The sequence below is a fragment of the Macaca mulatta genome, chromosome 6, assembly GCF_049350105.2.
Source record: "Macaca mulatta isolate MMU2019108-1 chromosome 6, T2T-MMU8v2.0, whole genome shotgun sequence".
Classification (NCBI taxonomy): Eukaryota; Metazoa; Chordata; class Mammalia; order Primates; family Cercopithecidae; genus Macaca; species Macaca mulatta.
The window spans coordinates 51,002,344-51,074,432 of record NC_133411.1 but is presented as its reverse complement, the minus strand read 5'-3'; positions in this window follow the sequence as shown (position 1 = coordinate 51,074,432).

Sequence of the window (72,089 nt, the reverse complement as noted above, 5' to 3'; positions counted from 1 at the left end):
CACAAGAACTGTCTTAGCGAAAGGCTTCTTGAGGGGAAAGCTGTAACTCTGTGAGATGATTTCACAGAACACAAAGAGGTTTCTCAGAAAGCTTCTTTCTCTTAGTTATCGGAGGATATTTCCTTTGGCCCTATAGTCTTCAAAGGGATCCGAAATATCTGTTCTCAGATTCCACAGATATAAGGCTAGCCAAGTGATCCACGAAATACAGATGTAACTCTGTGAGATGAATTGACAGAACACTAAGCAGTTTCTCAGAAAGCTTCTTTCCAGATTTCATCTGAGGATATTTCTTTTTTCACCCTAGCCCACTATGGGCTTCCAAATATCACTTTGCCAATTCCACAAGAACTGTCTTAGCGAAAGGCTTCTTGAGGGGAAAGCTGTAACTCTGTGAGATGATTTCACAGAACACAAAGAAGTTTCTCAGAAAGCTTCTTTCTCTTAGTTATCGGAGGATATTTCCTTTGGCCCTATAGTCTTCAAAGGGATCCGAAATATCTGTTCTCAGATTCCACAGAAATAAGGCTAGCACAGAGATCCACGAAATATAGATGTAACTCTGAGATGAATTAACAGAACACTAAGCAGTTTCTCAGAAAGCTTCTTTCCAGATTTCATCTGAGGATATTTCCTTTTTAACCATAGCCCTCTATGGGCTTCCAAATATCACTTGGCCAATTCCACAAGAACTGTCTTACCGAAAGGCTTCTTGAGGGGAAAGCTGTAACTCTGTGAGATGATTACATAGAACACAAAGAAATTTCTCAGAAAGCTTCTTTCTCTTTGTTATCGGAGGATATTTCCTTTGGCCCTATAGTCTTCAAAGGGATCCGAAATATCTGTTCTCAGATTCCACAGAAATAAGGCTAGCAAAGAGATCCACGAAATATAGATGTAACTCTGTGAGATGAATTAACAGAACACTAGGCAGTTTCTCAGAAAGCTTCTTTCCAGATTTCATCGGAGGATATTTCCTTTTTCACCATAGCCCTCTATGGGCTTCCAAATATCACTTTGCCAATTCCACAAGAACTGTCTTAGCGAAAGGCTTCTTGAGGGGAAAGCTGTAACTCTGTGAGATGATTTCATAGACCACAAAGATGTTTCTCAGAAAGCTTCTTTCTCTTAGTTATCGGAGGATATTTCCTTTGGCCCTATAGTCTTCAAAGGGATCCGAAATATCTGTTCTCAGATTCCACAGAAATAAGCCTAGCAAAGAGATCCACGAAATACACATGTAACTCTGTGAGATGAATTAACAGAACACTGAGCAGTTTCTCAGAAAGCTTCTTTCCAGATTTCATCTGAGGATATTTCCTTTTTCACCATAGCCCTGTATGGGCTTCCAAATATCACTTTGCCAATTCCACAAGAACTGTGTTAGCGAAAGGCTTCTTGAGGGGAAAGCTGTAACTCTGTGAGATGATTTCACAGAACACAAAGAAGTTTCTCAGAAAGCTTCTTTCTCTTAGTTATCGGAGGATATTTCCTTTGGCCCTATAGTCTTCAAAGGGATCCGAAATATCTGTTCTCAGATTCCACAGATATAAGGCTAGCCAAGTGATCCACGAAATACAGATGTAACTCTGTGAGATGAATTAACAGAACACTAAGCAGTTTCTCAGAAAGCTTCTTTCCAGATTTCATCTGAGGATATTTCCTTTTTCACCATAGCCCTCTATGGGCTTCCAAATATCACTTTGCCAATTCCACAAGAACTGTCTTAGCGAAAGGCTTCTTGAGGGGAAAGCTGTAACTCTGTGAGATGATTTCACAGAACACAAAGAAGTTTCTCAGAAAGCTTCTTTCTCTTAGTTATCGGAGGATATTTCCTTTGGCCCTATAGTCTTCAAAGGGATCCGAAATATCTGTTCTCAGATTCCACAGAAATAAGGCTAGCACAGAGATCCACGAAATATAGATGTAACTCTGTGAGATGAATTAACAGAACAGTTAGCAGTTTCTCAGAAAGCTTCTTTCCAGATTTCATCTGAGGATATTTCCTTTTTCACCATAGCCCTCTATGGGCTTCCAAATATCACTTTGCCAATTCCACAAGAACTGTCTTAGCGAAAGGCTTCTTGAGGGGAAAGCTGTAACTCTGTGAGATGATTACATAGAACACGAAGAAATTTCTCAGAAAGCTTCTTTCTCTTTGTTATCGGAGGATATTTCCTTTGGCCCTATAGTCTTCAAAGGGATCCAAAATATCTGTTCTCAGATTCCACAGAAATAAGGCTAGCAAAGAGATCCACGAAATATAGATGTAACTCTGTGAGATGAATTAACAGAACACTAAGCAGTTTCTCAGAAAGCTTCTTTCCAGATTTCATTGGAGGATATTTCCTTTTTCACCATAGCCCTCTATGGGCTTCCAAATATCACTTTGCCAATTCCACAAGAACTGTCTTAGCGAAAGGCTTCTTGAGGGGAAAGCTGTAACTCTGTGAGATGATTTCACAGAACACAAAGAAGTTTCTCAGAAAGCTTCTTTCTCTTAGTTATCGGAGGATATTTCCTTTGGCCCTATAGTCTTCAAAGGGATCCGAAATATCTGTTTTCAGATTCCACAGAAATAAGTCTAGCAAAGAGATCCACGAAATACAGATGTAACTCTGTGAGATGAATTAACAGAACAGTAAGCAGTTTCTCAGAAAGCTTCTTTCCAGATTTCATCTGAGGATATTTCCTTTTTCACCATAGCCCTCTATGGGCTTCCAAATATCACTTTGCCAATTCCACAAGAACTGTCTTAGCGAAAGGCTTCTTGAGGGGAAAGCTGTAACTCTGTGAGCTGATTTGACAGAACACAAAGAAGTTTCTCAGAAAGCTTCTTTCTCTTAGTTATCGGAGGATATTTCCTTTGGCCCTATAGTCTTCAAAGGGATCCGAAATACCTGTTCTCAGATTCCACAGAAATAAGGCTAGCAAAGAGATCCACGAAATATAGAAGTAACTCTGTGAGATGAATTAACAGAACACTAAGCAGTTTCTCAGAAAGCTTATTTCCAGATTTCATCGGAGGATGTTTCCTTTTTGACCATAGCCCTCTATGGGCTTCCAAATATCACTTTGCCAATTGCACAAGAAATGTCCTAGCGAAAGGTTTCTTGAGGGTAAAGCTGTAACTCTGTGAGATGATTTCACAGAACACAAAGAAGTTTCTCAGAAAGCTTCTTTCTCTTAGTTATCGGAGTATATTTCCTTTGGCCCTATAGTCTTCAAAGGGATCCGAAATATCTGTTCTCAGATTCCACAGAAATAAGGCTAGCCAAGTGATCCACGACATACAGATGTAACTCTGTGAGATGAATTAACAGAACACTAAGCAGTTTCTCAGAAAGCTTCTTTCCAGATTTCATCTGAGGATATTCCCTTTTTCACCATAGCCCTCTATGGGCTTCCAAATATCACTTTGCCAATTCCACAAGAACTGTCTTAGCGAAAGGCTTCTTGAGGGGAAAGCTGTAACTCTGTGAGATGATTTCACAGAACACAAAGAAGTTTCTCAGAAAGCTTCTTTCTCTTAGTTATCGGAGGATATTTCCTTTGGCCCTATAGTCTTCAAAGGGATCCGAAATATCTGTTCTCAGATTCCACAGAAATAAGGCTAGCACAGAGATCCACGAAATATAGATGTAACTCTGTGAGATGAATTAACAGAACAGTAAGCAGTTTCTCAGAAAGCTTCTTTCCAGATTTCATCTGAGGATATTTCCTTTTTCACCATAGCCCTCTATGGGCTTCCAAATATCACTTTGCCAATTCCACAAGAACTGTCTTAGCGAAAGGCTTCTTGAGGGGAAAGCTGTAACTCTGTGAGATGATTACATAGAACACAAAGAAATTTCTCAGAAAGCTTCTTTCTCTTAGTTTTCGGAGGATATTTCCTTTGGCTCTATAGTCTTCAAAGGGATCCGAAATATCTGTTTCCAGATTCCACAGAAATAAGTCTAGCAAAGAGATCCACGAAATATAGATGTAACTCTGTGAGATGAATTAACAGAACACTAAGCAGTTTCTCAGAAAGCTTCTTTCCAGATTTCATTGGAGGATATTTCCTTTTTCACCATAGCCCTCTATGGGCTTCCAAATATCACTTTGCCAATTCCACAAGAACTGTCTTAGCGAAAGGCTTCTTGAGGGGAAAGCTGTAACTCTCTGAGATGATTTCCAGAACACAAAGAAGTTTCTCAGAAAGCTTCTTTCTCTTACTTATCGGAGGATATTTCCTTTGGCCCTATAGTCTTCAAAGGGATATGAAATACCTGTTCTCAGATTCCACAGAAATAAGGCTAGCAAAGAGATCCACGAAATATAGAAGTAACTCTGTGAGATGAATTAACAGAACACTAAGCAGTTTCTCAGAAAGCTTCTTTCCAGATTTCATCGGAGGATGTTTCCTTTTTGACCATAGCCCTCTATGGGCTTCCAAATATCACTTTGCCAATTCCACAAGAAATGTCCTAGCGAAAGGCTTCTTGAGGGGAAAGCTGTAACTCTGTGAGATGATTTCACAGAACACAAAGAAGTTTCTCAGAAAGCTTCTTTCTCTTAGTTATCGGAGGATATTTCCTTTGGCCCTATAGTCTTCAAAGGGATCCGAAATATCTGTTCTCAGATTCCACAGAAATAAGGCTAGCAAAGAGATCCACGAAATACAGATGTAACTCTGTGAGACGAATTAACAGAACACTGAGCAGTTTCTCAGAAAGCTTCTTTCCAGATTTCATCTGAGGATATTTCCTTTTTCACCATAGCCCTCTATGGGCTTCCAAATATCACTTTGCCAATTCCACAAGAACTGTCTTACCGAAAGGCTTCTTGAGGGGAAAGCTATAACTCTGTGAGATGATTTCACAGAACACAAAGAAGTTTCTCAGAAAGCTTCTTTCTCTTAGTTATCGGAGGATATTTCCTTTGGCCCTATAGTCTTCAAAGGGATCCGAAATATCTGTTCTCAGATTCCACAGAAATGAGGCTAGCCAAGTGATCCACGAAATACAGATGTAACTATGTGAGATGAATTAACAGAACACTAAGCAGTTTCTCAGAAAGCTTCTTTCCAGATTTCATCTGAGGATATTTCCTTTTTCACCATAGCCCTCTATGGGCTTCCAAATATCACTTTGCCAATTCCACAAGAACTGTCTTAGCGAAAGGCTTCTTGAGGGGAAAGCTGTAACTCTGTGAGATGATTACATAGAACACAGAGAAATTTCTCAGAAAGCTTCTTTCTCTTTGTTATTGGAGGATATTTCCTTTGGCCCTATAGTGTTCAAAGGGATCCGAAATATCTGTTCTCAGATTCCACAGAAATAAGGCTAGCAAAGAGATCCACGAAATATAGATGTAACTCTGTGAGATGAATTAACAGAACACTAAGCAGTTTCTCAGAAAGTTTCTTTCCAGATTTCATCGGAGGATATTTCCTTTTTCACCATAGCCCTCTATGGGCTTCCAAATATCACTTTGCCAATTCCACAAGAACTGTCTTAGCGAAAGGCTTATTGAGGGGAAAGCTGTAACTCTGTGAGATGATTTCACAGAACACAAAGAAGTTTCTCAGAAAGCTTCTTTCTCTTAGTTATCGGAGGATATTACCTTTGGCCCTATAGTCTTCAAAGTTATCCGAAATATCTGTTTTCAGATTCCACAGAAATAAGTCTAGCAAAGAGATCCACGAAATACAGATGTAACTCTGTGAGATGAATTAACACAACACTAAGCAGTTTCTCAGAAAGCTTCTTTCCAGATTTCATCTGAGGATATTTCCTTTTTCACCATAGCCCTCTATGGGCTTCCAAATATCACTTTGCCAATTCCACAAGAACTGTCTTAGCGAAAGGCTTCTTGAGGGGAAAGCTGTAACTCTGTGAGATGATTTCACAGAACACAAAGAGGTTTCTCAGAAAGCTTCTTTCTCTTAGTTATCGGAGGATGTTTCCTTTGGCCCTATAGTCTTCAAAGGGATCCGAAATATCTGTTCTCAGATTCCACAGAAATAAGGCTAGCAAAGAGATCAACGAAATACAGATGTAACTCTGTGAGTGGAAGTCACACATCACAGAGCAGTTTCTCAGAAAGCTTCTTTGCAGATTTCATCTGAGGATATTTCCTTTTTCACCATAGCCCTCTATGGGCTTCCAAATATCACTTTGCCAATTCCACAAGAACTGTCTTAGCGAAAGGCTTCTTGAGGGGAAAGCTGTAACTCTGTGAGATGATTTCATAGACCACAAAGAAGTTTCTCAGAAAGCTTCTTTCTCTTATTTATCGGAGGATATTTCCTTTGGCCCTATAGTCTTCAAAGGGATCCGAATTATCTGTTCTCAGATTCCACAGAAATAAGGCTAGCACAGAGATCCACGAAATACAGATGTAACTCTGTGAGATGAATTAACAGAACACTAAGCAGTTTCTCAGAAAGCTTCTTTCCAGATTTCATCGGAGGATATTTCCTTTTTCACCATAGCCCAATAGGGGTTTCAAATATCACTTTGCCAATTCCACAAGAACTGTCTTAGCGAAAGGCTTCTTGAGGGGAAAGCTGTAACTCTGTGTGATGATTTCACAGAACACAAAGAAGTTTCTCAGAAAGCTTCTTTCTCTTAGTTATCGGAGGATATTTCCTTTGGCCCTATAGTCTTCAAAGGGATCCGAAATATCTGTTCTCAGATTCCACAGAAATAAGGCTAGCACAGAGATCCACGAAATATAGATGTAACACTGTGAGATGAATTAACAGAACACTAAGCAGTTTCTCAGAAAGCTTCTTTCCAGATTTCATCTGAGGATATTTCCTTTTTCACCATAGCCCTCTATGGGCTTCCAAATATCACTTTGCCAATTCCACAAGAACTGTCTTAGCGAAAGGCTTCTTGAGGGGAAAGCTGTAACTCTGTGAGATGATTATATAGAACACAAAGAAATTTCTCAGAAAGCTTCTTTCTCTTTGTTATCCTAGGATATTTCCTTTGGCCCTATAGTCTTCAAAGGGATCCGAAATATCTGTTCTCAGATTCCACAGAAATAAGGCTAGCAAAGAGATCCACGAAATATAGATGTAACTCTGTGAGATGAATTAAGAGAACACTAAGCAGTTTCTCAGAAAGCTTCTTTCCAGATTTCATCGCAGGATATTTCCTTTTTCACCATAGCCCTCTATGGGCTTCCAAATATCACTTTGCCAATTCCACAAGAACTGTCTTAGCGAAAGGCTTCTTGAGGGGAAAGCTGTAACTCTGTGAGATGACTTCACAGAACACAAAGGAGTTTCTCAGAAAGCTTCTTTCTCTTAGTTATCGGAGGATATTTCCTTTGGCCCTATAGTCTTCAAAGGGATACGAAATATCTGTTTTCAGATTCCACAGAAATAAGTCTAGCAAAGAGATCCACGAAATACAGATGTAACTCTGTGAGATGAATTAACAGAACACTAAGCAGTTTCTCAGAAAGCTTCTTTCCAGATTTCATCTGAGGATATTTCCTTTTTGACCATAGCCCTCTATGGGCTTCCAAATATCACTTTGCCAATTCCACAAGAAATGTCCTAGCGAAAGGCTTCTTGAGGGTAAAGCTGTAACTCTGTGAGATGATTTCACAGAACACAAAGAAGTTTCTCAGAAAGCTTCTTTCTCTTAGTTATCGGAGGATATTTCCTTTGGCCCTATAGTCTTCAAAGGGATCCGAAATATCTGTTCTCAGATTCCACAGAAATAAGGCTAGCCAAGTGATCCACGAAATACAGATGTAACTCTGTGAGATGAATTAACAGAATACTAAGCAGTTTCTCAGAAAGCTTCTTTCCAGATTTCATCTGAGGATATTTCCTTTTTCACCATAGCCCTCTATGGGCTTCCAAATATCACTTTGCAATTCCACAAGAACTGTCTTAGCGAAAGGCTTCTTGAGGGGAAAGCTGTAACTCTGTGAGATGATTACATAGAACACAAAGAAATTTCTCAGAAAGCTTCTTTCTCTTTGTTATCGGAGGATATTTCCTTTGGCCCTATAGTCTTCAAAGGGATCCGAAATATCTGTTCTCAGATTCCACAGAAATAAGGCTAGCAAAGAGATCCACGAAATATAGATGTAACTCTGTGAGATGAATTAACAGAACACTAAGCAGTTTCTCAGATAGATTCTTTCCAGATTTCATCGGAGGATATTTCCTTTTTCACCATAGCCCTCTATGGGCTTCCAAATATCACTTTGCCAATTCCACAAGAACTGTCTTAGCGAAAGGCTTCTTGAGGGGAAAGCTGTAACTCTGTGAGATGATTTCACAGAACACAAAGAAGTTTCTCAGAAAGCTTCTTTCTCTTAGTTATCGGAGGATATTTCCTTTGGCCCTATAGTCTTCAAAGGGATCCGAAATATCTGTTTTCAGATTCCACAGAAATAAGTCTAGCAAAGAGATCCACGAAATACAGATGTAACTCTGTGAGATGAATTAACAGAACACTAAGCAGTTTCTAAGAAAGCTTCTTTCCAGATTTCATGTGAGGATATTTCCGTTTTCACCATAGCCCTCTATGGGCTTCCAAATATCACTTTGCCAATTCCACAAGAACTGTCTTAGCGAAAGGCTTCTTGAGGGGAAAGCTGTAACTCTGTGAGATGATTTCACAGAACACAAAGAGGTTTCTCAGAAAGCTTCTTTCTCTTAGTTATCGGAGGATATTTCCTATGGCCCTATAGTCTTCAAAGGGATCCGAAATATCTGTTCTCAGATTCCACAGAAGTAAGGCTAGCAAAGAGATCAACGAAATACAGATGTAACTCTGTGAGTGTAAGTCACACATCACAGAGCAGTTTCTCAGAAAGCTTCTTTCCAGATTTCATCTTAGGATATTTCCTTTTTCACAATAGCCCTCTATGGGCTTCCAAATATCACTTTGCCAATTCCACAAGAACTGTCTTAGCGAAAGGCTTCTTGAGGAGAAAGCTGTAACTCTGTGAGATGATTTCACAGAACACAAAGAAGTTTCTCAGAAAGCTTCTTTCTCTTAGTTATCGGAGGATATTTCCTTTGGCCCTATAGTCTTCAAAGGGATCCGAAATATCTGTTCTCAGATTCCACAGAAATAAGGCTAGCACAGAGATCCACGAAATGTAGATGTAACTCTGTGAGATGAATTAACAGAACACTAAGCAGTTTCTCAGAAAGCTTCTTTCCAGTTTTCATCTGAGGATATTTCCTTTTTCACCATAGCCCTCTAGGGGGTTCCAAATATCACTTTGCCAATTCCACAAGAACTGTCTTAGCGAAAGGCTTCTTGAGGGGAAAGCTGTACCTCTGTGAGATGATTACATAGAACACAAAGAAATTTCTCACAAAGCTTCTTTCTGTTTGTTATCGGAGGATATTTCCTTTGGCCCTATAGTCTTCAAAGGGATCCGAAATATCTGTTCTCAGATTCCACAGAAATAAAGCTAGCAAAGAGATCCACGAAATATAGATGTAACTCTGTGAGATGAATTAACAGAACACTAAGCAGTTTCTCAGAAAGCTTCTTTCCAGATTTCATCGGAGGATATTTCCTTTTTCATCATAGCCCTCTATGGGCTTCCAAATATCACTTTGCCAATTCCAGAAGAACTGTCTTAGCGAAAGGCTTGTTGAGGGGAAAGCTGTAACTCTGTGAGATGATTTCACAGAACACAAAGAAGTTTCTCAGAAAGCTTCTTTCTCTTAGTTATCGGAGGATATTTCCTTTGGCCCTAAAGTCTTCAAAGGGATCCGAAATATCTGTTTTCAGATTCCACAGAAATAAGGCTAGCAAAGAGATCCACGAAATACAGATGTAACTCTGTGAGATGAATTAACAGAACACTAAGCAGTTTCTCAGAAAGCTTCTTTCCAGATTTCATCTGAGGATATTTCCTTTTTCACCATAGCCCTCTATGGGCTTCCAAATATCACTTTGCCAATTCCACAAGAACTGTCTTAGCGAAAGGCTTCTTGAGGGGAAAGCTGTAACTCTGTGAGATGATTTCACAGAACACAAAGAGGTTTCTCAGAAAGCTTCTTTCTCTTAGTTATCGGAGGATATTTCCTTTGGCCCTATAGTCTTCAAAGGGATCCGAAATATCTGTTCTCAGATTCCACAGAAATAAGGCTAGCAAAGAGATCAACGAAATACAGATGTAACTCTGTGAGTGTAAGTCACACATCACAGAGCAGTTTCTCAGAAAGCTTCTTTCCAGATTTCATCTGAGGATATTTCCTTTTTCACCATAGCCCTCTATGGGCTTCCAAATATCACTTTGCCAATTCCACAAGAACTGTCTTAGCGAAAGGCTTCTTGAGGGGAAAGCTGTAACTCTGCGAGATGATTTCACAGAACACAAAGAAGTTTCTCAGAAAGCTTCTTTCTCTTAGTTATCGGAGGATATTTCCTTTGGCCCTATAGTCTTCAAAGGGATCCGAAATATCTGTTCTCAGATTCCACAGAAATGAGGCTAGCCAAGTGATCCACGAAATACAGATGTATCTCTGTGAGATGAATTAACAGAACACTAAGCAGTTTCTCAGAAAGCTTCTTTCCAGATTTCATCTGAGGATATTTCCTTTTTCACCATAGCCCTCTATGGGCTTCCAAATATCACTTTGCCAATTCCACAAGAACTGTCTTAGCGAAAGGCTTCTTGAGGGGAAAGCTGTAACTCTGTGAGATGATTTCACAGAACACAAAGAGGTTTCTCAGAAAGCTTCTTTCTCTTAGTTATCGGAGGATATTTCCTTTGGCCCTATAGTCTTCAAAGGGATCCGAAATATCTGTTCTCAGATTCCACAGAAATAAGGCTAGCAAAGAGATCAACGAAATACAGATGTAACTCTGTGAGTGTAAGTCACACATCACAGAGCAGTTTCTCAGAAAGCTTCTTTCCAGATTTCATCTGAGGATATTTCCTTTTTCACCATAGCCCTCTATGGGCTTCCAAATATCACTTTGCCAATTCCACAAGAACTGTCTTAGCGAAAGGCTTCTTGAGGGGAAAGCTGTAACTCTGCGAGATGATTTCACAGAACACAAAGAAGTTTCTCAGAAAGCTTCTTTCTCTTAGTTATCGGAGGATATTTCCTTTGGCCCTATAGTCTTCAAAGGGATCCGAAATATCTGTTCTCAGATTCCACAGAAATGAGGCTAGCCAAGTGATCCACGAAATACAGATGTATCTCTGTGAGATGAATTAACAGAACACTAAGCAGTTTCTCAGAAAGCTTCTTTCCAGATTTCATCTGAGGATATTTCCTTTTTCACCATAGCCCTCTATGGGCTTCCAAATATCACTTTGCCAATTACACAAGAACTGTCTTAGCGAAAGGCTTCTTGAGGGGAAAGCTGTAACTCTGTGAGATGATTACATAGAACACAAAGAAATTTCTCACAAAGCTTCTTTCTCTTTGTTATCAGAGGATATTTCCTTTGGCCCTATAGTCTTCAAAGGGATCCGAAATAACTGTTCTCAGATTCCACAGAAATAAGGCTAGCCAAGTGATCCACGAAACACAGATGTAACTCTGTGAGATGAATTAACAGAAGACTAAGCAGTTTCTCAGAAAGCTTCTTTCCAGATTTCATCTGAGGATATTTCCTTTTTCACCATAGCCCTCTATGGGCTTCCAAATATCACTTTGCCGATTCCACAAGAACTGTCTTAGCGAAAGGCTTCTTGAGGGGAAAGCTGTAACTCTGTGAGATGATTTCACAGAACACAAAGAAGTTTCTCAGAAAGCTTCTTTCTCTTAGTTATCGGAGGATATTTCCTTTGGCCCTATAGTCTTCAAAGGGATCCGAAATATCTGTTCTCAGATTCCACAGATATAAGGCTAGCCAAGTGATCCACGAAATACAGATGTAACTCTGTGAGATGAATTAACAGAACACTAAGCAGTTTCTCAGAAAGCTTCTTTCCAGATTTCATCTGAGGATATTTCCTTTTTCACAATAGCCCTCTATGGGCTTCCAAATATCACTTTGCCAATTCCACAAGAACTGTCTTAGCGAAAGGCTTCTTGAGGAGAAAGCTGTAACTCTGTGAGATGATTTCACAGAACACAAAGAAGTTTCTCAGAAAGCTTCTTTCTCTTAGTTATCGGAGGATATTTCCTTTGGCCCTATAGTCTTCAAACGGATCCGAAATATCTGTTCTCAGATTCCACAGAAATAAGGCTAGCACAGAGATCCACGAAATATAGATGAAACTCTGTGAGATGAATTAACAGAACACTAAGCAGTTTCTCAGAAAGCTTCTTTCCAGATTTCATCTGAGGATATTTCCATTTTCACCATAGCCCTCTAGGGGCTTCCAAATATCACTTTGCCAATTCCACAAAAACTGTCTTAGCGAAAGGCTTCTTGAGGGGAAAGCTGTAACTCTGTGAGATGATTACATAGAACACAAAGAAATTTCTCACAAAGCTTCTTTCTCTTTGTTATCGGAGGATATTTCCTTTGGCCCTATAGTCTTCAAAGGGATCCGAAATATCTGTTCTCAGATTCCACAGAAATAAGTCTAGCAAAGAGATCCACGAAATATAGATGTAACTCTGTGAGATGAATTAACAGAACACTAAGCAGTTTCTCAGAAAGCTTCTTTCCAGATTTCATTGGAGGATATTTCCTTTTTCACCATAGCCCTCTATGGGCTTCCAAATATCACTTTGCCAATTCCACAAGAACTGTCTTAGCGAAAGGCTTGTTGAGGGGAAAGCTGTAACTCTGTGAGATGATTTCACAGAACACAAAGAAGTTTCTCAGAAAGCTTCTTTCTCTTCGTTATCGGAGGATATTTCCTTTGGCCCTATAGTCTTCAAAGGGATCCGAAATATCTGTTGTCAGATTCCACAGAAATAAGGCTAGCAAAGAGATCCACGAAATACAGATGTAACTCTGTGAGATGAATTAACGGAACACTAAGCAGTTTCTCAGAAAGCTTCTTTCCAGATTTCATCTGAGGATATTTCCTTTTTCACCATAGCCCTCTATGGGCTTCCAAATATCACTTTGCCAATTCCACAAGAACTGTCTTAGCGAAAGGCTTCTTGAGGGGAAAGCTGTAACTCTGTGAGATGATTTCACAGAACACAAAGAGGTTTCTCAGAAAGCTTCTTTCTCTTAGTTATCGGAGGATATTTCCTTTGGCCCTATAGTCTTCAAAGGGATCCGAAATATCTGTTCTCAGATTCCACAGAAATAAGGCTAGCAAAGAGATCAACGAAATACAGATGTAACTCTGTGAGTGTAAGTCACACATCACAGAGCAGTTTCTCAGAAAGCTTCTTTCCAGATTTCATCTGAGGATATTTCCTTTTTCACCATAGCCCTCTATGGGCTTCCAAATATCACTTTGCCAATTCCACAAGAACTGTCTTAGCGAAAGGCTTCTTGAGAGGAAAGCTGTAAGTCTGTGAGATGATTTCATAGACCACAAAGAAGTTTCTCAGAAAGCTTCTTTCTCTTAGTTATCGGAGGATATTTAATTGGCCCTATAGTCTTCAAAGGGATCCGAAATATCTGTTCTCAGATTCCACAGAAATAAGGCTAGCAAAGAGATCCACGAAATACAGATGTAACTCTGTGAGGTGAATTAACAGAACACTAAGCAGTTTCTCAGAAAGCTTCTTTCCAGATTTCATCGGAGGATATTTCCTTTTTCACCATAGTCCTCTATGGGCTTCCAAATATCACTTTGCCAATTCCACAAGAACTGTCTTAGCGAAAGGCTTCTTGAGGGGAAAGCTGTAACTCTGCGAGATGATTTCACAGAACACAAAGAAGTTTCTCAGAAAGCTTCTTTTTCTTTGTTATCGGAGGATATTTCCTTTGGCCCTATAGTCTTCAAAGGGATCCGAAATATCTGTTTTCGGATTCCACAGAAATAAGCCTAGCAAAGAGATCCACGAAATACAGATGTAACTCTGTGAGATGAATTAACAGAACACTGAGCAGTTTCTCAGAAAGCTTCTTTCCAGATTTCATCTGAGGATATTTCCTTTTTCACCATAGCCCTGTATGGGCTTCCAAATATCACTTTGCCGATTCCACAAGAACTGTCTTAGCGAAAGGCTTCTTGAGGGGAAAGCTGTAACTCTGTGAGATGATTTCACAGAACACAAAGAAGTTTCTCAGAAAGCTTCTTTCTCTTAGTTTTCGGAGGATATTTCCTTTGGCCCTATAGTCTTCAAAGGGATCCGAAATATCTGTTCTCAGATTCCACAGATATAAGGCTAGCGAAGTGATCCACGAAATACAGATGTAACTCTGTGAGATGAATTAACAGAACACTAAGCAGTTTCTCAGAAAGCTTCTTTCCAGATTTCATCTGAGGATATTTCCTTTTTCACAAAAGCCCTCTATGGGCTTCCAAATATCACTTTGCCCATTCCACAAGAACTGTCGTAGCGAAAGGCTTCTTGAGGAGAAAGCTGTAACTCTGTGAGATGATTTCACAGAACACAAAGAAGTTTCTCAGAAAGCTTCTTTCTCTTAGTTATTGGAGGATATTTCCTTTGGCCCTATAGTCTTCAAAGGGATCCGAAATATCTGTTCTCAGATTCCACAGAAATAAGGCTAGCACAGAGATCCACGAAATATAGATGTAACTCTGTGAGATGAATTAACAGAACACTAAGCAGTTTCTCAGAAAGCTTCTTTCCAGATTTCATCTGAGGATATTTCCTTTTTCACCATAGCCCTCTAGGGGCTTCCAAATATCACTTTGCCAATTCCACAAGAACTGTCTTAGCGAAAGGCTTCTTGAGGGGAAAGCTGTAACTCTGTGAGATGATTACATAGAACACAAAGAAATTTCTCACAAAGCTTCTTTCTCTTTGTTATCGGAGGATATTTCCTTTGGCCCTATAGTCTTCAAAGGGATCCGAAATATCTGTTCTCAGATTCCACAGAAATAAGGCTAGCAAAGAGATCCACGAAATATAGATGTAACTCTGTGAGATGAATTAACAGAACACTAAGCAGTTTCTCAGAAAGCTTCTTTCCAGATTTCATTGGAGGATATTTCCTTTTTCACCATAGCCCTCTATGGGCTTCCAAATATCACTTTGCCAATTCCAGAAGAACTGTCTTAGCGAAAGGCTTGTTGAGGGGAAAGCTGTAACTCTGTGAGATGATTTCACAGAACACAAAGAAGTTTCTCAGAAAGCTTCTTTCTCTTAGTTATCGGAGGATATTTCCTTTGGCCCTATAGTCTTCAAAGGGATCCGAAATATCTGTTTTCAGATTCCACAGAAATAAGTCTAGCAAAGAGATCCACGAAATACAGATGTAACTCTGTGAGATGAATTAACAGAACACTAAGCAGTTTCTCAGAAAGCTTCTTTCCAGATTTCATCTGAGGATATTTCCTTTTTCACCATAGCCCTCTATGGGCTTCCAAATATCACTTTGCCAATTCCACAAGAACTGTCTTAGCGAAAGGCTTCTTGAGGGGAAAGCTGTAACTCTGTGAGATGATTTCACAGAACACAAAGAGGTTTCTCAGAAAGCTTCTTTCTCTTAGTTATCGGAGGATATTTCCTTTGGCCCTATAGTCTTCAAAGGGATCCGAAATATCTGTTCTCAGATTCCACAGAAATAAGGCTAGCAAAGAGATCAACGAAATACAGATGTAACTCTGTGAGTGTAAGTCACACATCACAGAGCAGTTTCTCAGAAAGCTTCTTTCCAGATTTCATCTGAGGATATTTCCTTTTTCACCATAGCCCTCTATGGGCTTCCAAATATCACTTTGCCAATTCCACAAGAACTGTCTTAGCGAAAGGCTTCTTGAGGGGAAATCTGTAACTCTGCGAGATGATTTCACAGAACACAAAGAAGTTTCTCAGAAAGCTTCTTTTTCTTTGTTATCGGAGGATATTTCCTTTGGCCCTATAGTCTTCAAAGGGATCCGAAATATCTGTTCTCCGATCCCACAGAAATAAGCCTAGCAAAGAGATCCACGAAAAACAGATGTTACTCTGTGAGATGAATTAACAGAACACTGAGCAGTTTCTCAGAAAGCTTCTTTCCAGATTTCATCTGAGGATATTTCCTTTTTCACCATAGCCCTGTATGGGCTTCCAAATATCACTTTGCCAATTCCCCAAGAACTGTCTTAGCCAAAGGCTTCTTGAGGGGAAAGCTGTAACTCTGTGAGATGATTTCACAGAACACAAAGAAGTTTCTCAGAAAGCTTCTTTCTCTTAGTTATCGGAGGATATTTCCTTTGGCCCTAGAGTCTTCAAAGGTATCCGAAATATCTGTTCTCAGATTCCACAGAAATAAGGCTAGCCAAGTGATCCACGAAATACAGATGTAACTCTGTGAGATGAATTAACAGAACACTAAGCAGTTTCTCAGTAGGCTTCTTTCCAGATTTCATCTGAGGATATTTCCTTTTTCACCATAGCGCTCTATGGGCTTCCAAATATCACTTTGCCAATTCCACAAGAACTGTCTTAGCGAAAGGCTTCTTGAGGGGAAAGCTGTAACTCTGTGAGATGATTTCACAGAACACAAAGAAGTTTCTCAGAAAGCTTCTTTCTCTTTGTTATCGGAGGATATTTCCTTTGGCCCTATAGTCTTCAAAGGGATCCGAAATATCTGTTCTCAGATTCCACAGAAATAAGGCTAGCACAGAGATCCACGAAATATAGATGTAACTCTGTGAGATGAATTAACAGAACACTAAGCAGTTTCTCAGAAAGCTTCCTTCCAGATTTCATCTGAGGATATTTCCTTTTTCACCATAGCCCTCTATGGCCTTCCAAATATCACTTTGCCAATTCCACAAGAACTGTCTTAGCGAAAGGCTTCTTGAGGGGAAAGCTGTAACTCTGTGAGATGATTTCACAGAACACAAAGAAGTTTCTCAGAAAGCTTCTTTCTCTTAGTTATCGGAGGATATTTCCTTTGGCCCTATAGTCTTCAAAGGGATCCGAAATATCTGTTCTCAGATTCCACAGAAATGAGGCTAGCCAAGTGATCCACGAAATACAGATGTATCTCTGTGAGATGAATTAACTGAACACTAAGCAGTTTCTCAGAAAGCTTCTTTCCAGATTTCATCTGAGGATATTTCCGTTTTCACCATAGCCCTCTATGGGCTTCCAAATATCACTTTGCCAATTCCACAAGAACTGTCTCAGCGAAAGGCTTCTTGAGGGGAAAGCTGTAACTCTGTGAGATGATTACATAGAACACAAAGAAATTTCTCACAAAGATTCTTTCTCTTAGTTATCGGAGGATATTTCCTTTGGCCCTATAGTCTTCAAAGGGATCCGAAATATCTGTTCTCAGATTCCACAGAAATAAGGCTAGCACAGAGATCCACGAAATATAGATGTAACTCTGTGAGATGAATTAACAGAACACTAAGCAGTTTCTCAGAAAGCTTCTTTCCAGATTTCATCTGAGGATATTTCCTTTTTCACCATAGCCCTCTAGGGGCTTCCAAATATCACTTTGCCAATTCCACAAGAACTGTCTTAGCGAAAGGCTTCTTGAGGGGAAAGCTGTAACTCTGTGAGATGATTACATAGAACACAAAGAAATTTCTCACAAAGCTTCTTTCTCTTTGTTATCGGAGGATATTTCCTTTGGCCCTATAGTCTTCAAAGGGATCCGAAATATCTGTTCTCAGATTCCACAGAAATAAGTCTAGCAAAGAGATCCACGAAATATAGATGTAACTCTGTGAGATGAATTAACAGAACACTAAGCAGTTTCTCAGAAAGCTTCTTTCCAGATTTCATTGGAGGATATTTCCTTTTTCACCATAGCCCTCTATGGGCTTCCAAATATCACTTTGCCAATTCCAGAAGAACTGTCTTAGCGAAAGGCTTGTTGAGGGGAAAGCTGAAACTCTGTGAGATGATTTCACAGAACACAAAGAAGTTTCTCAGAAAGCTTCTTTCTCTTAGTTATCGGAGGATATTTCCTTTGGCCCTATAGTCTTCAAAGGGATCCGAAATATCCGTTTTCAGATTCCACAGAAATTAGTCTAGCAAAGAGATCCACGAAATACAGATGTAACTCTGTGAGATGAATTAACAGAACACTAAGCAGTTTCTCAGAAAGCTTCTTTCCAGATTTCATCTGAGGATATTTCCTTTTTCACCATAGCCCTCTATGGGCTTCCAAATATCACTTTGCCAATTCCACAAGAACTGTCTTAGCGAAAGGCTTCTTGAGGGGAAAGCTGTAACTCTGTGAGATGATTTCACAGAACACAAAGAGGTTTCTCAGAAAGCTTCTTTCTCTTAGTTATCGGAGGATATTTCCTTTGGCCCTATAGTCTTCAAAGGGATCCGAAATATCTGTTCTCAGATTCCACAGAAATAAGGCTAGCAAAGAGATCAACGAAATAGAGATGTAACTCTGTGAGTGTAAGTCACACATCACAGAGCAGTTTCTCAGAAAGCTTCTTTCCAGATTTCATCTGAGGATATTTCCTTTTTCACCATAGCCCTCTATGGGCTTCCAAATATCACTTTGCCAATTCCACAAGAAGTGTCTTAGCGAAAGGCTTCTTGAGGGGAAAGCTGTAACTCTGCGAGATGATTTCACAGAACACAAAGAAGTTTCTCAGAAAGCTTCTTTCTCTTAGTTATCGGAGGATATTTCCTTTGGCCCTAGAGTCTTCAAAGGTATCCGAAATATCTGTTCTCAGATTCCACAGAAATAAGGCTAGCCAAGTGATCCACGAAATACAGATGTAACTCTGTGAGATGAATTAACAGAACACTAAGCAGTTTCTCAGTAGGCTTCTTTCCAGATTTCATCTGAGGATATTTCCTTTTTCACCATAGCGCTCTGGGCTTCCAAATATCACTTTGCCAATTCCACAAGAACTGTCTTAGCGAAAGGCTTCTTGAGGGGAAAGCTGTAACTCTGTGAGATGATTTCACAGAACACAAAGAAGTTTCTCAGAAAGCTTCTTTCTCTTTGTTATCGGAGGATATTTCCTTTGGCCCTATAGTCTTCAAAGGGATCCGAAATATCTGTTCTCAGATTCCACAGAAATAAGGCTAGCACCGAGATCCACGAAATATAGATGTAACTCTGTGAGATGAATTAACAGAACACTAAGCAGTTTCTCAGAAAGCTTCTTTCCAGATTTCATCTGAGGATATTTCCTTTTTCACCATAGCCCTCTATGGGCTTCCAAATATCACTTTGCCAATTCCACAAGAACTGTCTTAGCGAAAGGCTTCTTGAGGGGAAAGCTGTAACTCTGTGAGATGATTTCACAGAACACAAAGAAGTTTCTCAGAAAGCTTCTTTCTCTTAGTTATCGGAGGATATTTCCTTTGGCCCTATAGTCTTCAAAGGGATCCGAAATATCTGTTCTCAGATTCCACAGAAATGAGGCTAGCCAAGTGATCCACGAAATACAGATGTATCTCTGTGAGAAGAATTAACAGAACACTAAGCAGTTTCTCAGAAAGCTTCTTTCCAGATTTCATCTGAGGATATTTCCTTTTTCACCATAGCCCTCTATGGGCTTCCAAATATCACTTTGCCAATTCCACAAGAACTGTCTTAGCGAAAGGCTTCTTGAGGGGAAAGCTGTAACTCTGTGAGATGATTACATAGAACACAAAGAAATTTCTCACAAAGCTTCTTTCTCTTTGTTATCAGAGGATATTTCCTTTGGCCCTATAGTCTTCAAAGGGTTCCGAAATAACTGTTCTCAGATTCCACAGAAATAAGGCTAGCCAAGTGATCCACGAAATACAGATGTAACTCTGTGAGATGAATTAACAGAACACTAAGCAGTTTCTCAGAAAGTTTCTTTCCAGATTTCATCTTAGGATATTTCCTTTTTCACCATAGCCCTCTATGGGCTTCCAAATATCACTTTGCCAATTCCACAAGAACTGTCTTAGCGAAAGGCTTCTTGAGGGGAAAGCTGTAACTCTGTGAGATGATTTCACAGAACACAAAGAAGTTTCTCAGAAAGCTTCTTTCTCTTAGGTTTCGGAGGATATTTCCTTTGGCCCTATAGTCTTCAAAGGGATCCGAAATATCTGTTCTCAGATTCCACAGAAATAAGGCTAGCAAAGAGATCCACGAAATATAGATGTAACTCTGTGAGATGAATTAACAGAACACTAAGCAGTTTCTCAGAAAGCTTCTTTCCAGATTTCATCGGAGGATATTTCCTTTTTCACCATAGCCCTCTATGGGCTTCCAAATATCACTTTGCCAATTCCACAAGAACTGTCTTAGCGAAAGGCTTCTTGAGGGGAAAGCTGTAACTCTGTGAGATGATTTCACAGAACACAAAGAAGTTTCTCAGAAAGGTTCTTTCTCTTAATTATAGGAGGATATTCCCTTTGGCCCTATAGTCTTCAAAGGGATCCGAAATATCTGTTTTCAGATTCCACAGAAATAAGGCTAGCAAAGAGATCCACGAAATACAGATGTAACTCTGTGAGATGAATTAACAGAACACTAAGCAGTTTCTCAGAAAGCTTCTTTCCAGTTTTCATCGGAGGATATTTCCTTTTTCACCATAGCCCTCTATGGGCTTCCAAATATCACTTTGCCAATTCCACAAGAACTGTCTTAGCGAAAGGCTTCTTGAGGGGAAAGCTGTAACTCTGCGAGATGATTTCACAGAACACAAAGAAGTTTCTCAGAAAGCTTCTTTTTCTTTGTTATCGGAGGATATTTCCTTTGGCCCTATAGTCTTCAAAGGGATCCGAAATATCTGTTCTCCGATTCCACAGAAATAAGCCTAGCAAAGAGATCCACGAAATACAGATGTAACTCTGTGAGATGAATTAACAGAACACTGAGTAGTTTCTCAGAAAGCTTCTTTCCAGATTTCATCTGAGGATATTTCCTTTTTCACCATAGCCCTGTATGGGCTTCCAAATATCACTTTGCCAATTCCACAAGAACTGTCTTAGCGAAAGGCTTCTTGAGGGGAAAGCTGTAACTCTGTGAGATGATTTCTCAGAACACAAAGAAGTTTCTCAGAAAGCTTCTTTCTCTTAGTTATCGGAGGATATTTCCTTTGGCCCTAGAGTCTTCAAAGGTATCCGAAATATCTGTTCTCAGATTCCACAGAAATAAGGCTAGCCAAGTGATTCACGAAATACAGATGTAACTCTGTGAGATGAATTAACAGAACACTAAGCAGTTTCTCAGTAGGCTTCTTTCCAGATTTCATCTGAGGATATTTCCTTTTTCACCATAGCCCTCTATGGGCTTCTAAATATCACTTTGCCAATTCCACAAGAACTGTCTTAGCGAAAGGCTTCTTGAGGGGAAAGCTGTAACTCTGTGAGATGATTACATAGTACACAAAGAAATTTCTCACAAAGCTTCTTTCTCTTTGTTATCAGAGGATATTTCCTTTGGCCCTATAGTCTTCAAAGGGATCCGAAATATCTGTTCTCAGATTCCACAGAAATAAGGCTAGCAAAGAGATCCACGAAATACAGATGTAACTCTGTGAGATGAATTAACAGAACACTAAGCAGTTTCTCAGAAAGCTTCTTTCCAGATTTCATCTGAGGATATTTCCTTTTTCACCAGAGCCCTCTAGGGGCTTCCAAATATCACTTTGCCAATTCCACTAGAACTGTCTTAGCGAAAGGCTTCTTGAGGGGAAAGCTGTAACTCTGCGAGATGATTACATAGAACACAAAGAAGTTTCTCAGAAAGCTTCTTTTTCTTTGTTATCGGAGGATATTTCCTTTGGCCCTATAGTCTTCAAACGGATCCGAAATATCTGTTCTCCGATTCCACAGAAATAAGCCTAGCAAAGAGATCCACGAAATACAGATGTAAGTCTGTGAGATGAATTATCAGAACACTGAGCAGTTTCTCAGAAAGCTTCTTTCCAGATTTCATCTGAGGATATTTCCATTTTCACCATAGCCCTGTATGGGCTTCCAAATATCACTTTGCCAATTCCACAAGAACTGTCTTAGCGAAAGGCTTCTTGAGGGGAAAGCTGTAACTCTGTGAGATGATTTCACAGAACACAAAGAAGTTTCTCAGAAAGCTTCTTTCTCTTAGTTATCGGAGGATATTTCCTTTGGCCCTAGAGTCTTCAAAGGGATCCGAAATATCTGTTCTCAGATTCCACAGAAATAAGGCTAGCACAGAGATCCACGAAATATAGATGAAACTCTGTGAGATGAATTAACAGAACACTAAGCAGTTTCTCAGAAAGCTTCTTTCCAGATTTCATCTGAGGATATTTCCTTTTTCACCATAGCCCTCTAGGGGCTTCCAAATATCACTTTGCCAATTCCACAAAAACTGTCTTAGCGAAAGGCTTCTTGAGGGGAAAGCTGTAACTCTGTGAGATGATTACATAGAACACAAAGAAATTTCTCACAAAGCTTCTTTCTCTTTGTTATCGGAGGATATTTCCTTTGGCCCTATAGTCTTCAAAGGGATCCGAAATATCTGTTCTCAGATTCCACAGAAATAAGGCTAGCAAAGAGATCCACGAAATATAGATGTAACTCTGTGAGATGAATTAACAGAACACTAAGCAGTTTCTCAGAAAGCTTCTTTCCAGATTTCATTGGAGGATATTTCCTTTTTCACCATAGCCCTCTATGGGCTTCCAAATATCACTTTGCCAATTCCACAAGAACTGTCTTAGCGAAAGGCTTGTTGAGGGGAAAGCTGTAACTCTGTGAGATGATTTCACAGAACACAAAGAAGTTTCTCAGAAAGCTTCTTTCTCTTCGTTATCGGAGGATATTTCCTTTGGCCCTATAGTCTTCAAAGGGATCCGAAATATCTGTTGTCAGATTCCACAGAAATAAGGCTAGCAAAGAGATCCACGAAATACAGATGTAACTCTGTGAGATGAATTAACGGAACACTAAGCAGTTTCTCAGAAAGCTTCTTTCCAGATTTCATCTGAGGATATTTCCTTTTTCACCATAGCCCTCTATGGGCTTCCAAATATCACTTTGCCAATTCCACAAGAACTGTCTTAGCGAAAGGCTTCTTGAGGGGAAAGCTGTAACTCTGTGAGATGATTTCACAGAACACAAAGAGGTTTCTCAGAAAGCTTCTTTCTCTTAGTTATCGGAGGATATTTCCTTTGGCCCTATAGTCTTCAAAGGGATCCGAAATATCTGTTCTCAGATTCCACAGAAATAAGGCTAGCAAAGAGATCAACGAAATACAGATGTAACTCTGTGAGTGTAAGTCACACATCACAGAGCAGTTTCTCAGAAAGCTTCTTTCCAGATTTCATCTGAGGATATTTCCTTTTTCACCATAGTCCTCTATGGGCTTCCAAATATCACTTTGCCAATTCCACAAGAACTGTCTTAGCGAAAGGCTTCTTGAGGGGAAAGCTGTAACTCTGCGAGATGATTTCACAGAACACAAAGAAGTTTCTCAGAAAGCTTCTTTTTCTTTGTTATCGGAGGATATTTCCTTTGGCCCTATAGTCTTCAAAGGGATCCGAAATATCTGTTTTCGGATTCCACAGAAATAAGCCTAGCAAAGAGATCCACGAAATACAGATGTAACTCTGTGAGATGAATTAACAGAACACTGAGCAGTTTCTCAGAAAGCTTCTTTCCAGATTTCATCTGAGGATATTTCCTTTTTCACCATAGCCCTGTATGGGCTTCCAAATATCACTTTGCCGATTCCACAAGAACTGTCTTAGCGAAAGGCTTCTTGAGGGGAAAGCTGTAACTCTGTGAGATGATTTCACAGAACACAAAGAAGTTTCTCAGAAAGCTTCTTTCTCTTAGTTTTCGGAGGATATTTCCTTTGGCCCTATAGTCTTCAAAGGGATCCGAAATATCTGTTCTCAGATTCCACAGATATAAGGCTAGCGAAGTGATCCACGAAATACAGATGTAACTCTGTGAGATGAATTAACAGAACACTAAGCAGTTTCTCAGAAAGCTTCTTTCCAGATTTCATCTGAGGATATTTCCTTTTTCACAAAAGCCCTCTATGGGCTTCCAAATATCACTTTGCCCATTCCACAAGAACTGCCTTAGCGAAAGGCTTCTTGAGGGGAAAGCTGTAACTCTGTGAGATGATTACATAGAACACAAAGAAATTTCTCACAAAGCTTCTTTCTCTTTGTTATCGGAGGATATTTCCTTTGGCCCTATAGTCTTCAAAGGGATCCGAAATATCTGTTCTCAGATTCCACAGAAATAAGGCTAGCAAAGAGATCCACGAAATATAGATGTAACTCTGTGAGATGAATTAACAGAACACTAAGCAGTTTCTCAGAAAGCTTCTTTCCAGATTTCATTGGAGGATATTTCCTTTTTCACCATAGCCCTCTATGGGCTTCCAAATATCACTTTGCCAATTCCAGAAGAACTGTCTTAGCGAAAGGCTTGTTGAGGGGAAAGCTGTAACTCTGTGAGATGATTTCACAGAACACAAAGAAGTTTCTCAGAAAGCTTCTTTCTCTTAGTTATCGGAGGATATTTCCTTTGGCCCTATAGTCTTCAAAGGGATCCGAAATATCTGTTTTCAGATTCCACAGAAATAAGTCTAGCAAAGAGATCCACGAAATACAGATGTAACTCTGTGAGATGAATTAACAGAACACTAAGCAGTTTCTCAGAAAGCTTCTTTCCAGATTTCATCTGAGGATATTTCCTTTTTCACCATAGCCCTCTATGGGCTTCCAAATATCACTTTGCCAATTCCACAAGAACTGTCTTAGCGAAAGGCTTCTTGAGGGGAAAGCTGTAACTCTGCGAGATGATTTCACAGAACACAAAGAAGTTTCTCAGAAAGCTTCTTTCTCTTAGTTATCGGAGGATATTTCCTTTGGCCCTATAGTCTTCAAAGGGATCCGAAATATCTGTTCTCATATTCCACAGAAATAAGGCTAGCCAAGTGATCCACGAAATACAGATGTAACTCTGTGAGATGAATTAACAGAACACTAAGCAGTTTCTCAGTAGGCTTCTTTCCAGATTTCATCTGAGGATATTTCCTTTTTCACCATAGCGCTCTATGGGCTTCCAAATATCACTTTGCCAATTCCACAAGAACTGTCTTAGCGAAAGGCTTCTTGAGGGGAAAGCTGTAACTCTGTGAGATGATTTCACAGAACACAAAGAAGTTTCTCAGAAAGCTTCTTTCTCTTTGTTATCGGAGGATATTTCCTTTGGCCCTATAGTCTTCAAAGGGATCCGAAATATCTGTTCTCAGATTCCACAGAAATAAGGCTAGCACAGAGATCCACGAAATACAGATGTAACTCTGTGAGATGAATTAACAGAACACTAAGCAGTTTCTCAGAAAGCTTCCTTCCAGATTTCATCTGAGGATATTTCCTTTTTCACCATAGCCCTCTATGGCCTTCCAAATATCACTTTGCCAATTCCACAAGAACTGTCTTAGCGAAAGGCTTCTTGAGGGGAAAGCTGTAACTCTGTGAGATGATTTCACAGAACACAAAGAAGTTTCTCAGAAAGCTTCTTTCTCTTAGTTATCGGAGGATATTTCCTTTGGCCCTATAGTCTTCAAAGGGATCCGAAATATCTGTTCTCAGATTCCACAGAAATGAGGCTAGCCAAGTGATCCACGAAATACAGATGTATCCCTGTGAGATGAATTAACTGAACACTAAGCAGTTTCTCAGAAAGCTTCTTTCCAGATTTCATCTGAGGATATTTCCGTTTTCACCATAGCCCTCTATGGGCTTCCAAATATCACTTTGCCAATTCCACAAGAACTGTCTCAGCGAAAGGCTTCTTGAGGGGAAAGCTGTAACTCTGTGAGATGATTACATAGAACACAAAGAAATTTCTCACAAAGCTTCTTTCTCTTAGTTATCGGAGGATATTTCCTTTGGCCCTATAGTCTTCAAAGGGATCCGAAATATCTGTTCTCAGATTCCACAGAAATAAGGCTAGCACAGAGATCCACGAAATATAGATGTAACTCTGTGAGATGAATTAACAGAACACTAAGCAGTTTCTCAGAAAGCTTCTTTCCAGATTTCATCTGAGGATATTTCCTTTTTCACCATAGCCCTCTAGGGGCTTCCAAATATCACTTTGCCAATTCCACAAGAACTGTCTTAGCGAAAGGCTTCTTGAGGGGAAAGCTGTAACTCTGTGAGATGATTACATAGAACACAAAGAAATTTCTCACAAAGCTTCTTTCTCTTTGTTATCGGAGGATATTTCCTTTGGCCCTATAGTCTTCAAAGGGATCCGAAATATCTGTTCTCAGATTCCACAGAAATAAGGCTAGCAAAGAGATCCACGAAATATAGATGTAACTCTGTGAGATGAATTAACAGAACACTAAGCAGTTTCTCAGAAAGCTTCTTTCCAGATTTCATTGGAGGATATTTCCTTTTTCACCATAGCCCTCTATGGGCTTCCAAATATCACTTTGCCAATTCCAGAAGAACTGTCTTAGCGAAAGGCTTGTTGAGGGGAAAGCTGAAACTCTGTGAGATGATTTCACAGAACACAAAGAAGTTTCTCAGAAAGCTTCTTTCTCTTAGTTATCGGAGGATATTTCCTTTGGCCCTATAGTCTTCAAAGGGATCCGAAATATCTGTTTTCAGATTCCACAGAAATTAGTCTAGCAAAGAGATCCACGAAATACAGATGTAACTCTGTGAGATGAATTAACAGAACACTAAGCAGTTTCTCAAAAGCTTCTTTCCAGATTTCATCTGAGGATATTTCCTTTTTCACCATAGCCCTCTATGGGCTTCCAAATATCACTTTGCCAATTCCACAAGAACTGTCTTAGCGAAAGGCTTCTTGAGGGGAAAGCTGTAACTCTGTGAGATGATTTCACAGAACACAAAGAGGTTTCTCAGAAAGCTTCTGTCTCTTAGTTATCGGAGGATATTTCCTTTGGCCCTATAGTCTTCAAAGGGATCCAAAATATCTGTTCTCAGATTCCACAGAAATAAGGCTAGCAAAGAGATCAACGAAATAGAGATGTAACTCTGTGAGTGTAAGTCACACATCACAGAGCAGTTTCTCAGAAAGCTCATTTCCAGATTTCATCTGAGGATATTTCCTTTTTCACCATAGCCCTCTATGGGCTTCCAAATATCACTTTGCCAATTCCACAAGAAGTGTCTTAGCGAAAGGCTTCTTGAGGGGAAAGCTGTAACTCTGCGAGATGATTTCACAGAACACAAAGAAGTTTCTCAGAAAGCTTCTTTCTCTTAGTTATCGGAGGATATTTCCTTTGGCCCTAGAGTCTTCAAAGGTATCCGAAATATCTGTTCTCAGATTCCACAGAAATAAGGCTAGCCAAGTGATCCACGAAATACAGATGTAACTCTGTGAGATGAATTAACAGAACACTAAGCAGTTTCTCAGTAGGCTTCTTTCCAGATTTCATCTGAGGATATTTCCTTTTTCACCATAGCGCTCTGGGCTTCCAAATATCACTTTGCCAATTCCACAAGAACTGTCTTAGCGAAAGGCTTCTTGAGGGGAAAGCTGTAACTCTGTGAGATGATTTCACAGAACACAAAGAAGTTTCTCAGAAAGCTTCTTTCTCTTTGTTATCGGAGGATATTTCCTTTGGCCCTATAGTCTTCAAAGGGATCCGAAATACTGTTCTCAGATTCCACAGAAATAAGGCTAGCACCGAGATCCACGAAATATAGATGTAACTCTGTGAGATGAATTAACAGAACACTAAGCAGTTTCTCAGAAAGCTTCTTTCCAGATTTCATCGGAGGATATTTCCTTTTTCACCATAGCCCTCTATGGGCTTCCAAATATCACTTTGCCAATTCCACAAGAACTGTCTTAGCGAAAGGCTTCTTGAGGGGAAAGCTGTAACTCTGTGAGATGATTTCACAGAACACAAAGAAGTTTCTCAGAAAGCTTCTTTCTCTTAGTTATCGGAGGATATTTCCTTTGGCCCTATAGTCTTCAAAGGGATCCGAAATATCTGTTCTCAGATTCCACAGAAATGAGGCTAGCCAAGTGATCCACGAAATACAGATGTATCTCTGTGAGAAGAATTAACAGAACACTAAGCAGTTTCTCAGAAAGCTTCTTTCCAGATTTCATCTGAGGATATTTCCTTTTTCACCATAGCCCTCTATGGGCTTCCAAATATCACTTTGCCAATTCCACAAGAACTGTCTTAGCGAAAGGCTTCTTGAGGGGAAAGCTGTAACTCTGTGAGATGATTACATAGAACACAAAGAAATTTCTCACAAAGCTTCTTTCTCTTAGTTATCAGAGGATATTTCCTTTGGCCCTATAGTCTTCAAAGGGATCCGAAATAACTGTTCTCAGATTCCACAGAAATAAGGCTAGCCAAGTGATCCACGAAATACAGATGTAACTCTGTGAGATGAATTAACAGAACACTAAGCAGTTTCTCAGAAAGCTTCTTTCCAGATTTCATCTGAGGATATTTCCTTTTTCACCATAGCCCTCTATGGGCTTCCAAATATCACTTTGCCAATTCCACAAGAACTGTCTTAGCGAAAGGCTTCTTGAGGGGAAAGCTGTAACTCTGTGAGATGATTTCACAGAACACAAAGAAGTTTCTCAGAAAGCTTCTTTCTCTTAGGTTTCGGAGGATATTTCCTTTGGCCCTATAGTCTTCAAAGGGATCCGAAATATCTGTTCTCAGATTCCACAGAAATAAGGCTAGCAAAGAGATCCACGAAATATAGATGTAACTCTGTGAGATGAATTAACAGAACACTAAGCAGTTTCTCAGAAAGCTTCTTTCCAGATTTCATCGGAGGATATTTCCTTTTTCACCATAGCCCTCTATGGGCTTCCAAATATCACTTTGCCAATTCCACAAGAACTGTCTTAGCGAAAGGCTTCTTGAGGGGAAAGCTGTAACTCTGTGAGATGATTTCACAGAACACAAAGAAGTTTCTCAGAAAGGTTCTTTCTCTTAATTATAGGAGGATATTCCCTTTGGCCCTATAGTCTTCAAAGGGATCCGAAATATCTGTTTTCAGATTCCACAGAAATAAGGCTAGCAAAGAGATCCACGAAATACAGATGTAACTCTGTGAGATGAATTAACAGAACACTAAGCAGTTTCTCAGAAAGCTTCTTTCCAGTTTTCATCGGAGGATATTTCCTTTTTCACCATAGCCCTCTATGGGCTTCCAAATATCACTTTGCAATTCCACAAGAACTGTCTTAGCGAAAGGCTTCTTGAGGGGAAAGCTGTAACTCTGCGAGATGATTTCACAGAACACAAAGAAGTTTCTCAGAAAGCTTCTTTTTCTTTGTTATCGGAGGATATTTCCTTTGGCCCTATAGTCTTCAAAGGGATCCGAAATATCTGTTCTCCGATTCCACAGAAATAAGCCTAGCAAAGAGATCCACGAAATACAGATGTAACTCTGTGAGATGAATTAACAGAACACTGAGTAGTTTCTCAGAAAGCTTCTTTCCAGATTTCATCTGAGGATATTTCCTTTTTCACCATAGCCCTGTATGGGCTTCCAAATATCACTTTGCCAATTCCACAAGAACTGTCTTAGCGAAAGGCTTCTTGAGGGGAAAGCTGTAACTCTGTGAGATGATTTCTCAGAACACAAAGAAGTTTCTCAGAAAGCTTCTTTCTCTTAGTTATCGGAGGATATTTCCTTTGGCCCTAGAGTCTTCAAAGGTATCCGAAATATCTGTTCTCAGATTCCACAGAAATAAGGCTAGCCAAGTGATTCACGAAATACAGATGTAACTCTGTGAGATGAATTAACAGAACACTAAGCAGTTTCTCAGTAGGCTTCTTTCCAGATTTCATCTGAGGATATTTCCTTTTTCACCATAGCCCTCTATGGGCTTCTAAATATCACTTTGCCAATTCCACAAGAACTGTCTTAGCGAAAGGCTTCTTGAGGGGAAAGCTGTAACTCTGTGAGATGATTACATAGTACACAAAGAAATTTCTCACAAAGCTTCTTTCTCTTTGTTATCAGAGGATATTTCCTTTGGCCCTATAGTCTTCAAAGGGATCCGAAATATCTGTTCTCAGATTCCACAGAAATAAGGCTAGCAAAGAGATCCACGAAATACAGATGTAACTCTGTGAGATGAATTAACAGAACACTAAGCAGTTTCTCAGAAAGCTTCTTTCCAGATTTCATCTGAGGATATTTCCTTTTTCACCAGAGCCCTCTAGGGGCTTCCAAATATCACTTTGCCAATTCCACTAGAACTGTCTTAGCGAAAGGCTTCTTGAGGGGAAAGCTGTAACTCTGCGAGATGATTACATAGAACACAAAGAAGTTTCTCAGAGAGCTTCTTTTTCTTTGTTATCGGAGGATATTTCCTTTGGCCCTATAGTCTTCAAAGGGATCCGAAATATCTGTTCTCCGATTCCACAGAAATAAGCCTAGCAAAGAGATCCACGAAATACAGATGTAAGTCTGTGAGATGAATTATCAGAACACTGAGCAGTTTCTCAGAAAGCTTCTTTCCAGATTTCATCTGAGGATATTTCCTTTTTCACCATAGCCCTGTATGGGCTTCCAAATATCACTTTGCCAATTCCACAAGAACTGTCTTAGCGAAAGGCTTCTTGAGGGGAAAGCTGTAACTCTGTGAGATGATTTCACAGAACACAAAGAAGTTTCTCAGAAAGCTTCTTTCTCTTAGTTATCGGAGGATATTTCCTTTGGCCCTAGAGTCTTCAAAGGGATCCGAAATATCTGTTCTCAGATTCCACAGAAATAAGGCTAGCCAAGTGATCCACGAAATACAGATGTAACTCTGTGAGATGAATTAATAGAACACTAAGCAGTTTCTCAGTAGGCTTCTTTCCAGATTTCATCTGAGGATATTTCCTTTTTCACCATAGCCCTCTATGGGCTTCCAAATATCACTTTGCCAATTCCACAAGAACTGTCTTAGCGAAAGGCTTCTTGAGGGGAAAGCTGTAACTCTGTGAGATGATTACATAGTACACAAAGAAATTTCTCACAAAGCTTCTTTCTCTTTGTTATCAGAGGATATTTCCTTTGGCCCTATAGTCTTCAAAGGGATCCGAAATATCTGTTCTCAGATTCCACAGAAATAAGGCTAGCAAAGAGATCCACGAAATACAGATGTAACTCTGTGAGATGAATTAACAGAACACTAAGCAGTTTCTCAGAAAGCTTCTTTCCAGATTTCATCGGAGGATATTTCCTTTTTCACCATAGCCCTCTATGGGCTTCCAAATATCACTTTGCCAATTCCACAAGAACTGTCTTAGCGAAAGGCTTCTTGAGGGGAAAGCTGTAACTCTGTGAGATGATTTCACAGAACACAAAGAAGTTTCTCAGAAAGGTTCTTTCTCTTAATTAACGGAGGATATTCCCTTTGGCCCTATAGTCTTCAAAGGGATCCGAAATATCTGTTTTCAGATTCCACAGAAATAAGGCTAGCAAAGAGATCCACGAAATACAGATGTAACTCTGTGAGATGAATTAACAGAACACTAAGCAGTTTCTCAGAAAGCTTCTTTCCAGTTTTCATCGGAGGATATTTCCTTTTTCACCATAGCCCTCTATGGGCTTCCAAATATCACTTTGCCAATTCCACAAGAACTGTCTTAGCGAAAGGCTTCTTGAGGGGAAAGCTGTAACTCTGCGAGATGATTTCACAGAACACAAAGAAGTTTCTCAGAAAGCTTCTTTTTCTTTGTTATCGGAGGATATTTCCTTTGGCCCTATAGTCTTCAAAGGGATCCGAAATATCTGTTCTCCGATTCCACAGAAATAAGCCTAGCAAAGAGATCCACGAAATACAGATGTAACTCTGTGAGATGAATTAACAGAACACTAAGCAGTTTCTCAGAAAGCTTCTTTCCAGATTTCATCTGAGGATATTTCCTTTCTCACCATAGCCCTGTATGGGCTTCCAAATATCACTTTGCCAATTCCACAAGAACTGTCTTAGCGAAAGGCTTCTTGAGGGGAAAGCTGTAACTCTGTGAGATGATTTCACAGAACACAAAGAAGTTTCTCAGAAAGCTTCTTTCTCTTAGTTATCGGAGGATATTTCCTTTGGCCCTAGAGTCTTCAAAGGTATCCGAAATATCTGTTCTCAGATTCCACAGAAATAAGGCTAGCCAAGTGATCCACGAAATACAGATGTAACTCTGTGAGATGAATTAACAGAACACTAAGCAGTTTCTCAGTAGGCTTCTTTCCAGATTTCATCTGAGGATATTTCCTTTTTCACCATAGCCCTCTACGGGCTTCCAAATATCACTTTGCCAATTCCACAAGAACTGTCTTAGCGAAAGACTTCTTGAGGGGAAAGCTGTAACTCTGTGAGATGATTACATAGTACACAAAGAAATTTCTCACAAAGCTTCTTTCTCTTTGTTATCAGAGGATATTTCCTTTGGCCCTATAGTCTTCAAAGGGATCCGAAATATCTGTTCTCAGATTCCACAGAAATAAGGCTAGCAAAGAGATCCACGAAATACAGATGTAACTCTGTGAGATGAATTAACAGAACACTAAGCAGTTTCTCAGAAAGCTTCTTTCCAGATTTCATCTGAGGATATTTCCTTTTTCACCAGAGCCCTCTATGGGCTTCCAAATATCATTTTGCCAATTCCACTAGAACTGTCTTAGCGAAAGGCTTCTTGAGGGGAAAGCTGTAACTCTGTGAGCTCATTTCACAGAACACAAAGAGGTTTCTCAGAAAGCTTCTTTCTCTTAGGTTTCGGAGGATATTTCCTTTGGCCCTATAGTCTTCAAAGGGATCCGAAATATCTGTTCTCAGATTCCACAGAAATAAGGCTAGCAAAGAGATCCACGAAATATAGATGTAACTCTGTGAGATGAATTAACAGAACACTAAACAGTTTCTCAGAAAGCTTCTTTCCAGATTTCTTCGGAGGATATTTCCTTTTTCACCATAGCCCTCTATGGGCTTCCAAATATCACTTTGCCAATTCCACAAGAACTGTCTTAGCGAAAGGCTTCTTGAGGGGAAAGCTGTAACTCTGTGAGATGATTTCACAGAACACAAAGAAGTTTCTCAGAAAGCTTCTTTCTCTTAATTATCGGAGGATATTTCCTTTGGCCCTATAGTCTTCAAAGGGATCCGAAATATCTGTTTTCAGATTCCACAGAAATAAGGCTAGCAAAGAGATCCACGAAATACAGATGTAACTCTGTGAGATGAATTAACAGAACACTAAGCAGTTTCTCAGAAAGCTTCCTTCCAGATTTCATCGGAGGATATTTCCTTTTTCACCATAGCCCTCTAAGGGCTTCCAAATATCACTTTGCCAATTCCACAAGAACTGTCTTAGCGAAAGGCTTCTTTAGGGGAAAGCTGTAACTCTGTGAGATGATTTCACAGAACACAAAGAAGTTTCTCAGAAAGCTTCTTTCTCTTAGTTATCGGAGGATATTTCCTTTGGCCCTATAGTCTTCAAAGGGATCCGAAATATCGGTTCTCAGATTCCACAGAAATAAGGCTAGCCAAGTGATCCACGAAATACAGATGTAACTCTGTGAGATGAATTAACAGAACACTAAGCAGTTTCTCAGAAAGCTTCTTTCCAGATTTCATCTGAGGATATTTCCTTTTTCACCATAGCCCTCTATGGGCTTCCAAATATCACTTTGCCAATTTCACAAGAACTGTCTTAGCGAAAGGCTTCTTGAGGGGAAAGCTGTAACTCTGTGAGATGATTTCACAGAACACAAAGAGGTTTCTCAGAAAGCTTCTTTCTCTTAGTTATCGGAGGATATTTCCTTTGGCCCTATAGTCTTCAAAGGGATCCGAAATATCTGTTCTCAGATTCCAGAGAAATAAGGCTAGCAAAGACATCAACGAAATACAGATGTAACTCTGTGAGTGGAAGTCACACATCACAGAGCAGTTTCTCAGAAAGCTTCTTTCCAGATTTCATCTGAGGATATTTCCTTTTTCACCATAGCCCTCTATGGGCTTCCAAATATAACTTTGCCAATTCCACAAGAACTGTCTTAGCGAAAGGCTTCTTGAGGGGGAAGCTGTAACTCTGTGAGGTGATTTCATAGACCATAAAGAAGTTTCTCAGAAAGCTTCTTTCTCTTAGTTATCGGAGGATATTTCCTTTGGCCCTATAGTCTTCAAAGGGATCCGAAATATCTGTTCTCAGATTCCACAGAAATAAGGCTAGCAAAGAGATCCACGAAATACAGATGTAACTCTGTGAGTGGAAGTCACACATCACAGAGCAGTTTCTCAGAAAGCTTCTTTCCAGATTTCATCTGAGGATATTTCCTTTTTCACCATAGCCCTCTATGGGCTTCCAAATATCACTTTGCCAATTCCACAAGAACTGTCTTAGCGAAAGGCTTCTTGAGGGGAAAGCTGTAACTCTGTGAGATGATTTCACAGAACACAAAGAAGTTTCTCAGAAAGCTTCTTTCTCTTAGTTATCGGAGGATATTTCCTTTGGCCCTATAGTCTTCAAAGTGTTCCGAAATATCTGTTCTCAGATTCCACAGAAATAAGGCTAGCACAGAGATGCACGAAATATAGATTTAACTCTGTGAGGTGAATTAACAGAACACTAAGCAGTTTCTCAGAAAGCTTCTTTCCAGATTTCATCTGAGGATATTTCCTTTTTCACCATAGCCCTCTATGGGCTTCCAAATATCACTTGGCCAATTCCACAAGAACTGTCTTAGCGAAAGGCTTCTTGAGGGGAAAGCTGTAACTCTGTGAGATGATTTCACAGAACACAAAGAGGTTTCTCAGAAAGCTTCTTTCTCTTAGTTATCGGAGGATATTTCCTTTGGCCCTATAGTCTTCAAAGGGATCCGAAATATCTGTTCTCAGATTCCACAGAAATAAGGCTAGCCAAGTGATCCACGAAATACAGATGTAACTCTGTGAGATGAATTAACAGAACACTAAGCAGTTTCTCAGAAAGCTTCTTTCCAGATTTCATCTGAGGATATTTCCTTTTTCACCATAGCCCTCTATGGGCTTCCAAATATCACTTTGCCAATTCCACAAGAACTGTCTTAGCGAAAGGCTTCTTGAGGGGAAAGCTGTAACTCTGTGAGATGATTTCACAGAACACAAAGAAGTTTCTCAGAAAGCTTCTTTCTCTTAGTTATCGGAGGATATTTCCTTTGGCCCTATAGTCTTCAAAGTGTTCCGAAATATCTGTTCTCAGATTCCACAGAAATAAGGCTAGCACAGAGATGCACGAAATATAGATTTAACTCTGTGAGATGAACTAACAGAACACTAAGCAGTTTCTCAGAAAGCTTCTTTCCAGATTTCATCTGAGGATATTTCCTTTTTCACCATAGCCCTCTATGGGCTTCCAAATATCACTTTGCCAATTCCACAAGAACTGTCTTAGCGAAAGGCTTCTTGAGGGGAAAGCTGTAACTCTGTGAGATGATTTCACAGAACACAAAGAGGTTTCTCAGAAAGCTTCTTTCTCTTAGTTATCGGAGGATATTTACTTTGGCCCTATAGTCTTCAAAGGGATCCGAAATATCTGTTCTCAGATTCCACAGAAATAAGGCTAGCAAAGACATCAACGAAATACAGATGTAACTCTGTGAGTGGAAGTCACACATCACAGAGCAGTTTCTCAGAAAGCTTCTTTCCAGGTTTCATCTGAGGATATTTCCTTTTTCACCATAGCCCTGTATGGGCTTCCAAATATCACTTTGCCAATTCCACAAGAACTGTCTTAGCGAAAGGCTTCTTGAGGGGAAAGCTGTAACTCTGTGAGATGATTTCATAGACCACAAAGAAGTTTCTCAGAAAGCTTCTTTCTCTTAGTTATCGGAGGATATTTCCTTTGGCCCTATAGTCTTCAAAGGGATCCGAAATATCTGTTCTCAGATTCCACAGAAATAAGGCTAGCAAAGAGATCCACGAAATATAGATGTAACTCTGTGAGATGAACTAACAGAACACTAAGCAGTTTCTCAGAAAGCTTCTTTCCAGATTTCATCGGAGGATATTTCCTTTTTCACCATAGCCCTCTAAGGGGTTCCAAATATCACTTTGCCAATTCCACAAGAACTGTCTTAGCGAAAGGCTTCTTGAGGGGATAGCTGTAACTCTGTGAGATGATTTCACAGAACACAAAGAAGTTTCTCAGAAAGCTTCTTTCTCTTAGTTATCGGAGAATATTTCCTTTGGCCCTATAGTCTTCAAAGGGATCCGAAATATCTCTTGTCAGATTCCACAGAAATAAGGCTAGCAAAGAGATCCACGAAATATAGATATAACTCTGTGAGATGAATTAACAGAACAGTAAGCAGTTTCTCAGAAAGCTTCTTTCCAGATTTCATCGGAGGATATTTCCTTTTTCAACATAGCCCACTAAGGGTTTCCAAATATCACTTTGCCAATTCTACAAGAACTGTCTTAGCGAAAGGCTTCTTGAGGGGAAAGCTGTAACTCTGTGAGATGATTTCACAGAACACAAAGAAGTTTCTCAGAAGGCTTCTTTCTCTTAGTTATCGGAGGATATTTCCTTTGGCCCTATAGGCTTCAAAGGGATCCGAAATATCTGTTCTCAGATTCCACAGAAATAAGGCTAGCAAAGAGATCCACGAAATACAGATGTAACTCTGTGAGATGAATTAACAGAACACTAAGCAGTTTCTCAGAAAGCTTCTATCCAGATTTCATCGGAGGATATTTCCTTTTTCACCATAGCCCTCTATGGGCTTCCAAATATCACTTGGCCAATTCCACAAGAACTGTCTTAGCGAAAGGCTTCTTGAGGGGAAGGCTGTAACTCTGTGAGATGATTTCTCAGAACACAAAGAAGTTTCTCAGAAAGCTTCTTTCTCTTTGTTATCGGAGGATATTTACTTTAGCCCTATAGTCTTCAAAGGGAAACGAAATATCTGTTCTCAGATTCCACAGAAATAAGGCTAGTAAAGAGATCCACGAAATATAGATGTAACTCTGTGAGATGAACTAACAGAACACTAAGCAGTTTCTCAGAAAGCTTCTTTCCAGATTTCATCTGAGGATATTTCCTTTTTCACCAGAGCCCTCTATGGGCTTCCAAATATCACTTTGCCAATTCCACAAGAACTGTCTTAGCCAAAGGCTTCTTGAGGGGAAAGCTGTAACTCTGTGAGATGATTTCACAGAACACAAAGAAGTTTCTGAGAAAGCTTCTTTCTCTTAGTTATCGGAGGATATTTCCTTTGGCCCTATAGTCTTCAAAGGGATCCGAAATATGTGTTCTCAGATTCTACAGAAATAACGCTAGCCAAGTGATCCACGAAATACAGATGTAACTCTGTGAGATGAATTAACAGAACACTAAGCAGTTTCTCAGAAAGCTTCTTTCCAGATTTCATCGGAGGATATTTCCTTTTTCACCATAGCCCTCTATGGGCTTCCAAATATCACTTTGCCAATTACACAAGAACTGTCTTGGCGAAAGGCTTCTTGAGGGGAAAGCTGTAACTCTGTGAGCTGATTTCACAGAACACAAAGAAGTTTCTCAGAAAGCTTCTTTTTCTTTGTTATCCGAGGATATTTCCTTTGGCCCTATAGTCTTCAAAGGGATCCGAAATATCTGTTCTCAGATTCCACAGAAATAACGCTAGCCAAGTGATCCACGAAATACAGATGTAACTCTGTGAGATGAATTAACAGAACACTAAGCAGTTTCTCAGAAAGCTTCTTTCCAGATTTCATCTGAGGATATTTCCTTTTCCACCATAGCCCTCTATGGGCTTCCAAATATCACTTTGCCAATTCCACAAGAACTGTCTTAGCGAAAGGCTTCTTGAGGGGAAAGCTGTAACTCTGTGAGCTGATTTCACAGAACACAAAGAAGTTTCTCAGAAAGCTTCTTTCTCTTAGTTTTCGGAGGATATTTCCTTTGGCCCTATAGTCTTCAAAGGGATCCGAAATATCTGTTCTCAGATTCCACAGAAATAAGGCTAGCAAAGACATCCACGAAATATAGATATAACTCTATGAGATGAATTAACAGAACACTAAGCAGTTTCTCACAAACCTTCTTTCCAGATTTCATCGGAGGATATTTCCTTTTTCACCATAGCCCTCTAAGGGTTTCCAAATATCACTTTGCCAATTCCACAAGAACTGTCTTAGCGAAAGGCTTCTTGAGGGGAAAGCTGTAACTCTGTGAGATGATTTAACAGAACACAAAGAAGTTTCTCAGAAAGCTTCTTTCTCTTAGTTATCGGAGGATATTTCCTTTGGCCCTATAGTCTTCAAAGGGATCCGAAATATCTGTTCTCAGATTCCACAGAAATAAGGCTAGCAAAGAGATCCACGAAATATAGATGTAACTCTGTGAGATGAACTAACAGAACACTAAGCAGTTTCTCAGAAAGCTTCTTTCCAGATTTCATCGGAGGATATTTCCTTTTTCACCATAGCCCTCTATGGGCTTCCAAATATCACTTTGCCAATTCCACAAGAACTGTCTTAGCGAAGGGCTTCTTGAGGGGAAAGCTGTAACTCTGTGAGATGATTTCACAGAACACAAAGAAGTTTCTGAGAAAGCTTCTTTCTCTTTGTTATCGGAGGATATTTCCTTTGGCCCTATAGTCTTCAAAGGGATCCGAAATATCTGTTCTCAGATTCCACAGAAATAAGGCTAGCCAAGTGATCCACGAAATACAGATGTAACTCTGTGAGATGAATTAACAGAACACTAAGCAGTTTCTCAGAAAGCTTCTTTCCAGATTTCATCTGAGGATATTTCCTTTTTCACCATAGCCCTCTATGGGCTTCCAAATATCACTTTGCCAATTTCACAAGAACTGTCTTAGCGAAAGGCTTCTTGAGGGGAAAGCTGTAACTCTGTGAGATGATTTCACAGAACACAAAGAGGTTTCTCAGAAAGCTTCTTTCTCTTAGTTATCGGAGGATATTTCCTTTGGCCCTATAGTCTTCAAAGGGAACCGAAATATCTGTTCTCAGATTCCACAGAAATAAGGCTTGCAAAGACATCAACGAAATACAGATGTAACTCTGTGAGTGGAAGTCACACATCACAGAGCAGTTTCTCAGAAAGCTTCTTTCCAGATTTCATCTGAGGATTTTTCCTTTTTCACCATAGTCCTCTATGGGCTTCCAAATATCACTTTGCCAATTACACAAGAACTGTCTTAGCGAAAGGCTTCGTGAGGGGAAAGCTGTAACTCTCTGAGATGATTTCACAGAACACAAAGAAGTTTGTCAAAAAGCTTCTCTCTCTTAGTTATCGGAGGATATTTCCTTTGGCCCTATAGTCTTCAAAGGGATCCGAAATATCTGTTCTCAGATTCCACAGAAATAAGGCTAGCAAAGAGATCCACGAAATATAGATGTAACCCTTTGAGATGAATTAACAGAACACTAAGCAGTTTCTCAGAAAGCTTCTTTCCAGATTTCATCTGAGGATATTTCCTTTATCACCATAGCCCTCTAAGGGCTTCCAAATATCACTTTGCCAAATCCACAAGAACTGTCTTAGCGAAAGTCTTCTTTAGGGGAAAGCTGTAACTCTGTGAGATGGTTTCACAGAACACAAAGAAGTTTCTCAGAAAGCTTCTTTCTCTTAGTTATCGGAGGATATTTCCTTTGGCCCTATAGTCTTCAAAGGGATCCGAAATATCTGTTCTCAGATTCCACAGAAATAAGGCTAGCAAGGAGATCCACGAAATATAGAAGTAACTCTGTGAGATGAATTAACAGAACACTAAGCAGTTTCTCAGAAAGCTTCTTTCCAGACTTCATCGGAGGATATTTCCTTTTTCACCATAGCCCTCTTTGGGCTTCCAAATATCACTTTGCCAATTCCTCAAGAAATGTCTTAGCGAAAGCTTTCTTGAGGGAAAACTGTAACTCTTTGAGATGTTTTCACAGAACACAAAGAAGTTTCTCAGAAAGCTTCTTTCTCTTAGTTATCGGAGGATATTTCCTTTGGCCCTACAGTCTTCAAAGGGATCCGAAATATCTGTTCTCCGATTCCACAGAAATAAGCCTAGCAAAGAGATCCACGAAATACAGATGTAACTCTGTGAGATGAATTAACAGAACACTGAGCAGTTTCTCAGAAAGCTTCTTTCCAGATTTCATCTGAGGATATTTCCTTTTTCACCATAGCCCTGTGTGGGCTTCCAAATATCACTTTGCCAATTCCACAAGAACTGTCTTAGCGAAAGGCTTCTTGAGGGGAAAGCTGTAACTCTGTGAGATGATTTCTCAGAACACAAAGAAGTTTCTCAGAAAGCTTCTTTCTCTTAGTTATCGGAGGATATTTCCTTTGGCCCTAGAGTCTTCAAAGGTATCCGAAATATCTGTTCTCAGATTCCACAGAAATAAGGCTAGCCAAGTGATTCACGAAATACAGATGTAACTCTGTGAGATGAATTAACAGAACACTAAGCAGTTTCTCAGTAGGCTTCTTTCCAGATTTCATCTGAGGATATTTCCTTTTTCACCATAGCCCTCTATGGGCTTCTAAATATCACTTTGCCAATTCCACAAGAACTGTCTTAGCGAAAGGCTTCTTGAGGGGAAAGCTGTAACTCTGTGAGATGATTACATAGTACACAAAGAAATTTCTCACAAAGCTTCTTTCTCTTTGTTATCAGAGGATATTTCCTTTGGCCCTATAGTCTTCAAAGGGATCCGAAATATCTGTTCTCAGATTCCACAGAAATAAGGCTAGCAAAGAGATCCACGAAATACAGATGTAACTCTGTGAGATGAATTAACAGAACACTAAGCAGTTTCTCAGAAAGCTTCTTTCCAGATTTCATCTGAGGATATTTCCTTTTTCACCAGAGCCCTCTAGGGGCTTCCAAATATCACTTTGCCAATTCCACTAGAACTGTCTTAGCGAAAGGCTTCTTGAGGGGAAAGCTGTAACTCTGCGAGATGATTACATAGAACACAAAGAAGTTTCTCAGAAAGCTTCTTTTTCTTTGTTATCGGAGGATATTTCCTTTGGCCCTATAGTCTTCAAAGGGATCCGAAATATCTGTTCTCCGATTCCACAGAAATAAGCCTAGCAAAGAGATCCACGAAATACAGATGTAAGTCTGTGAGATGAATTATCAGAACACTGAGCAGTTTCTCAGAAAGCTTCTTTCCAGATTTCATCTGAGGATATTTCCTTTTTCACCATAGCCCTGTATGGGCTTCCAAATATCACTTTGCCAATTCCACAAGAACTGTCTTAGCGAAAGGCTTCTTGAGGGGAAAGCTGTAACTCTGTGAGATGATTTCACAGAACACAAAGAAGTTTCTCAGAAAGCTTCTTTCTCTTAGTTATCGGAGGATATTTCCTTTGGCCCTAGAGTCTTCAAAGGGATCCGAAATATCTGTTCTCAGATTCCACAGAAATAAGGCTAGCCAAGTGATCCACGAAATACAGATGTAACTCTGTGAGATGAATTAATAGAACACTAAGCAGTTTCTCAGTAGGCTTCTTTCCAGATTTCATCTGAGGATATTTCCTTTTTCACCATAGCCCTCTATGGGCTTCCAAATATCACTTTGCCAATTCCACAAGAACTGTCTTAGCGAAAGGCTTCTTGAGGGGAAAGCTGTAACTCTGTGAGATGATTACATAGTACACAAAGAAATTTCTCACAAAGCTTCTTTCTCTTTGTTATCAGAGGATATTTCCTTTGGCCCTATAGTCTTCAAAGGGATCCGAAATATCTGTTCTCAGATTCCACAGAAATAAGGCTAGCAAAGAGATCCACGAAATACAGATGTAACTCTGTGAGATGAATTAACAGAACACTAAGCAGTTTCTCAGAAAGCTTCTTTCCAGATTTCATCTGAGGATATTTCCTTTTTCACCAGAGCCCTCTATGGGCTTCCAAATATCACTTTGCCAATTCCACTAGAACTGTCTTAGCGAAAGGCTTCTTGAGGGGAAAGCTGTAACTCTGTGAGCTCATTTCACAGAACAAAAAGAGGTTTTTCAGAAAGCTTCTTTCTCTTAGGTTTCGGAGGATATTTCCTTTGGCCCTATAGTCTTCAAAGGGATCCGAAATATCTGTTCTCAGATTCCACAGAAATAAGTCTAGCAAAGAGATCCACGAAATATAGATGTAACTCTGTGAGATGAATTAACAGAACACTAAGCAGTTTCTCAGAAAGCTTCTTTCCAGATTTCTTCGGAGGATATTTCCTTTTTCACCATAGCCCTCTATGGGCTTCCAAATATCACTTTGCCAATTCCACAAGAACTGTCTTAGCGAAAGGCTTCTTGAGGGGAAAGCTGTAACTCTGTGAGATGATTTCACAGAACACAAAGAAGTTTCTCAGAAAGCTTCTTTCTCTTAATTATCGGAGGATATTTCCTTTGGCCCTATAGTCTTCAAAGGGATCCGAAATAACTGTTCTCAGATTCCACAGAAATAAGGCTAGCCAAGTGATCCACGAAATACAGATGTAACTCTGTGAGATGAATTAACAGAACACTAAGCAGTTTCTCAGAAAGCTTCTTTCCAGATTTCATCTGAGGATATTTCCTTTTTCACCATAGCCCTCTATGGGCTTCCAAATATCACTTTGCCAATTCCACAAGAAGTGTCTTAGCGAAAGGCTTCTTGAGGGGAAAGCTGTAACTCTGTGAGATGATTTCACAGAACACAAAGAAGTTTCTCAGAAAGCTTCTTTCTCTTAGGTTTCGGAGGATATTTCCTTTGGCCCTATAGTCTTCAAAGGGATCCGAAATATCTGTTCTCAAATTCCACAGAAATAAGGCTAGCAAAGAGATCCACGAAATATAGATGTAACTCTGTGAGATGAATTAACAGAACACTAAGCAGTTTCTCAGAAAGCTTCTTTCCAGATTTCATCGGAGGATATTTCCTTTTTCACCATAGCCCTCTATGGGCTTCCAAATATCACTTTGCCAATTCCACAAGAACTGTCTTAGCGAAAGGCTTCTTGAGGGGAAAGCTGTAACTCTGTGAGATGATTTCACAGAACACAAAGAAGTTTCTCAGAAAGGTTCTTTCTCTTAATTAACGGAGGATATTCCCTTTGGCCCTATAGTCTTCAAAGGGATCCGAAATATCTGTTTTCAGATTCCACAGAAATAAGGCTAGCAAAGAGATCCACGAAATACAGATGTAACTCTGTGAGATGAATTAACAGAACACTAAGCAGTTTCTCAGAAAGCTTCTTTCCAGTTTTCATCGGAGGATATTTCCTTTTTCACCATAGCCCTCTATGGGCTTCCAAATATCACTTTGCCAATTCCACAAGAACTGTCTTAGCGAAAGGCTTCTTGAGGGGAAAGCTGTAACTCTGTGAGATGATTTCACAGAACACAAAGAGGTTTCTCAGAAAGCTTCTTTCTCTTAGTTATCGGAGGATATTTCCTTTGGCCCTATAGTCTTCAAAGGGATCCGAAATATCTGTTCTCAGATTCCACAGAAATAAGGCTAGCAAAGACATCAACGAAATACAGATGTAACTCTGTGAGTGGAAGTCACACATCACAGAGCAGTTTCTCAGAAAGCTTCTTTCCAGATTTCATCTGAGGATATTTCCTTTTTCACCATAGCCCTCTATGGGCTTCCAAATATCACTTTGCCAATTCCACAAGAACTGTCTTAGCGAAAGGCTTCTTGAGGGGGAAGCTGTAACTCTGTGAGGTGATTTCATAGACCATAAAGAAGTTTCTCAGAAAGCTTCTTTCTCTTAGTTATCGGAGGATATTTCCTTTGGCCCTATAGTCTTCAAAGGGATCCGAAATATCTGTTCTCAGATTCCACAGAAATAAGGCTAGCAAAGAGATCCACGAAATACAGATGTAACTCTGTGAGTGGAAGTCACACATCACAGAGCAGTTTCTCAGAAAGCTTCTTTCCAGATTTCATCTGAGGATATTTCCTTTTTCACCATAGCCCTCTATGGGCTTCCAAATATCACTTTGCCAATTCCACAAGAACTGTCTTAGCGAAGGGCTTCTTGAGGGGAAAGCTGTAACTCTGTGAGATGATTTCACAGAACACAAAGAAGTTTCTGAGAAAGCTTCTTTCTCTTTGTTATCGGAGGATATTTCCTTTGGCCCTATAGTCTTCAAAGGGATCCGAAATATCTGTTCTCAGATTCCACAGAAATAAGGCTAGCCAAGTGATCCACGAAATACAGATGTAACTCTGTGAGATGAATTAACAGAACACTAAGCAGTTTCTCAGAAAGCTTCTTTCCAGATTTCATCTGAGGATATTTCCTTTTTCACCATAGCCCTCTATGGGCTTCCAAATATCACTTTGCCAATTTCACAAGAACTGTCTTAGCGAAAGGCTTCTTGAGGGGAAAGCTGTAACTCTGTGAGATGATTTCACAGAACACAAAGAGGTTTCTCAGAAAGCTTCTTTCTCTTAGTTATCGGAGGATATTTCCTTTGGCCCTATAGTCTTCAAAGGGAACCGAAATATCTGTTCTCAGATTCCACAGAAATAAGGCTTGCAAAGACATCAACGAAATACAGATGTAACTCTGTGAGTGGAAGTCACACATCACAGAGCAGTTTCTCAGAAAGCTTCTTTCCAGATTTCATCTGAGGATTTTTCCTTTTTCACCATAGTCCTCTATGGGCTTCCAAATATCACTTTGCCAATTACACAAGAACTGTCTTAGCGAAAGGCTTCGTGAGGGGAAAGCTGTAACTCTCTGAGATGATTTCACAGAACACAAAGAAGTTTGTCAAAAAGCTTCTCTCTCTTAGTTATCGGAGGATATTTCCTTTGGCCCTATAGTCTTCAAAGGGATCCGAAATATCTGTTCTCAGATTCCACAGAAATAAGGCTAGCAAAGAGATCCACGAAATATAGATGTAACCCTTTGAGATGAATTAACAGAACACTAAGCAGTTTCTCAGAAAGCTTCTTTCCAGATTTCATCTGAGGATATTTCCTTTATCACCATAGCCCTCTAAGGGCTTCCAAATATCACTTTGCCAAATCCACAAGAACTGTCTTAGCGAAAGTCTTCTTTAGGGGAAAGCTGTAACTCTGTGAGATGGTTTCACAGAACACAAAGAAGTTTCTCAGAAAGCTTCTTTCTCTTAGTTATCGGAGGATATTTCCTTTGGCCCTATAGTCTTCAAAGGGATCCGAAATATCTGTTCTCAGATTCCACAGAAATAAGGCTAGCAAGGAGATCCACGAAATATAGAAGTAACTCTGTGAGATGAATTAACAGAACACTAAGCAGTTTCTCAGAAAGCTTCTTTCCAGACTTCATCGGAGGATATTTCCTTTTTCACCATAGCCCTCTTTGGGCTTCCAAATATCACTTTGCCAATTCCTCAAGAAATGTCTTAGCGAAAGCTTTCTTGAGGGAAAACTGTAACTCTTTGAGATGTTTTCACAGAACACAAAGAAGTTTCTCAGAAAGCTTCTTTCTCTTAGTTATCGGAGGATATTTCCTTTGGCCCTACAGTCTTCAAAGGGATCCGAAATATCTGTTCTCCGATTCCACAGAAATAAGCCTAGCAAAGAGATCCACGAAATACAGATGTAACTCTGTGAGATGAATTAACAGAACACTGAGCAGTTTCTCAGAAAGCTTCTTTCCAGATTTCATCTGAGGATATTTCCTTTTTCACCATAGCCCTGTATGGGCTTCCAAATATCACTTTGCCAATTCCACAAGAACTGTCTTAGCGAAAGGCTTCTTGAGGGGAAAGCTGTAACTCTGTGAGATGATTTCTCAGAACACAAAGAAGTTTCTCAGAAAGCTTCTTTCTCTTAGTTATCGGAGGATATTTCCTTTGGCCCTAGAGTCTTCAAAGGTATCCGAAATATCTGTTCTCAGATTCCACAGAAATAAGGCTAGCCAAGTGATTCACGAAATACAGATGTAACTCTGTGAGATGAATTAACAGAACACTAAGCAGTTTCTCAGTAGGCTTCTTTCCAGATTTCATCTGAGGATATTTCCTTTTTCACCATAGCCCTCTATGGGCTTCTAAATATCACTTTGCCAATTCCACAAGAACTGTCTTAGCGAAAGGCTTCTTGAGGGGAAAGCTGTAACTCTGTGAGATGATTACATAGTACACAAAGAAATTTCTCACAAAGCTTCTTTCTCTTTGTTATCAGAGGATATTTCCTTTGGCCCTATAGTCTTCAAAGGGATCCGAAATATCTGTTCTCAGATTCCACAGAAATAAGGCTAGCAAAGAGATCCACGAAATACAGATGTAACTCTGTGAGATGAATTAACAGAACACTAAGCAGTTTCTCAGAAAGCTTCTTTCCAGATTTCATCTGAGGATATTTCCTTTTTCACCAGAGCCCTCTAGGGGCTTCCAAATATCACTTTGCCAATTCCACTAGAACTGTCTTAGCGAAAGGCTTCTTGAGGGGAAAGCTGTAACTCTGCGAGATGATTACATAGAACACAAAGAAGTTTCTCAGAAAGCTTCTTTTTCTTTGTTATCGGAGGATATTTCCTTTGGCCCTATAGTCTTCAAAGGGATCCGAAATATCTGTTCTCCGATTCCACAGAAATAAGCCTAGCAAAGAGATCCACGAAATACAGATGTAAGTCTGTGAGATGAATTATCAGAACACTGAGCAGTTTCTCAGAAAGCTTCTTTCCAGATTTCATCTGAGGATATTTCCTTTTTCACCATAGCCCTGTATGGGCTTCCAAATATCACTTTGCCAATTCCACAAGAACTGTCTTAGCGAAAGGCTTCTTGAGGGGAAAGCTGTAACTCTGTGAGATGATTTCACAGAACACAAAGAAGTTTCTCAGAAAGCTTCTTTCTCTTAGTTATCGGAGGATATTTCCTTTGGCCCTAGAGTCTTCAAAGGGATCCGAAATATCTGTTCTCAGATTCCACAGAAATAAGGCTAGCCAAGTGATCCACGAAATACAGATGTAACTCTGTGAGATGAATTAATAGAACACTAAGCAGTTTCTCAGTAGGCTTCTTTCCAGATTTCATCTGAGGATATTTCCTTTTTCACCATAGCCCTCTATGGGCTTCCAAATATCACTTTGCCAATTCCACAAGAACTGTCTTAGCGAAAGGCTTCTTGAGGGGAAAGCTGTAACTCTGTGAGATGATTACATAGTACACAAAGAAATTTCTCACAAAGCTTCTTTCTCTTTGTTATCAGAGGATATTTCCTTTGGCCCTATAGTCTTCAAAGGGATCCGAAATATCTGTTCTCAGATTCCACAGAAATAAGGCTAGCAAAGAGATCCACGAAATACAGATGTAACTCTGTGAGATGAATTAACAGAACACTAAGCAGTTTCTCAGAAAGCTTCTTTCCAGATTTCATCTGAGGATATTTCCTTTTTCACCAGAGCCCTCTATGGGCTTCCAAATATCACTTTGCCAATTCCACTAGAACTGTCTTAGCGAAAGGCTTCTTGAGGGGAAAGCTGTAACTCTGTGAGCTCATTTCACAGAACAAAAAGAGGTTTTTCAGAAAGCTTCTTTCTCTTAGGTTTCGGAGGATATTTCCTTTGGCCCTATAGTCTTCAAAGGGATCCGAAATATCTGTTCTCAGATTCCACAGAAATAAGTCTAGCAAAGAGATCCACGAAATATAGATGTAACTCTGTGAGATGAATTAACAGAACACTAAGCAGTTTCTCAGAAAGCTTCTTTCCAGATTTCTTCGGAGGATATTTCCTTTTTCACCATAGCCCTCTATGGGCTTCCAAATATCACTTTGCCAATTCCACAAGAACTGTCTTAGCGAAAGGCTTCTTGAGGGGAAAGCTGTAACTCTGTGAGATGATTTCACAGAACACAAAGAAGTTTCTCAGAAAGCTTCTTTCTCTTAATTATCGGAGGATATTTCCTTTGGCCCTATAGTCTTCAAAGGGATCCGAAATAACTGTTCTCAGATTCCACAGAAATAAGGCTAGCCAAGTGATCCACGAAATACAGATGTAACTCTGTGAGATAAATTAACAGAACACTAAGCAGTTTCTCAGAAAGCTTCTTTCCAGATTTCATCTGAGGATATTTCCTTTTTCACCATAGCCCTCTATGGGCTTCCAAATATCACTTTGCCAATTCCACAAGAAGTGTCTTAGCGAAAGGCTTCTTGAGGGGAAAGCTGTAACTCTGTGAGATGATTTCACAGAACACAAAGAAGTTTCTCAGAAAGCTTCTTTCTCTTAGGTTTCGGAGGATATTTCCTTTGGCCCTATAGTCTTCAAAGGGATCCGAAATATCTGTTCTCAAATTCCACAGAAATAAGGCTAGCAAAGAGATCCACGAAATATAGATGTAACTCTGTGAGATGAATTAACAGAACACTAAGCAGTTTCTCAGAAAGCTTCTTTCCAGATTTCATCGGAGGATATTTCCTTTTTCACCATAGCCCTCTATGGGCTTCCAAATATCACTTTGCCAATTCCACAAGAACTGTCTTAGCGAAAGGCTTCTTGAGGGGAAAGCTGTAACTCTGTGAGATGATTTCACAGAACACAAAGAAGTTTCTCAGAAAGGTTCTTTCTCTTAATTAACGGAGGATATTCCCTTTGGCCCTATAGTCTTCAAAGGGATCCGAAATATCTGTTTTCAGATTCCACAGAAATAAGGCTAGCAAAGAGATCCACGAAATACAGATGTAACTCTGTGAGATGAATTAATAGAACACTAAGCAGTTTCTCAGAAAGCTTCTTTCCAGTTTTCATCGGAGGATATTTCCTTTTTCACCATAGCCCTCTATGGGCTTCCAAATATCACTTTGCCAATTCCACAAGAACTGTCTTAGCGAAAGGCTTCTTGAGGGGAAAGCTGTAACTCTGTGAGATGATTTCACAGAACACAAAGAGGTTTCTCAGAAAGCTTCTTTCTCTTAGTTATCGGAGGATATTTCCTTTGGCCCTATAGTCTTCAAAGGGATCCGAAATATCTGTTCTCAGATTCCACAGAAATAAGGCTAGCAAAGACATCAACGAAATACAGATGTAACTCTGTGAGTGGAAGTCACACATCACAGAGCAGTTTCTCAGAAAGCTTCTTTCCAGATTTCATCTGAGGATATTTCCTTTTTCACCATAGCCCTCTATGGGCTTCCAAATATCACTTTGCCAATTCCACAAGAACTGTCTTAGCGAAAGGCTTCTTGAGGGGGAAGCTGTAACTCTGTGAGGTGATTTCATAGACCATAAAGAAGTTTCTCAGAAAGCTTCTTTCTCTTAGTTATCGGAGGATATTTCCTTTGGCCCTATAGTCTTCAAAGGGATCCGAAATATCTGTTCTCAGATTCCACAGAAATAAGGCTAGCAAAGAGATCCACGAAATACAGATGTAACTCTGTGAGTGGAAGTCACACATCACAGAGCAGTTTCTCAGAAAGCTTCTTTCCAGATTTCATCTGAGGATATTTCCTTTTTCACCATAGCCCTCTATGGGCTTCCAAATATCACTTTGCCAATTCCACAAGAACTGTCTTAGCGAAAGGCTTCTTGAGGGGAAAGCTGTAACTCTGTGAGATGATTTCACAGAACACAAAGAAGTTTCTCAGAAAGCTTCTTTCTCTTAGTTATCGGAGGATATTTCCTTTGGCCCTATAGTCTTCAAAGTGTTCCGAAATATCTGTTCTCAGATTCCACAGAAATAAGGCTAGCACAGAGATGCACGAAATATAGATTTAACTCTGTGAGGTGAATTAACAGAACACTAAGCAGTTTCTCAGAAAGCTTCTTTCCAGATTTCATCTGAGGATATTTCCTTTTTCACCATAGCCCTCTATGGGCTTCCAAATATCACTTGGCCAATTCCACAAGAACTGTCTTAGCGAAAGGCTTCTTGAGGGGAAAGCTGTAACTCTGTGAGATGATTTCACAGAACACAAAGAGGTTTCTCAGAAAGCTTCTTTCTCTTAGTTATCGGAGGATATTTCCTTTGGCCCTATAGTCTTCAAAGGGATCCGAAATATCTGTTCTCAGATTCCACAGAAATAAGGCTAGCCAAGTGATCCACGAAATACAGATGTAACTCTGTGAGATGAATTAACAGAACACTAAGCAGTTTCTCAGAAAGCTTCTTTCCAGATTTCATCTGAGGATATTTCCTTTTTCACCATAGCCCTCTATGGGCTTCCAAATATCACTTTGCCAATTCCACAAGAACTGTCTTAGCGAAAGGCTTCTTGAGGGGAAAGCTGTAACTTTGTGAGATGATTTCACAGAACACAAAGAAGTTTCTCAGAAAGCTTCTTTCTCTTAGTTATCGCAGGATATTTCCTTTGGCCCTATAGTCTTCAAAGTGTTCCGAAATATCTGTTCTCAGATTCCACAGAAATAAGGCTAGCACAGAGATGCACGAAATATAGATTTAACTCTGTGAGATGAATTAACAGAACACTAAGCAGTTTCTCAGAAAGCTTCTTTCCAGATTTCATCTGAGGATATTTCCTTTTTCACCATAGCCCTCTATGGGCTTCCAAATATCACTTTGCCAATTCCACAAGAACTGTCTTAGCGAAAGGCTTCTTGAGGGGAAAGCTGTAACTCTGTGAGATGATTTCACAGAACACAAAGAGGTTTCTCAGAAAGCTTCTTTCTCTTAGTTATCGGAGGATATTTACTTTGGCCCTATAGTCTTCAAAGGGATCCGAAATATCTGTTCTCAGATTCCACAGAAATAAGGCTAGCAAAGACATCAACGAAATACAGATGTAACTCTGTGAGTGGAAGTCACACATCACAGAGCAGTTTCTCAGAAAGCTTCTTTCCAGGTTTCATCTGAGGATATTTCCTTTTTCACCATAGCCCTCTATGGGCTTCCAAATATCACTTTGCCAATTCCACAAGAACTGTCTTAGCGAAAGGCTTCTTGAGGGGAAAGCTGTAACTCTGTGAGATGATTTCATAGACCACAAAGAAGTTTCTCAGAAAGCTTCTTTCTCTTAGTTATCGGAGGATATTTCCTTTGGCCCTATAGTCTTCAAAGGGATCCGAAATATCTGTTCTCAGATTCCACAGAAATAAGGCTAGCAAAGAGATCCACGAAATATAGATGTAACTCTGTGAGATGAACTAACAGAACACTAAGCAGTTTCTCAGAAAGCTTCTTTCCAGATTTCATCGGAGGATATTTCCTTTTTCACCATAGCCCTCTAAGGGGTTCCAAATATCACTTTGCCAATTCCACAAGAACTGTCTTAGCGAAAGGCTTCTTGAGGGGAAAGCTGTAACTCTGTGAGATGATTTCACAGAACACAAAGAAGTTTCTCAGAAAGCTTCTTTCTCTTAGTTATCGGAGAATATTTCCTTTGGCCCTATAGTCTTCAAAGGGATCCGAAATATTTCTTGTCAGATTCCACAGAAATAAGGCTAGCAAAGAGATCCACGAAATATAGATATAACTCTGTGAGATGAATTAACAGAACAGTAAGCAGTTTCTCAGAAAGCTTCTTTCCAGATTTCATCGGAGGATATTTCCTTTTTCAACATAGCCCACTAAGGGTTTCCAAATATCACTTTGCCAATTCTACAAGAACTGTCTTAGCGAAAGGCTTCTTGAGGGGAAAGCTGTAACTCTGTGAGATGATTTCACAGAACACAAAGAAGTTTCTCAGAAGGCTTCTTTCTCTTAGTTATCGGAGGATATTTCCTTTGGCCCTATAGGCTTCAAAGGGATCCGAAATATCTGTTCTCAGATTCCACAGAAATAAGGCTAGCAAAGAGATCCACGAAATACAGATGTAACTCTGTGAGATGAATTAACAGAACACTAAGCAGTTTCTCAGAAAGCTTCTATCCAGATTTCATCGGAGGATATTTCCTTTTTCACCATAGCCCTCTATGGGCTTCCAAATATCACTTGGCCAATTCCACAAGAACTGTCTTAGCGAAAGGCTTCTTGAGGGGAAGGCTGTAACTCTGTGAGATGATTTCTCAGAACACAAAGAAGTTTCTCAGAAAGCTTCTTTCTCTTTGTTATCGGAGGATATTTACTTTGGCCCTATAGTCTTCAAAGGGAAACGAAATATCTGTTCTCAGATTCCACAGAAATAAGGCTAGTAAAGAGATCCACGAAATATAGATGTAACTCTGTGAGATGAACTAACAGAACACTAAGCAGTTTCTCAGAAAGCTTCTTTCCAGATTTCATCTGAGGATATTTCCTTTTTCACCATAGCCCTCTATGGGCTTCCAAATATCACTTTGCCAATTCCACAAGAACTGTCTTAGCGAAAGGCTTCTTGAGGGGAAAGCTGTAACTCTGTGAGATGATTTCACAGAACACAAAGAAGTTTCTGAGAAAGCTTCTTTCTCTTAGTTATCGGAGGATATTTCCTTTGGCCCTATAGTCTTCAAAGGGATCCGAAATATGTGTTCTCAGATTCCACAGAAATAACGCTAGCCAAGTGATCCACGAAATACAGATGTAACTCTGTGAGATGAATTAACAGAACACTAAGCAGTTTCTCAGAAAGCTTCTTTCCAGATTTCATCGGAGGATATTTCCTTTTTCACCATAGCCCTCTATGGGCTTCCAAATATCACTTTGCCAATTACACAAGAACTGTCTTGGCGAAAGGCTTCTTGAGGGGAAAGCTGTAACTCTGTGAGCTGATTTCACAGAACACAAAGAAGTTTCTCAGAAAGCTTCTTTTTCTTTGTTATCCGAGGATATTTCCTTTGGCCCTATAGTCTTCAAAGGGATCCGAAATATCTGTTCTCAGATTCCACAGAAATAACGCTAGCCAAGTGATCCACGAAATACAGATGTAACTCTGTGAGATGAATTAACAGAACACTAAGCAGTTTCTCAGAAAGCTTCTTTCCAGATTTCATCTGAGGATATTTCCTTTTCCACCATAGCCCTCTATGGGCTTCCAAATATCACTTTGCCAATTCCACAAGAACTGTCTTAGCGAAAGGCTTCTTGAGGGGAAAGCTGTAACTCTGTGAGCTGATTTCACAGAACACAAAGAAGTTTCTCAGAAAGCTTCTTTCTCTTAGTTTTCGGAGGATATTTCCTTTGGCCCTATAGTCTTCAAAGGGATCCGAAATATCTGTTCTCAGATTCCACAGAAATAAGGCTAGCAAAGACATCCACGAAATATAGATATAACTCTATGAGATGAATTAACAGAACACTAAGCAGTTTCTCAGAAAGCTTCTTTCCAGATTTCATCTGAGGATATTTCCTTTTTCACCATAGCCCTCTAAGGGTTTCCAAATATCACTTTGCCAATTCCACAAGAACTGTCTTAGCGAAAGGCTTCTTGAGGGGAAAGCTGTAACTCTGTGAGATGATTTAACAGAACACAAAGAAGTTTCTCAGAAAGCTTCTTTCTCTTAGTTATCGGAGGATATTTCCTTTGGCCCTATAGTCTTCAAAGTGTTCCGAAATATCTGTTCTCAGATTCCACAGAAATAAGGCTAGCAAAGAGATCCACGAAATATAGATGTAACTCTGTGAGATGAACTAACAGAACACTAAGCAGTTTCTCAGAAAGCTTCTTTCCAGATTTCATCGGAGGATATTTCCTTTTTCACCATAGCCCTCTATGGGCTTCCAAATATCACTTTGCCAATTCCACAAGAACTGTCTTAGCGAAGGGCTTCTTGAGGGGAAAGCTGTAACTCTGTGAGATGATTTCCCAGAACACAAAGAAGTTTCTGAGAAAGCTTCTTTCTCTTTGTTATCGGAGGATATTTCCTTTGGCCCTATAGTCTTCAAAGGGATCCGAAATATCTGTTCTCAGATTCCACAGAAATAAGGCTAGCCAAGTGATCCACGAAATACAGATGTAACTCTGTGAGATGAATTAACAGAACACTAAGCAGTTTCTCAGAAAGCTTCTTTCCAGATTTCATCTGAGGATATTTCCTTTTTCACCAGAGCCCTCTATGGGCTTCCAAATATCACTTTGCCAATTTCACAAGAACTGTCTTAGCGAAAGGCTTCTTGAGGGGAAAGCTGTAACTCTGTGAGATGATTTCACAGAACACAAAGAGGTTTCTCAGAAAGCTTCTTTCTCTTAGTTATCGGAGGATATTTCCTTTGGCCCTATAGTCTTCAAAGGGAACCGAAATATCTGTTCTCAGATTCCACAGAAATAAGGCTTGCAAAGACATCAACGAAATACAGATGTAACTCTGTGAGTGGAAGTCACACATCACAGAGCAGTTTCTCAGAAAGCTTCTTTCCAGATTTCATCTGAGGATATTTCCTTTTTCACCATAGTCCTCTATGGGCTTCCAAATATCACTTTGCCAATTACACAAGAACTGTCTTAGCGAAAGGCTTCGTGAGGGGAAAGCTGTAACTCTCTGAGATGATTTCACAGAACACAAAGAAGTTTGTCAAAAAGCTTCTCTCTCTTAGTTATCGGAGGATATTTCCTTTGGCCCTATAGTCTTCAAAGGGATCCGAAATATCTGTTCTCAGATTCCACAGAAATAAGGCTAGCAAAGAGATCCACGAAATATAGATGTAACCCTTTGAGATGAATTAACAGAACACTAAGCAGTTTCTCAGAAAGCTTCTTTCCAGATTTCATCTGAGGATATTTCCTTTATCACCATAGCCCTCTAAGGGCTTCCAAATATCACTTTGCCAAATCCACAAGAACTGTCTTAGCGAAAGTCTTCTTTAGGGGAAAGCTGTAACTCTGTGAGATGGTTTCACAGAACACAAAGAAGTTTCTCAGAAAGCTTCTTTCTCTTAGTTATCGGAGGATATTTCCTTTGGCCCTATAGTCTTCAAAGGGATCCGAAATATCTGTTCTCAGATTCCACAGAAATAAGGCTAGCAAGGAGATCCACGAAATATAGAAGTAACTCTGTGAGATGAATTAACAGAACACTAAGCAGTTTCTCAGAAAGCTTCTTTCCAGACTTCATCGGAGGATATTTCCTTTTTCACCATAGCCCTCTTTGGGCTTCCAAATATCACTTTGCCAATTCCTCAAGAAATGTCTTAGCGAAAGCTTTCTTGAGGGAAAACTGTAAGTCTTTGAGATGTTTTCACAGAACACAAAGAAGTTTCTCAGAAAGCTTCTTTCTCTTAGTTATCGGAGGATATTTCCTTTGGCCCTACAGTCTTCAAAGGGATCCGAAATATCTGTTCTCAGATTCCACAGAAATAAGGCTAGCAAAGAGATCCAGGAAATATAGATGTAACTCTGTGAGATGAATTAACAGAACACTAAGCAGTTTCTCAGAAAGCTTCTTTCCAGATTTCATCGGAGGATATTTCCTTTTCCAACATAGCCCTCTATGGGCTTCCAAATATCACTTTGCCAATTCCACAAGAAATGTCTTAGCGAAAGGCTTCTTGAGGGGAAAGCTGTAACTCTGTGAGATGATTTCACAGAACACAAAGAAGTTTCTCAGAAAGCTTCTTTCTCTTAGTTTTCGGAGGATATTTCCTTTGGCCCTATAGTCTTCAAAGGGATCCGAAATATCTGTTCTCAGATTCCACAGAAATAAGGCTAGCAAAGACATCCACGAAATATAGATATAACTCTGTGAGATGAATTAACAGAACACTAAGCAGTTTCTCAGAAAGCTTCTTTCCAGATTTCATCGGAGGATATTTCCTTTTTCACCATAGCCCACTAAGGGTTTCCAAATATCACTTTGCCAATTCCACAAGAACTGTCTTAGCGAAAGGCTTCTTGAGGGGAAAGCTGTAACTCTGTGAGATGATTTAACAGAACACAAAGAAGTTTCTCAGAAAGCTTCTTTCTCTTAGTTATCGGAGGATATTTCCTTTGGCCCTATAGTCTTCAAAGGGATCCGAAATATCTGTTCTCAGATTCCACAGAAATAAGGCTAGCAAAGAGATCCACGAAATATAGATGTAACTCTGTGAGATGAACTAACAGAACACTAAGCAGTTTCTCAGAAAGCTTCTTTCCAGATTTCATCGGAGGATATTTCCTTTTTCACCATAGCCCTCTAAGGGGTTCCAAATATCACTTTGCCAATTCCACAAGAACTGTCTTAGCGAAAGGCTTCTTGAGGGGAAAGCTGTAACTCTGTGAGATGATTTCACAGAACACAAAGAAGTTTCTCAGAAAGCTTCTTTCTCTTAGTTATCGGAGAATATTTCCTTTGGCCCTATAGTCTTCAAAGGGATCCGAAATATCTCTTGTCAGATTCCACAGAAATAAGGCTAGCAAAGAGATCCACTAAATATAGATATAACTCTGTGAGATGAATTAACAGAACAGTAAGCAGTTTCTCAGAAAGCTTCTTTCCAGATTTCATCGGAGGATATTTCCTTTTTCAACATAGCCCACTAAGGGTTTCCAAATATCACTTTGCCAATTCTACAAGAACTGTCTTAGCGAAAGGCTTCTTGAGGGGAAAGCTGTAACTCTGTGAGATGATTTCACAGAACACAAAGAAGTTTCTCAGAAGGCTTCTTTCTCTTAGTTATCGGAGGATATTTCCTTTGGCCCTATAGTCTTCAAAGGGATCCGAAATATCTGTTCTCAGATTCCACAGAAATAAGGCTAGCAAAGAGATCCACGAAATACAGATGTAACTCTGTGAGATGAATTAACAGAACACTAAGCAGTTTCTCAGAAAGCTTCTTTCCAGTTTTCATCGGAGGATATTTCCTTTTTCACCATAGCCCTCTATGGGCTTCCAAATATCACTTGGCCAATTCCACAAGAACTGTCTTAGCGAAAGGCTTCTTGAGGGGAAGGCTGTAACTCTGTGAGATGATTTCACAGAACACAAAGAAGTTTCTCAGAAAGCTTCTTTCTCTTTGTTATCGGAGTATATTTACTTTGGCCCTATAGTCTTCAAAGGGAATCGAAATATCTGTTCTCAGATTCCACAGAAATAAGGCTAGTAAAGAGATCCACGAAATGTAGATGTAACTCTGTGAGATGAACTAACAGAACACTAAGCAGTTTCTCAGAAAGCTTCTTTCCAGATTTCATCTGAGGATATTTACTTTTTCACCATAGCCCTCTATGGGCTTCCAAATATCACTTTGCCAATTCCACAAGAACTGTCTTAGCGAAAGGCTTCTTGAGGGGAAAGCTGTAACTCTGTGAGATGATTTCACAGAACACAAAGAAGTTTCTCAGAAAGCTTCTTTCTCTTAGTTATCGGAGGATATTTCCTTTGGCCCTATAGTCTTCAAAGGGATCCGAAATATGTGTTCTCAGATTCCACAGAAATAACGCTAGCCAAGTGATCCACGAAATACAGATGTAACTCTGTGAGATGAATTAACAGAACACTAAGCAGTTTCTCAGAAAGCTTCTTTCCAGATTTCATCGGAGGATATTTCCTTTTTCACCATAGCCCTCTATGGGCTTCCAAATATCACTTTGCCAATTACACAAGAACTGTCTTAGCGAAAGGCTTCTTGAGGGGAAAGCTGTAACTCTGTGAGATGATTTCACAGAACACAAAGAGGTTTCTCAGAAAGCTTCTTTCTCTTAGTTATCGGAGGATATTTCCTTTGGCCCTATAGTCTTCAAAGGGAACCGAAATATCTGTTCTCAGATTCCACAGAAATAAGGCTTGCAAAGACATCAACGAAATACAGATGTAACTCTGTGAGTGGAAGTCACACATCACAGAGCAGTTTCTCAGAAAGCTTCTTTCCAGATTTCATCTGAGGATATTTCCTTTTTCACCATAGCCCTCTATGGGCTTCCAAATATCACTTTGCCAATTCCACAAGAACTGTCTTAGCGAAAGGCTTCTTGAGGGGGAAGCTGTAACTCTGTGAGGTGATTTCATAGACCACAAAGAAGTTTCTCAGAAAGCTTCTTTCTCTTAGTTATCGGAGGATATTTCCTTTGGCCCTATAGTCTTCAAAGGGATCCGAAATATCTGTTCTCAGATTCCACAGAAATAAGGCTAGCAAAGAGATCCACGAAATACAGATGTAACTCTGTGAGTGGAAGTCACACATCACAGAGCAGTTTCTCAGAAAGCTTCTTTCCAGATTTCATCTGAGGATATTTCCTTTTTCACCATAGTCCTCTATGGGCTTCCAAATATCACTTTGCCAATTACACAAGAACTGTCTTAGCGAAAGGCTTCGTGAGGGGAAAGCTGTAACTCTCTGAGATGATTTCACAGAACACAAAGAAGTTTGTCAAAAAGCTTCTCTCACTTAGTTATCGGAGGATATTTCCTTTGGCCCTATAGTCTTCAAAGGGATCCGAAATATCTGTTCTCAGATTCCACAGAAATAAGGCTAGCAAAGAGATCCACGAAATATAGATGTAACCCTTTGAGATGAATTAACAGAACACTAAGCAGTTTCTCAGAAAGCTTCTTTCCAGATTTCATCTGAGGATATTTCCTTTATCACCATAGCCCTCTAAGGGCTTCCAAATATCACTTTGCCAAATCCACAAGAACTGTCTTAGCGAAAGTCTTCTTTAGGGGAAAGCTGTAACTCTGTGAGATGATTTCACAGAACACAAAGAAGTTTCTCAGAAAGCTTCTTTCTCTTAGTTATCGGAGGATATTTCCTTTGGCCCTATAGTCTTCAAAGGGATCCGAAATATCTGTTCTCAGATTCCACAGAAATAAGGCTAGCAAGGAGATCCACGAAATATAGAAGTAACTCTGTGAGATGAATTAACAGAACACTAAGCAGTTTCTCAGAAAGCTTCTTTCCAGACTTCATCGGAGGATATTTCCTTTTTCACCATAGCCCTCTTTGGGCTTCCAAATATCACTTTGCCAATTCCTCAAGAAATGTCTTAGCGAAAGCTTTCTTGAGGGAAAAGTGTAACTCTTTGAGATGTTTTCACAGAACACAAAGAAGTTTCTCAGAAATCTTCTTTCTCTTAGTTATCGGAGGATATTTCCTTTGGCCCTACAGTCTTCAAAGGGATCCGAAATATCTGTTCTCAGATTCCACAGAAATAAGGCTAGCAAAGAGATCCAGGAAATATAGATGTAACTCTGTGAGATGAATTAACAGAACACTAAGCAGTTTCTCAGAAAGCTTCTTTCCAGATTTCATCGGAGGATATTTCCTTTTCCAACATAGCCCTCTATGGGCTTCCAAATATCACTTTGCCAATTCCACAAGAAATGTCTTAGCGAAAGGCTTCTTGAGGGGAAAGCTGTAACTCTGTGAGATGATTTCACAGAACACAAAGAAGTTTCTCAGAAAGCTTCTTTCTCTTAGTTTTCGGAGGATATTTCCTTTGGCCCTATAGTCTTCAAAGGGATCCGAAATATCTGTTCTCAGATTCCACAGAAATAAGGCTAGCAAAGACATCCACGAAATATAGATATAACTCTGTGAGATGAATTAACAGAACACTAAGCAGTTTCTCAGAAAGCTTCTGTCCAGATTTCATCGGAGGATATTTCCTTTTTCACCATAGCCCACTAAGGGTTTCCAAATATCACTTTGCCAATTCCACAAGAACTGTCTTAGCGAAAGGCTTCTTGAGGGGAAAGCTGTAACTCTGTGAGATGATTTCACAGAACACAAAGAAGTTTCTCAGAAAGCTTCTTTCTCTTAGTTATCGGAGGATATTTCCTTTGGCCCTATAGTCTTCAAAGGGATCCGAAATATCTGTTCTCAGATTCCACAGAAATAAGGCTAGCAAAGAGATCCACGAAATATAGATGTAACTCTGTGAGATGAACTAACAGAACACTAAGCAGTTTCTCAGAAAGCTTCTTTCCAGATTTCATCGGAGGATATTTCCTTTTTCACCATAGCCCTCTAAGGGGTTCCAAATATCACTTTGCCAATTCCACAAGAACTGTCTTAGCGAAAGGCTTCTTGAGGGGAAAGCTGTAACTCTGTGAGATGATTTCATAGACCACAAAGAAGTTTCTCAGAAAGCTTCTTTCTCTTAGTTATCGGAGGATATTTCCTTTGGCCCTATAGTCTTCAAAGGGATCCGAAATATCTGTTCTCAGATTCCACAGAAATAAGGCTAGCAAAGAGATCCACGAAATATAGATGTAACTCTGTGAGATGAACTAACAGAACACTAAGCAGTTTCTCAGAAAGCTTCTTTCCAGATTTCATCGGAGGATATTTCCTTTTTCACCATAGCCCTCTAAGGGGTTCCAAATATCACTTTGCCAATTCCACAAGAACTGTCTTAGCGAAAGGCTTCTTGAGGGGAAAGCTGTAACTCTGTGAGATGATTTCACAGAACACAAAGAAGTTTCTCAGAAAGCTTCTTTCTCTTAGTTATCGGAGAATATTTCCTTTGGCCCTATAGTCTTCAAAGGGATCCGAAATATCTCTTGTCAGATTCCACAGAAATAAGGCTAGCAAAGAGATCCACGAAATATAGATATAACTCTGTGAGATGAATTAACAGAACAGTAAGCAGTTTCTCAGAAAGCTTCTTTCCAGATTTCATCGGAGGATATTTCCTTTTTCAACATAGCCCACTAAGGGTTTCCAAATATCACTTTGCCAATTCTACAAGAACTGTCTTAGCGAAAGGCTTCTTGAGGGGAAAGCTGTAACTCTGTGAGATGATTTCACAGAACACAAAGAAGTTTCTCAGAAGGCTTCTTTCTCTTAGTTATCGGAGGATATTTCCTTTGGCCCTATAGGCTTCAAAGGGATCCGAAATATCTGTTCTCAGATTCCACAGAAATAAGGCTAGCAAAGAGATCCACGAAATACAGATGTAACTCTGTGAGATGAATTAACAGAACACTAAGCAGTTTCTCAGAAAGCTTCTATCCAGATTTCATCGGAGGATATTTCCTTTTTCACCATAGCCCTCTATGCGCTTCCAAATATCACTTGGCCAATTCCACAAGAACTTTCTTAGCGAAAGGCTTCTTGAGGGGAAGGCTGTAACTCTGTGAGATGATTTCTCAGAACACAAAGAAGTTTCTCAGAAAGCTTCTTTCTCTTTGTTATCGGAGGATATTTACTTTGGCCCTATAGTCTTCAAAGGGAAACGAAATATCTGTTCTCAGATTCCACAGAAATAAGGCTAGTAAAGAGATCCACGAAATATAGATGTAACTCTGTGAGATGAACTAACAGAACACTAAGCAGTTTCTCAGAAAGCTTCTTTCCAGATTTCATCTGAGGATATTTCCTTTTTCACCAGAGCCCTCTATGGGCTTCCAAATATCACTTTGCCAATTCCACAAGAACTGTCTTAGCGAAAGGCTTCTTGAGGGGAAAGCTGTAACTCTGTGAGATGATTTCACAGAACACAAAGAAGTTTCTGAGAAAGCTTCTTTCTCTTAGTTATCGGAGGATATTTCCTTTGGCCCTATAGTCTTCAAAGGGATCCGAAATATGTGTTCTCAGATTCCACAGAAATAACGCTAGCCAAGTGATCCACGAAATACAGATGTAACTCTGTGAGATGAATTAACAGAACACTAAGCAGTTTCTCAGAAAGCTTCTTTCCAGATTTCATCGGAGGATATTTCCTTTTTCACCATAGCCCTCTATGGGCTTCCAAATATCACTTTGCCAATTACACAAGAACTGTCTTGGCGAAAGGCTTCTTGAGGGGAAAGCTGTAACTCTGTGAGCTGATTTCACAGAACACAAAGAAGTTTCTCAGAAAGCTTCTTTTTCTTTGTTATCCGAGGATATTTCCTTTGGCCCTATAGTCTTCAAAGGGATCCGAAATATCTGTTCTCAGATTCCACAGAAATAACGCTAGCCAAGTGATCCACGAAATACAGATGTAACTCTGTGAGATGAATTAACAGAACACTAAGCAGTTTCTCAGAAAGCTTCTTTCCAGATTTCATCTGAGGATATTTCCTTTTCCACCATAGCCCTCTATGGGCTTCCAAATATCACTTTGCCAATTCCACAAGAACTGTCTTAGCGAAAGGCTTCTTGAGGGGAAAGCTGTAACTCTGTGAGCTGATTTCACAGAACACAAAGAAGTTTCTCAGAAAGCTTCTTTCTCTTAGTTTTCGGAGGATATTTCCTTTGGCCCTATAGTCTTCAAAGGGATCCGAAATATCTGTTCTCAGATTCCACAGAAATAAGGCTAGCAAAGACATCCACGAAATATAGATATAACTCTATGAGATGAATTAACAGAACACTAAGCAGTTTCTCAGAAAGCTTCTTTCCAGATTTCATCGGAGGATATTTCCTTTTTCACCATAGCCCTCTAAGGGTTTCCAAATATCACTTTGCCAATTCCACAAGAACTGTCTTAGCGAAAGGCTTCTTGAGGGGAAAGCTGTAACTCTGTGAGATGATTTAACAGAACACAAAGAAGTTTCTCAGAAAGCTTCTTTCTCTTAGTTATCGGAGGATATTTCCTTTGGCCCTATAGTCTTCAAAGGGATCCGAAATATCTGTTCTCAGATTCCACAGAAATAAGGCTAGCAAAGAGATCCACGAAATATAGATGTAACTCTGTGAGATGAACTAACAGAACACTAAGCAGTTTCTCAGAAAGCTTCTTTCCAGATTTCATCGGAGGATATTTCCTTTTTCACCATAGCCCTCTATGGGCTTCCAAATATCACTTTGCCAATTCCACAATAACTGTCTTAGCGAAGGGCTTCTTGAGGGGAAAGCTGTAACTCTGTGAGATGATTTCACAGAACACAAAGAAGTTTCTGAGAAAGCTTCTTTCTCTTTGTTATCGGAGGATATTTCCTTTGGCCCTATAGTCTTCAAAGGGATCCGAAATATCTGTTCTCAGATTCCACAGAAATAAGGCTAGCCAAGTGATCCACGAAATACAGATGTAACTCTGTGAGATGAATTAACAGAACACTAAGCAGTTTCTCAGAAAGCTTCTTTCCAGATTTCATCTGAGGATATTTCCTTTTTCACCATAGCCCTCTATGGGCTTCCAAATATCACTTTGCCAATTTCACAAGAACTGTCTTAGCGAAAGGCTTCTTGAGGGGAAAGCTGTAACTCTGTGAGATGATTTCACAGAACACAAAGAGGTTTCTCAGAAAGCTTCTTTCTCTTAGTTATCGGAGGATATTTCCTTTGGCCCTATAGTCTTCAAAGGGAACCGAAATATCTGTTCTCAGATTCCACAGAAATAAGGCTTGCAAAGACATCAACGAAATACAGATGTAACTCTGTGAGTGGAAGTCACACATCACAGAGCAGTTTCTCAGAAAGCTTCTTTCCAGATTTCATCTGAGGATTTTTCCTTTTTCACCATAGTCCTCTATGGGCTTCCAAATATCACTTTGCCAATTACACAAGAACTGTCTTAGCGAAAGGCTTCGTGAGGGGAAAGCTGTAACTCTCTGAGATGATTTCACAGAACACAAAGAAGTTTGTCAAAAAGCTTCTCTCTCTTAGTTATCGGAGGATATTTCCTTTGGCCCTATAGTCTTCAAAGGGATCCGAAATATCTGTTCTCAGATTCCACAGAAATAAGGCTAGCAAAGAGATCCACGAAATATAGATGTAACCCTTTGAGATGAATTAACAGAACACTAAGCAGTTTCTCAGAAAGCTTCTTTCCAGATTTCATCTGAGGATATTTCCTTTATCACCATAGCCCTCTAAGGGCTTCCAAATATCACTTTGCCAAATCCACAAGAACTGTCTTAGCGAAAGTCTTCTTTAGGGGAAAGCTGTAACTCTGTGAGATGGTTTCACAGAACACAAAGAAGTTTCTCAGAAAGCTTCTTTCTCTTAGTTATCGGAGGATATTTCCTTTGGCCCTATAGTCTTCAAAGGGATCCGAAATATCTGTTCTCAGATTCCACAGAAATAAGGCTAGCAAGGAGATCCACGAAATATAGAAGTAACTCTGTGAGATGAATTAACAGAACACTAAGCAGTTTCTCAGAAAGCTTCTTTCCAGACTTCATCGGAGGATATTTCCTTTTTCACCATAGCCCTCTTTGGGCTTCCAAATATCACTTTGCCAATTCCTCAAGAAATGTCTTAGCGAAAGCTTTCTTGAGGGAAAACTGTAACTCTTTGAGATGTTTTCACAGAACACAAAGAAGTTTCTCAGAAAGCTTCTTTCTCTTAGTTATCGGAGGATATTTCCTTTGGCCCTACAGTCTTCAAAGGGATCCGAAATATCTGTTCTCCGATTCCACAGAAATAAGCCTAGCAAAGAGATCCACGAAATACAGATGTAACTCTGTGAGATGAATTAACAGAACACTGAGCAGTTTCTCAGAAAGCTTCTTTCCAGATTTCATCTGAGGATATTTCCTTTTTCACCATAGCCCTGTATGGGCTTCCAAATATCACTTTGCCAATTCCACAAGAACTGTCTTAGCGAAAGGCTTCTTGAGGGGAAAGCTGTAACTCTGTGAGATGATTTCTCAGAACACAAAGAAGTTTCTCAGAAAGCTTCTTTCTCTTAGTTATCGGAGGATATTTCCTTTGGCCCTAGAGTCTTCAAAGGTATCCGAAATATCTGTTCTCAGATTCCACAGAAATAAGGCTAGCCAAGTGATTCACGAAATACAGATGTAACTCTGTGAGATGAATTAACAGAACACTAAGCAGTTTCTCAGTAGGCTTCTTTCCAGATTTCATCTGAGGATATTTCCTTTTTCACCATAGCCCTCTATGGGCTTCTAAATATCACTTTGCCAATTCCACAAGAACTGTCTTAGCGAAAGGCTTCTTGAGGTGAAAGCTGTAACTCTGTGAGATGATTACATAGTACACAAAGAAATTTCTCACAAAGCTTCTTTCTCTTTGTTATCAGAGGATATTTCCTTTGGCCCTATAGTCTTCAAAGGGATCCGAAATATCTGTTCTCAGATTCCACAGAAATAAGGCTAGCAAAGAGATCCACGAAATACAGATGTAACTCTGTGAGATGAATTAACAGAACACTAAGCAGTTTCTCAGAAAGCTTCTTTCCAGATTTCATCTGAGGATATTTCCTTTTTCACCATAGCCCTCTATGGGCTTCCAAATATCACTTGGCCAATTCCACAAGAACTGTCTTAGCGAAAGGCTTCTTGAGGGGAAGGCTGTAACTCTGTGAGATGATTTCTCAGAACACAAAGAAGTTTCTCAGAAAGCTTCTTTCTCTTTGTTATCGGAGGATATTTACTTTGGCCCTATAGTCTTCAAAGGGAAACGAAATATCTGTTCTCAGATTCCACAGAAATAAGGCTAGTAAAGAGATCCACGAAATATAGATGTAACTCTGTGAGATGAACTAACAGAACACTAAGCAGTTTCTCAGAAAGCTTCTTTCCAGATTTCATCTGAGGATATTTCCTTTTTCACCAGAGCCCTCTATGGGCTTCCAAATATCACTTTGCCAATTCCACAAGAACTGTCTTAGCGAAAGGCTTCTTGAGGGGAAAGCTGTAACTCTGTGAGATGATTTCACAGAACACAAAGAAGTTTCTGAGAAAGCTTCTTTCTCTTAGTTATCGGAGGATATTTCCTTTGGCCCTATAGTCTTCAAAGGGATCCGAAATATGTGTTCTCAGATTCTACAGAAATAACGCTAGCCAAGTGATCCACGAAATACAGATGTAACTCTGTGAGATGAATTAACAGAACACTAAGCAGTTTCTCAGAAAGCTTCTTTCCAGATTTCATCGGAGGATATTTCCTTTTTCACCATAGCCCTCTATGGGCTTCCAAATATCACTTTGCCAATTACACAAGAACTGTCTTGGCGAAAGGCTTCTTGAGGGGAAAGCTGTAACTCTGTGAGCTGATTTCACAGAACACAAAGAAGTTTCTCAGAAAGCTTCTTTTTCTTTGTTATCCGAGGATATTTCCTTTGGCCCTATAGTCTTCAAAGGGATCCGAAATATCTGTTCTCAGATTCCACAGAAATAACGCTAGCCAAGTGATCCACGAAATACAGATGTAACTCTGTGAGATGAATTAACAGAACACTAAGCAGTTTCTCAGAAAGCTTCTTTCCAGATTTCATCTGAGGATATTTCCTTTTCCACCATAGCCCTCTATGGGCTTCCAAATATCACTTTGCCAATTCCACAAGAACTGTCTTAGCGAAAGGCTTCTTGAGGGGAAAGCTGTAACTCTGTGAGCTGATTTCACAGAACACAAAGAAGTTTCTCAGAAAGCTTCTTTCTCTTAGTTTTCGGAGGATATTTCCTTTGGCCCTATAGTCTTCAAAGGGATCCGAAATATCTGTTCTCAGATTCCACAGAAATAAGGCTAGCAAAGACATCCACGAAATATAGATATAACTCTATGAGATGAATTAACAGAACACTAAGCAGTTTCTCAGAAAGCTTCTTTCCAGATTTCATCGGAGGATATTTCCTTTTTCACCATAGCCCTCTAAGGGTTTCCAAATATCACTTTGCCAATTCCACAAGAACTGTCTTAGCGAAAGGCTTCTTGAGGGGAAAGCTGTAACTCTGTGAGATGATTTAACAGAACACAAAGAAGTTTCTCAGAAAGCTTCTTTCTCTTAGTTATCGGAGGATATTTCCTTTGGCCCTATAGTCTTCAAAGGGATCCGAAATATCTGTTCTCAGATTCCACAGAAATAAGGCTAGCAAAGAGATCCACGAAATATAGATGTAACTCTGTGAGATGAACTAACAGAACACTAAGCAGTTTCTCAGAAAGCTTCTTTCCAGATTTCATCGGAGGATATTTCCTTTTTCACCATAGCCCTCTATGGGCTTCCAAATATCACTTTGCCAATTCCACAAGAACTGTCTTAGCGAAGGGCTTCTTGAGGGGAAAGCTGTAACTCTGTGAGATGATTTCACAGAACACAAAGAAGTTTCTGAGAAAGCTTCTTTCTCTTTGTTATCGGAGGATATTTCCTTTGGCCCTATAGTCTTCAAAGGGATCCGAAATATCTGTTCTCAGATTCCACAGAAATAAGGCTAGCCAAGTGATCCACGAAATACAGATGTAACTCTGTGAGATGAATTAACAGAACACTAAGCAGTTTCTCAGAAAGCTTCTTTCCAGATTTCATCTGAGGATATTTCCTTTTTCACCATAGCCCTCTATGGGCTTCCAAATATCACTTTGCCAATTTCACAAGAACTGTCTTAGCGAAAGGCTTCTTGAGGGGAAAGCTGTAACTCTGTGAGATGATTTCACAGAACACAAAGAGGTTTCTCAGAAAGCTTCTTTCTCTTAGTTATCGGAGGATATTTCCTTTGGCCCTATAGTCTTCAAAGGGAACCGAAATATCTGTTCTCAGATTCCACAGAAATAAGGCTTGCAAAGACATCAACGAAATACAGATGTAACTCTGTGAGTGGAAGTCACACATCACAGAGCAGTTTCTCAGAAAGCTTCTTTCCAGATTTCATCTGAGGATTTTTCCTTTTTCACCATAGTCCTCTATGGGCTTCCAAATATCACTTTGCCAATTACACAAGAACTGTCTTAGCGAAAGGCTTCGTGAGGGGAAAGCTGTAACTCTCTGAGATGATTTCACAGAACACAAAGAAGTTTGTCAAAAAGCTTCTCTCTCTTAGTTATCGGAGGATATTTCCTTTGGCCCTATAGTCTTCAAAGGGATCCGAAATATCTGTTCTCAGATTCCACAGAAATAAGGCTAGCAAAGAGATCCACGAAATATAGATGTAACCCTTTGAGATGAATTAACAGAACACTAAGCAGTTTCTCAGAAAGCTTCTTTCCAGATTTCATCTGAGGATATTTCCTTTATCACCATAGCCCTCTAAGGGCTTCCAAATATCACTTTGCCAAATCCACAAGAACTGTCTTAGCGAAAGTCTTCTTTAGGGGAAAGCTGTAACTCTGTGAGATGGTTTCACAGAACACAAAGAAGTTTCTCAGAAAGCTTCTTTCTCTTAGTTATCGGAGGATATTTCCTTTGGCCCTATAGTCTTCAAAGGGATCCGAAATATCTGTTCTCAGATTCCACAGAAATAAGGCTAGCAAGGAGATCCACGAAATATAGAAGTAACTCTGTGAGATGAATTAACAGAACACTAAGCAGTTTCTCAGAAAGCTTCTTTCCAGACTTCATCGGAGGATATTTCCTTTTTCACCATAGCCCTCTTTGGGCTTCCAAATATCACTTTGCCAATTCCTCAAGAAATGTCTTAGCGAAAGCTTTCTTGAGGGAAAACTGTAACTCTTTGAGATGTTTTCACAGAACACAAAGAAGTTTCTCAGAAAGCTTCTTTCTCTTAGTTATCGGAGGATATTTCCTTTGGCCCTACAGTCTTCAAAGGGATCCGAAATATCTGTTCTCCGATTCCACAGAAATAAGCCTAGCAAAGAGATCCACGAAATACAGATGTAACTCTGTGAGATGAATTAACAGAACACTGAGCAGTTTCTCAGAAAGCTTCTTTCCAGATTTCATCTGAGGATATTTCCTTTTTCACCATAGCCCTGTATGGGCTTCCAAATATCACTTTGCCAATTCCACAAGAACTGTCTTAGCGAAAGGCTTCTTGAGGGGAAAGCTGTAACTCTGTGAGATGATTTCTCAGAACACAAAGAAGTTTCTCAGAAAGCTTCTTTCTCTTAGTTATCGGAGGATATTTCCTTTGGCCCTAGAGTCTTCAAAGGTATCCGAAATATCTGTTCTCAGATTCCACAGAAATAAGGCTAGCCAAGTGATTCACGAAATACAGATGTAACTCTGTGAGATGAATTAACAGAACACTAAGCAGTTTCTCAGTAGGCTTCTTTCCAGATTTCATCTGAGGATATTTCCTTTTTCACCATAGCCCTCTATGGGCTTCTAAATATCACTTTGCCAATTCCACAAGAACTGTCTTAGCGAAAGGCTTCTTGAGGGGAAAGCTGTAACTCTGTGAGATGATTACATAGTACACAAAGAAATTTCTCACAAAGCTTCTTTCTCTTTGTTATCAGAGGATATTTCCTTTGGCCCTATAGTCTTCAAAGGGATCCGAAATATCTGTTCTCAGATTCCACAGAAATAAGGCTAGCAAAGAGATCCACGAAATACAGATGTAACTCTGTGAGATGAATTAACAGAACACTAAGCAGTTTCTCAGAAAGCTTCTTTCCAGATTTCATCTGAGGATATTTCCTTTTTCACCAGAGCCCTCTAGGGGCTTCCAAATATCACTTTGCCAATTCCACTAGAACTGTCTTAGCGAAAGGCTTCTTGAGGGGAAAGCTGTAACTCTGCGAGATGATTACATAGAACACAAAGAAGTTTCTCAGAAAGCTTCTTTTTCTTTGTTATCGGAGGATATTTCCTTTGGCCCTATAGTCTTCAAAGGGATCCGAAATATCTGTTCTCCGATTCCACAGAAATAAGCCTAGCAAAGAGATCCACGAAATACAGATGTAAGTCTGTGAGATGAATTATCAGAACACTGAGCAGTTTCTCAGAAAGCTTCTTTCCAGATTTCATCTGAGGATATTTCCTTTTTCACCATAGCCCTGTATGGGCTTCCAAATATCACTTTGCCAATTCCACAAGAACTGTCTTAGCGAAATGCTTCTTGAGGGGAAAGCTGTAACTCTGTGAGATGATTTCACAGAACACAAAGAAGTTTCTCAGAAAGCTTCTTTCTCTTAGTTATCGGAGGATATTTCCTTTGGCCCTAGAGTCTTCAAAGGGATCCGAAATATCTGTTCTCAGATTCCACAGAAATAAGGCTAGCCAAGTGATCCACGAAATACAGATGTAACTCTGTGAGATGAATTAATAGAACACTAAGCAGTTTCTCAGTAGGCTTCTTTCCAGATTTCATCTGAGGATATTTCCTTTTTCACCATAGCCCTCTATGGGCTTCCAAATATCACTTTGCCAATTCCACAAGAACTGTCTTAGCGAAAGGCTTCTTGAGGGGAAAGCTGTAACTCTGTGAGATGATTACATAGTACACAAAGAAATTTCTCACAAAGCTTCTTTCTCTTTGTTATCAGAGGATATTTCCTTTGGCCCTATAGTCTTCAAAGGGATCCGAAATATCTGTTCTCAGATTCCACAGAAATAAGGCTAGCAAAGAGATCCACGAAATACAGATGTAACTCTGTGAGATGAATTAACAGAACACTAAGCAGTTTCTCAGAAAGCTTCTTTCCAGATTTCATCTGAGGATATTTCCTTTTTCACCAGAGCCCTCTATGGGCTTCCAAATATCACTTTGCCAATTCCACTAGAACTGTCTTAGCGAAAGGCTTCTTGAGGGGAAAGCTGTAACTCTGTGAGCTCATTTCACAGAACACAAAGAGGTTTTTCAGAAAGCTTCTTTCTCTTAGGTTTCGGAGGATATTTCCTTTGGCCCTATAGTCTTCAAAGGGATCCGAAATATCTGTTCTCAGATTCCACAGAAATAAGTCTAGCAAAGAGATCCACGAACTATAGATGTAACTCTGTGAGATGAATTAACAGAACACTAAGCAGTTTCTCAGAAAGCTTCTTTCCAGATTTCTTCGGAGGATATTTCCTTTTTCACCATAGCCCTCTATGGGCTTCCAAATATCACTTTGCCAATTCCACAAGAACTGTCTTAGCGAAAGGCTTCTTGAGGGGAAAGCTGTAACTCTGTGAGATGATTTCACAGAACACAAAGAAGTTTCTCAGAAAGCTTCTTTCTCTTAATTATCGGAGGATATTTCCTTTGGCCCTATAGTCTTCAAAGGGATCCGAAATAACTGTTCTCAGATTCCACAGAAATAAGGCTAGCCAAGTGATCCACGAAATACAGATGTAACTCTGTGAGATGAATTAACAGAACACTAAGCAGTTTCTCAGAAAGCTTCTTTCCAGATTTCATCTGAGGATATTTCCTTTTTCACCATAGCCCTCTATGGGCTTCCAAATATCACTTTGCCAATTCCACAAGAACTGTCTTAGCGAAAGGCTTCTTGAGGGGAAAGCTGTAACTCTGTGAGATGATTTCACAGAACACATAGAAGTTTCTCAGAAAGCTTCTTTCTCTTAGGTTTCGGAGGATATTTCCTTTGGCCCTATAGTCTTCAAAGGGATCCGAAATATCTGTTCTCAAATTCCACAGAAATAAGGCTAGCAAAGAGATCCACGAAATATAGATGTAACTCTGTGAGATGAATTAACAGAACACTAAGCAGTTTCTCAGAAAGCTTCTTTCCAGATTTCATCGGAGGATATTTCCTTTTTCACCATAGCCCTCTATGGGCTTCCAAATATCACTTTGCCAATTCCACAAGAACTGTCTTAGCGAAAGGCTTCTTGAGGGGAAAGCTGTAACTCTGTGAGATGATTTCACAGAACACAAAGAAGTTTCTCAGAAAGGTTCTTTCTCTTAATTAACGGAGGATATTCCCTTTGGCCCTATAGTCTTCAAAGGGATCCGAAATATCTGTTTTCAGATTCCACAGAAATAAGGCTAGCAAAGAGATCCACGAAATACAGATGTAACTCTGTGAGATGAATTAACAGAACACTAAGCAGTTTCTCAGAAAGCTTCTTTCCAGTTTTCATCGGAGGATATTTCCTTTTTCACCATAGCCCTCTATGGGCTTCCAAATATCACTTTGCCAATTCCACAAGAACTGTCTTAGCGAAAGGCTTCTTGAGGGGAAAGCTGTAACTCTGTGAGATGATTTCACAGAACACAAAGAGGTTTCTCAGAAAGCTTCTTTCTCTTAGTTATCGGAGGATATTTCCTTTGGCCCTATAGTCTTCAAAGGGATCCGAAATATCTGTTCTCAGATTCCACAGAAATAAGGCTAGCAAAGACATCAACGAAATACAGATGTAACTCTGTGAGTGGAAGTCACACATCACAGAGCAGTTTCTCAGAAAGCTTCTTTCCAGATTTCATCTGAGGATATTTCCTTTTTCACCATAGCCCTCTATGGGCTTCCAAATATCACTTTGCCAATTCCACAAGAACTGTCTTAGCGAAAGGCTTCTTGAGGGGGAAGCTGTAACTCTGTGAGGTGATTTCATAGACCATAAAGAAGTTTCTCAGAAAGCTTCTTTCTCTTAGTTATCGGAGGATATTTCCTTTGGCCCTATAGTCTTCAAAGGGATCCGAAATATCTGTTCTCAGATTCCACAGAAATAAGGCTAGCAAAGAGATCCACGAAATACAGATGTAACTCTGTGAGTGGAAGTCACACATCACAGAGCAGTTTCTCAGAAAGCTTCTTTCCAGATTTCATCTGAGGATATTTCCTTTTTCACCATAGCCCTCTATGGGCTTCCAAATATCACTTTGCCAATTCCACAAGAACTGTCTTAGCGAAAGGCTTCTTGAGGGGAAAGCTGTAACTCTGTGAGATGATTTCACAGAACACAAAGAA